This window comes from Cryptomeria japonica, chromosome 8 (genome assembly GCF_030272615.1).
Source record: "Cryptomeria japonica chromosome 8, Sugi_1.0, whole genome shotgun sequence".
Taxonomy (NCBI): Eukaryota; Viridiplantae; Streptophyta; class Pinopsida; order Cupressales; family Cupressaceae; genus Cryptomeria; species Cryptomeria japonica.
Window position 1 is genome coordinate 155,139,110 of NC_081412.1, and position 72,089 is coordinate 155,211,198.

The following is a 72,089-nucleotide window of genomic DNA, read 5'->3' on the forward strand; positions in this document are numbered from 1 at the left end:
GATCTTCCCATTCACCAAAAACACGAGATCAACCACCAAAGCCACCGCAATCATCAGAAGTATTTCCAGACCAAAACATTAGTAAGATAGCCCTCAATTACTAGTTAACTCTTGCTTCCGGATAAGATGAATCACGATCACTAAATTGAATCACCAAGAAGATTTTCCATCAATGACAACCCTAGACCAATAAGCAACTACCAGAAGTCACCGGATGAGTGTCAATTGCCAACAATCACCCCCTTTCACATTGATGGAAACACTCATGAAAAATGGTTGTGTTGAAACCTGTGAAACCTGTACATCAGATCAAGAATAAAGAATTCTAAGGCTCCCCCTTAGATCAACAATCTAATAATATGTAACACTGAACTGTACACTCCATACACAATCAGCCTATACGTTTGTCACCTTATCTCTCCCCCTTTGATAGCAATGCCAAAGATAGGGTGTGCAACAAACTATTTTGTACATATACACACACACCAAATGATAAAATCTATACACGATTAAGGACATCTGCATATGCCATCTTAAGGAACCCAAGATAGGTGTTCCATACTGCCCGCAACTTCTCCAAAATTGAAACAAAACCATTCAAAACAAAGGCATGGAATTATATAGTTGCAATCTCAGTTAAAGTCTCCTGAGACATATTTTGAATGCATTACATTTTATGATACACTAAGGTGTCTAACCGAGGGCCAATTAGGTTTCAGAGTTCACCTATCCGCCTAACCATTCTCTCCTTCTCCTTCTCAAAATTCCTAATCTGCTCCATAATAGTCAAAATTTGGCCTTCAATACTATCGGTTAAGTTAGCCGTAGGATCATAAGCCTGAGAAATCTGAGCTAACTGTCCTATGCAATTATCTATTTGTTTGTCTATTTTAGTAGTAAACTTTGTCAAAAGTAGAAAAGACTTATAAATTTTACCACCTTCCATTAAGGCCTCATCAATTAGTTTTAATTCCTTTTCAAGTTGGCCTTGTCATTGCTGACCATTTGCAAAAATGTTTGAACTTTGACATCTTTAAATTTTTCCATAGCCTGCCTAGTTGATGCCTTGGTCAAAGAATCAAACTAAGTGGATATATGATCTATCAATATCTGAAGCTTTCCAGATGAACTGGCATTAACATCAAGTTGTAGTTCTGATACCACCTATTCCAAAACTGAAACTAATTTCTCAATGAGTCTCTTCTCTTCAAATTTTGACTGTGCTAATTCCTTACTAGCTTGCGCTTGGAGAGCAGCAACAACAATCATCCTTTTTGTCAGATACATGTGATTGAAAGGTTTGTCAAAATTGATTTTAGACTATGGAAAGCTCCCTTGGATTTGTATTTTTTATGTGTCAATTGCCATAAGGATCAAAGTTTATGTTACCTTACCCTTCCCTTTATCCGATTTCTCCTAATTCTCTTCTTCCTTTTTCTCAGCCTCAACCTATCTGGTTTTGTCTTCTTGGGGTGCCTCCTGTGCACCGGTGTCACCACTCGGTGCACCAACCTCTGCCTCAGCTAATTTATCATTCTCCTTAACAAACTTAACCTCTTCATAATCCAATTTTTTTTTCTTTGCAACATCCCGAGTGTCCTCCTTATTTACATCATTTACTAGAGGATTCTCTAACTAAGTGGCTTCATCTTGTGAAACAATTTCTACTAGCCAGTTCTTAGTGAGAAACTTCTTCCAGATTGCACTGGTTTCTCTCCTTATTTCTTCAACTCTTCCAACCATCAGGCTATTGACTCTATGCTTTCTCCTGAATTCCTTTTTATTTGCTAACAAAATTAGTTTGTCAATTTCTTCAATAGTGATATTGGTGCACTAATTAACCTGTTCACTCTCCTTTATTTCTCTATCTATTTGACTAGAAAATTTTCTCCTAGCATCAATTAAACTGTACAAATCTTTTTGAAGATATTTCTCTAATTCAATCAATGCTTTACTAAATACATCCATATACAAAACTACAAATTCTTCAATATTTCTCTTATCCTTATCATCCATATTTTCATAATATACAGAAATGTTCTTCAAATTTCCATCTTTAATAATTTCATATATTAACTCTTGAGTAGACAAAGGATGAATAATATGATACTTGGTTTGGGAGGTCTCCATCTTACCGGATTCTATTGCCTCATCCAAGTCATATTTTGTCTTCTTTCCTTGTTGAGGCTTTCTTATCGGTACAGGATCAGACTTTGCCTTCTTCTCCTTCAACCCTTTCTTCTTAGCACCGAATAGAGGTTTCTAGATTACTCTTGAAAAATCTCCTTTCTTTGGGGCATTTGGAATGTTTGCATCTGACTCCATTTCAGATTCCACCAGAGAAACTACCACATACTCCCTTTGGGGTTTCTTCTTCTTCCTCAAAACACCTTTACCCTTAGCAGATGAACCAAAGGGTTTTGATTCAGTAGGAGGTGTCTTCATTGGAGTGGGAGAAGACCTTGTCACCTTTGCTTTGACTGGAGCAGGTGCAGTCTTTTGTTTCTTTGCCTTTTCAACTGCATCCCTTGTAGCTCTAAATTTTTCTCGAGGGTGACCATCCTCAACAAGGATTTCCTCTACTATCTTAGCAACTTTTCTTCTCCTAGCTGGTTTGGTGAACTTAGTGTATAGTTCCATTGATTTTTCCTTGAAAGTTTTGAACATTTCTTCTTTAGTATACACCGGAGCATTAAGTAGGTGTTGTGTGTAGGCATCTAAAGTCCCTGCATCAACCTCATAGCCCATAGGCATTATCCACACTGTCCAGGGTTGAACCGCCTCCATGAGGCATTCATCTTTGTTTACCATAAAAAATAATGTCCCCTCATACTTTTTCACAATTTCTTTGGGGATTCTGACCCTCTGCTTCATCTTGTCCTGAAAAGTCTTGAAGAATGCCCAAAATGCAGCATTTTAATTGTCCCTATTACCAAGCCTGTCAAGACCCTTCTTTATATATTGGGCCACTGGTCAGTCAAAATCCCACTGCACTCTACCGGTTCTAGGGATTTGATTCATGAAGTAAAGTGCCAGAAAGATAAACAAGGAACCAAATTTGAAGACATGCTTTTTATATTACTTAATTTTCTTCAAATTTATCATCAATTCCTCCAACAGAACACTACACAGATTATAATGAGCATCTTTCTTAACCATTTGCACCAGTATATTTGGAGCAGTTTTTCGATGAACCTTCATCGAAATTAAGACAACTAAATGTCAGAATTCAAACGTATTTGTTCATCACTATTTTTTCAGCGGTGATTCAGATGACGAGATTCACGTCAAAATTCAAACAACACGTCAGAAATTTCTATGCACCTGGGGTATGTTTTTTTGACAAGGAGACGTCGAAATTCTGACCTCGTTGCATCCTTTATTGCCGTACCTTCTTCCAATGACCCTTTATATATCATTGTAACCTTCATTGATGTATTTTTACTTTGGCAGTGTCCATCGCGATAAGTCTTACCGATAGCCTCATCGGCTATCAACAAGACAAGATTTCTCCATTGCCTCTAAGTGACATGTTTGTTTGACGTAGAGATGTCAAAATTCCGACCTCGTTGCATCCTTTATCATTGTAATATTTGTCGATGACCCTTTAACGTCATAACCTTTGTCGATGCATTTTACTTTTGCCAGTTTCCATCAAGATAAGTCTTACCGACAGCCTCATCGACTATCGACAAGACATGATTTATTCATTGCCACTAGTGTGTGTTCTGTCGATGGACCATCTTCAAGGAGATGTCAGAATTTCGACGATTAAGATGATGGAGGAGGCTGCATCCTGCGACATTTTTGTCATCGTAGGTATGGAAACATCATCGGTTGTCTTGTGGTGTTCATTGGAATTCCGACCTTCCCCAACAATTAAAAAAAAATCCCAACTGCTTTTGTCTACACCGATGACCCTTTATCATCGTAACCTTTGTCGATGCATTTTACTTTTTGCCAGTGTCCTTTAGGATAAGTCGTACGGATAGCCTCATCGATTATCGACAAGACAAGATTTCTCCATTGTCGCTAGTGTGTGTTCTGTCGATGAACTTAAACGGTGTATGTTATCCCAATCACATGCTTCTACTTGTCGGTGTTACCATCGGGTTGACTATTGCCAATTACAAAGGATTAATATCAGTGAGCTTACAAAAGATTAAGCGCAATAGGTACTTCATTATCAGGAAGATAAAGATGAAATAGCTACAAGAATGCATGAGATGACTTATCATAAGGAATCATAATAGTAAATGCCCAAAATGTCTTGCAACCAGTACATAAATCATTCATAAATAGGCATACAGATAGTCATATTGTTGTTTAAAAATACTATCAAAGGAGGATATTATAAAGATAGAGACCTAGAACTTAGTATGCAGTCATGGATAACAGTGTAGGGTTAGGTGTAGTCCTAGACCTTGTTTAAAGGGCAATATGTATTGATAGTGCACGTGCCTAAGGAACATACACTTTTAGGAAAACACTTTTCCCTTCCCTAAGGTAGACTCTTTTTCCACAAATTCGACCTCGTTGTGCAAGTATTCTCCCCAGATATCCCGATCCGCTGTACGTTCTACCCGAAGTCATGAAAGATAATCATCTGAGTTGGAGACATGAGAATATTGTAGAACACAAAGTAGACAGTGCCATCATAAGGCGTACACTCCATTTCAAGGCCCCAAACTTAAGGGCAATACAAGGAGATTCCATCAATGCCAATTATAGTCCATAAAAGCCTTGTCACAAAGCAAATCAAAGACAAAGTATATTCATAGATAGATAAGAAGATCAAGTCTATCAAAGAAAAAAAAGAACTCAAAGGCATTCAAAGATGTAATAGTCATAAGGCATGCACAGAGGCTCGATACAATGGTGATACAGTGTTGCAGACTAGTAATGAGGAGTGAAGAATAAGGATTGTGATAGAAATCAGGTTCTAAATACATAGGCATATGATAGTAAGTTTGAGATTAGACAATGCAACATGGAGATATGATCACCTTCTATGAGAAATGAAAGTGCAGTCATGATAGTATTTTTTAGTAGATTGGACTACCATAAACATGCACATGTAAATGACTAATGGGTGGGAGTTTCAGTTAAGTGAACTTCAAGTTAGAATGGAAGTTCTTAGTATCATTCATCAGTTCAAGCATTAGTTTTTAGAGAAAATGTGGATTTATAAGTTTATCATCAGTTTGAGGCCTGAAAAGGTGGAGTTTTCAGGACAATTTCATCAGTTAGAAGCCCCTCATAGGTCATACATGAGACAAGATGGTTTTTGGATAATTTAATAGCTAAGTTACCGATTCGGGTACGCATACAAATACGGATTCACGAAATCGACAAAAAAAATTAAAAATCCTTGGGTATGGGTATGGGTACATCTGTACACACACACACACATATATGAAATAAAATCTACTCCAATGATATAAAAGCAGCTGAGAGCACATGTAATCTTAAATTTATTTAGTTTATGACAAACTGAAATGAAATCAAAGTAAACACTCATACAGTGAATTGCATAGATGCAGAAACTGATTTGATTAATGATGCTCAATTAGGTCTTGAAACCCTTAGAGAAATATTGACAATACCAGATCTACTCATCAAGATAGTAGGATGACAAAATCTAGTGATAAATAATGCCACTATAACTAGTGGAAGATCTCAGAGCTGATTACTAATAAATATGATAACTAGTTGACCAATAAGAAATCACTAATAGTAGTTTTACATCCTTGTGACAGTATGAAGAAATCAACAAAAATATAAATAAAGATCAGATTGCACCAATGATGACAGGTTGTGTATTTATGACAATTGCAATTTGAATATTGGTTTGGGTCAGATCACACCCCTTACAAAAGGTTGCAGCGTATATGAGATAGCAATTTCAATTGTACACTTTGCAACCAACACTACTTTATTAATTTGACCCAAAATTAGGCACAACAAATGATGAGTAATCACTGAGGACCCAACTACCTAATAAGGACCTTGGAGGAATCTAAGGGGAATCAGGCTCAGACCAGGACCCAGGCAGAATCAGAATCGGGATCCAGGGGTTTTAGTGAAAAATCGATAACTTAGTTTAACAGTCAGTTTCCAGCAGTTCCACCTCCTTTTATGCATGCTCTTTATTCAAATTAGACCCAAAATAAACTCAAAATGAACAATGAATGAACAAAATGAGGTAGTGTATCTATTCTAAAACAAAATGAACAAATGTTAAGGAATGAACATAGAAAGTATGTCTATTTTAGAACAAAATAAACTCACAAAACCAATGAGGCATGCATTCACTTGTAATGGGGAATTGTCTCGTAGAAGCATGTTCACAACCTACAACACTGAATATGTAACCTGCAAACAAGATGCTCAGCATCAATAAGATTAACAGTGGAATATAATGAAATGTTGAAAAGTGTGTTACTTTATTGATCTTCTCTTTGTTTGAAGAATAGTTTAATATTCTCTACTTAATAGGGCCAACCACGCGAAGGTGGAAGCTCATTTGGCCCCTCCCCCCCCCCTAATATCACTCTAAATTCCTCGTTAACATCTAACATTCTTTCATCCATTAATGAAACATAACATTCATTCATTATCATATAACATTAATTAACACATAACATTCATTAACATGTAACATTCATCAATATTCATTAACACATATCATTCATTAACGTTCATCAACATTCATTAACACATTGTTGGTATTTTGGATATGTTGATATGGTTTTGTCATTGATGTCAACACCTATTAAACACTTATCAACTCTGGCACTTGGAGAATTAGCAATGTTCACCGACAAGCAAGTGACTTATGCACAGTCACCGGTATCTGGTACACCGACAGGATATATTTTTCACCGGCACTTGGAATGATATGGAAAACACTTGGTTATGATGAAGACATCGTCTGGACACTTTGTCTTGAAGATTTATTCATTGGTATATTCGAGTTTGCATATTTGCTTTTATCGGCAAATAGGTCCAGGATAAGCACGGACAGGATTATCTATTTCAAATCAGCACAACACGCTATGGAGATGATTTAATATTGTTATAAATGCATTAAGCCAACATGTTGAATCAGATATTGCATCGGTTATTGTTTTACTTGTAAATTGATTTTATTGTAATATCTTTTGTAGAGTCGACCTACTCAATTGGTCTTAGACTTTGGTATTTATGTAAGATTGATGTGCGAATGTGAGAAGGACTGTAATTCGGTATATGCGAATATTAGCAGAGCTATACACACAGACATCATTTGAAGGTTGAAGGAAGGTTTCTGTGAAGACACATCAGAACTGAACCAGTACTAAATCTAGCATATGAAGATGCTATTTTGAGCAGTACATCATTATTGGATTTAACCATCCAATTGTAGTCAGTGTGACTCCTATTTGTGTTTGAGCAGTGAGCTCTAGGCGCTTGGCCTTTCTGCATGTGCAGACCCCATTTGTATACACATACTATCTGCAGTAGTATCATCTGATTGTGGGTAAGGTTTCCCACTGTGGTTTTTCCCCTTACAGGGTTTCCACGTACAAATATCGGTGTTATGTGTTGTGGATGTTATTGTCTTTCTGTTTCATGCATTTCTTTATCGGTACTGCAATTAACTGATAAATTGTCTATCGACATAAAGTTTGGTTTATTGGTATTAAGCATTAAGGTTGGTTAAGTAGTTTTTGGTTTGAATTTATTTGACAACTGATTAACCCCCCCCCCCCCTCTCAGTTGTCTTCGGGATCTAACAATTGGTATCAGAGCTTAGTCCTATACTGCTCCTACTCAAAGTCAACCTAATCCACCTAACTTGGCTAAAGATGAGGAAAATGATTGCAAAGCAAGGGAAGCCCTTTTGAGTGCATTATCAGATCAACAAATCATGGGATTATCTAATAGATCTAATGCTAAAGCTATTTGGGACCATTTGGAAACATTGAATGAAGGAGATTCCACAATCAAGATTGCAAAACTTGAAAGCTTCCGGGTCAGGTATGAAAATATGAAAATGGAAGAAGATGAAAGGATTTCTTCTTTTATGGAAAGAGTTAATGAAATTGTTTTGGGTATTAAATGTTGTGGAGGAACCTTAAATGAAGATGAAATTGTTTCAAAAGTTTTAAGAGGATTGCCACCGACATACAAAATGAAAGTTACTGTTATAAATGAGTTAAGAACAATGCCTAATACATCAGTAACTAGGGACACATTGATTGGAAAACTTTCAGCTTTTGAGATTGGGGAATTTGGTCATGTTGCTACTATAAAGATAGATTTAGCTTTTAAGGCATCAACATCATCTACATCATCATTTGACAAGTCTGATTGGAAAGCCTTTTATGCAAGAGAACTTGAAAAAGCAGGAGAGAAAATGAAGAACTTGAAGAACTAGAAGCACTATTTGCAAGGAAAATGCCTAAAGGTCCAGTTGGAAGTAAGTATGAAGGTAAAGCACCCTTTAAATGTTTTAAATGTAATAAGATTGGTCATATGGCTTCAAGATGCCCTAATAGACATGCAAGATTGAGAGAAGAAGCTAGAAGAACATACAAGCCTAACCCTGAATATCAGAGATACAAATTTAAGAAGAATAAAGACAAATCTTGTTATCTCGCTGATGAAGGAGTCACTGATGATTCTGATGAGGATCCGGTAGACAATGGATGGGTTTTTGTTGCTATAATAGAAGATCAACCGACACCTATTGTTCAATCGGTAGAGCAGGCCCTGATAGCTAAAGTTGAAGTTAAGGATGAATGGATCATTGATTCAGGATGTTCACATCACATGACTGGTGATAAAGGTAAATTCTTGACTTTTCAGGAATATAATGGAGGTCTAGTAAGATTTGGAGATGATAAAGCTTGTTTGATCAAAGGAAAAGGTACTATATCTCTTAATGGTAAGCATAATACCAACAATGTTTACTATGTTGAAGGTTTAAAGCATAATCTTTCGAGTGTTGGTCAATTAGTTGAAAAAGGATTTCAGTTACAATTCAAGAATGGGAAATGCAAAATTATGAACAAAATTGGTTTGGAAATTGCAACCGGTAATCAAATTAGAGGTAATATCTTTCATTTGAATAACAATGAAAATACATGCTTAATTGCACATATTGATGAAAGTTGGCTATGGCATAAGAGACTGTCACGCAAACTTTAATTGCATTATGAAAATCAGTACAACTAAAGCAGTTAGAGATTTACCTAAGATTGTTAAACCTCACAATCTGGTATGTAAGGAATGTCAATTTGGAAAGCAGGTTAGAGCATCTTTTAAAAGTATTCCAGAAAAATCCAATAATGCTCTTGACTTAATTCATATTGATTTATGTGGTCCAACTAGAACTAAAAGCCTACAAGGAGATAGATATTTCATGCTAATCATTGATGACTATTCTAGAATGTGTTGGGTTACTTTTCTCAGAGAAAAATCAGAAGCACTTGGGAAATTCAAATTATTCAAGGCAATGGTAGAAAATAAAACCGGTAAGAAAATCAAATGTCTAAGATTAGATCAAGGAGGTGAATTCACATCTAAGGAATTTATTACATTCTGTGAAGTAAATGGAATCAAAAGATAGTTATCAACACCCCAAACACCACAACAGAATGAAGTTGTAGAAAGGAAAAATAGAACTATCTTGGATGCAACTAGAAGTATATTATCAGAAGCAAATCTACCACATGTATATTGGAGAGAGGCAGTAAGCACAATAGTCTACACATTCAACAAAGTTCACATCAAAGGTGAAACTGGTAAGACACCTCATGAACTATGGTTTGGTATTACTCCTACTCTTAAATATTTCAAAATATTTGGAAGTAAATTCTATATTAGAAGAGATGCGTATATTGGCAAATTTGATCCTAGAAGTGATGAAGGAATATTTTTTGGTTATTCATCTAAGAGCAAGGCATATAGATGTTTTAACAAGAGATTGCAGAAAATTGTTGAGAGTACAAATGTGAAAATTGATGAACAATTTAGAGGAACTTCAAGGTATATAGACTCTGAACCGGCAACAGAGATACTGACAAATGAACCTACATTGAACCCACCGGTAGAAAATGAAGATCCAGTTACACCGATATCATCTGAAAAATTCCACTGTAACTGAAGAACAACAACAAACAAAGACACCCCGGTATGTAAGATTGAACCACTTTGAAAATCAGATAATTGAGAACAAATATCAAGGAGTTATGACAAGAGGAAGAGGTGTGTCTTATTTCTCAAATTGAACCATCATCAATTAATGAGGCATATGAAGATAAACATTGGATTAAAGCTATGGAAGAAGAATTAGAACAAATTGAAAAGAATAACACATGGACATTAGTTCCCTGACCTAAAGACAAAAATGTAATTGGAACAAAATGGGTATTCAGAAACAAACTTAATGAAGATGGTAAGGTCATAAAAAATAAAGCAAGACCAGTGTGTAAGGGATATTCTCAAAAAGAAGGAATTGATTATAATGAAACCTTTGCACCGGTAGCTAGAATTGAGGCAGTTAGATTATTCTTAGCTTTTGCAGCACACAAGAACTACAAAGTATATCAAATGGATATTAAATGTGCATTTTTGAATGAAGATCTTGAAGAAGAAGTTTACATTGAGCAACCTGATGGATTTTCTTTGACAGATAACAAAGATATGGTTTGCAGGTTAAGGAAAGTTTTGTATGGGTTGAAATGAGCTCCAAGAGCTTGGTATGCTAGATTGGATACATATCTTTTGAAGATTGTTTTTTCTAAAGGTAATGTTGACAACAATTTATACTATAAAGTGACTAATGATGACATCTTGGTTATAGAAGTTTTTGTTGATGATATAATCTTTGGAGGAGAAGATGGATTATGTAAAGACTTTTCTATTGAAATGCAACAAAATTTGAAATGTCTATGATTGGAGAGATAAAAATTCTTTTTAGGATTGTAGATTTCACAGACTGATAAAGGTATATTCTTGAGTCAATCTAAGTACTTGAAGGAGTTACTAAAGAAATTTGGCATGGAAAACTCTAAACCGGTAAGCACACCTATGATTACAAATGACAAATTATTACTAAGGGATGAATCTACACCTGTTAATCCGACTAGGTACAAATCTATGATAGGAGGTTTACTGTATTTGACACAAACAAGACCTGATATTATGAATGCAGTATGTATTGTTTCAAGATTTCAGAGTAATCCTACATAAAATCATGAATCAGCAGTAAAAAGGATTTTCCGGTACTTACAAGGCACTACAAATCTTGGCTTATGGTATCCTAGAGATGAAAACTTTGAATTATGTGCATACACAGATGCAAATTGGGTAGAAGATGTAGATGACAAAAAAAGAACCACCGGTGGAGCATTTTTTCTTGGAAGCAGATTAAACAAAGCTGCACATCTTTATCAACAACAAAATCAGAATATGTTGCAGCAACAACTAACTGTACATAGGTATTATGGCTTAAGCAAATGTTGAAGGACATAAAGGTAAAATGCAAGGAACCTATAACTATCTATTGTGATAACACTGCAACAATTGATATATCTAAGAATCCGATACTACATTCTGAAACTAAACATGTCTCTATCAAACTGAATTTTCTAAAGGAGAATGTTTGAGCAAAAGAAGTAAAACTGGTTTATGTAAATACTAAAGAGTAGATTGCAGATATTTTCACTAAGCCTTTGCCTAAGGAGACTTTTGAATATCTCAGAGATCAGCTTGGGGTCATACCCCCACTGGTAGAGACTTAGACAGTTGATGTTTGTCATCAACCGATAGAACTAACAAAGAAATCTTTTATTTCGGCCTTGATGAGGAGAGCTACTTCTTAGGGGGAGTAGTTGGTATACTGAATAAGTTGGTATTTTATATTTGAACTTGGTTTTTGTATTGCTTTGGCATTTGATGTCAAAGGGGGAGAGATTGATATGGAAAAACACATGTTACTCCTAGGGGGAGAGATTGATTACTCTCTGTACCTGAATTTTGATTTCTGATTTTGATCTCTTTTTGGGAGATTATTGGTTTTTGGTATTTGGTATTTTTGTTTTGGCACTTTGATGGTTTTTCCATCTTGTGTTGCCATCAATGTCAAAGGGGGAGATTGTTGGTATTTTGGACATGTTGATATGGTTTTGTCATTTATGTCAACACCTATTAAACACTTATCAACTCTGGCACTTGGAGAATTGGCAATGTTCACTGGCAAGCAAGTGACTTATGCACAGTCACCGGTATTTGGTACACCGATAGGATATATTGTTCATCGACACTTGGAATGATATGGAAAACATTTGGTTATGATGAAGACATCGTTTGGACACTTTGTCTTGAAGATTTATTCATTGGTATATTCGAGTTTGCATATTTGTTGTTACCGACAAATAGGTCCAGGATAAGCACCGACAGGCTTATCTATTTCAGATCAACACAACATGCTATGGAGATGATTTAATATTGTTATAAATGCATTAAGTCGACATGTTGAATCGGATATTGCATTGGTTATTGTTTTACTTGTAAATTGATTTTATTGTAATATCTTTTGTAGAGCCAACCTACTTAATTGGTCTTAGGCTTTGGTATATATGTAAGATATTATTTGTAAGATCGATGTGTGAATGTGAGAAGGATTGTAATTCGGTATATGTTAATATCAACAAAGCTATACACGTAGACATCATTTGAAGGTTGAAGGAAGGTTTCTATGAAGACACATCAGAACTGAACCGGTACTGAATCCAACATATGAAGATGCTATTTTGAGCGGTACATCATTATTGGATTTAACCATCCAATTGTAGTCAGTGTGACTCAAACAGTGAGCTCTAGGTGCTTGGCCTTTCTGCATGTGCAGACCCCATTTGTATACACATACTATATGCAGTAGTATCATCTGATTATGGGTAAGGTTTCCCACCGTGGTTTTTCCCCTTACAGGGTCTCCACGTACAAATATTGGTGTTATGTGTTGTGGATGTTATTGTCTTTCTATTTCATGCATTAATCTTTACCGGTACTACAATTAACTGATAAACTGTCTACCGACATAAAGTTTGGTTTACCGATATTAAGCATTAAGGTTGGTTAAGTAGTTTTTGGTTTGAATTTATTTGACAACTGATTCACCCCGCCCCCCCCCCCCTCCCCCCCCTGCCTCTCAGTTGTCTCCGGGACCTAACACACATATCATTCATTGACACATAATTAAATTCATTAACACATAAAATCCAGTTGTTAACATATAATAAAATTACAATCATTTTATTTTTCTTTCTGTTTGAATCTTGGAGGTAAAGACTAATTGGACCATCGTTGTTGTCATCATTTATCCCCTCTTCAGTTCTTCTGCCATGTGCTCATGATCTAGTTAATGTATGCCTAGTCCTGTACTCACGACGAGGACGCGTATGCAAAGGGGGGTCCGCTGCAATAACAAAGAAATGGGTTAAATTCATGAGTTTTATTATTATTGTTACAAGTATTCCATTAATTAAAAGAAAATTATAGGGGTGCTCTTTACTTGATGGGGGCACATCATCTTCCTGATCATTTTGTCTAGCCTCATCTTGAACATCCTGAACACCCTCTAAATCTTCTAGAGTTGAAACACGAAAGGTTGCATTAATCAATACACCAATTGCAATTAAATTCATTTAAAGGAATAACAATGGTCATCTTTACCTGGTGGGGCCCCATCATGTTCTTGATGTTGTCTACCTAGATCATTCTCAACTTTCTCACCACGGTCTACATGCTCTAAAATAAAATGAGGGCTAGCCGACACTCTATTTGTTTGCATCTCCTAAGAGTGGCATAGTTCTACTATTAGGACATCATGAATAAGTTATGTAATGACATTAGAATTTAAAACACAATGATTTATTTATGTGACCATATATATAAGTGAAATAAATTTCTATCAAGAAATCAATATCAAATAGATAATATTCTAATTGCATACTAATACATTTCATTCATGTCATTGATCTTCTTCTTCATCCAACTCATCATCATGACCATCATCATCATCATCGTCGTCGTCATCGTCGTCCTCATCATCATCATCATCATCATCATCATCATCATCATCATCATCATCATCATCATCATCATCATCATCATCATCTTGTTTTTCTTCATGAACATTTATGTCAAGAACATCATCAACTAACTATCGATCATGATCATCAACTAACTGTCAACCGTGATCATCATCTACATCATCTTCTACTTCTTCGGTATCTTCTTCTTCCATCACATTATACTTTACTGGCCTTGCTCTTGGATCATGTCTAGCAACAAATGACCAACCCGGTTTATGAAGAACCTCTAAGTAAAATACTTGCTCACATTGGCTTGGAAGAACATAGGGCTCATTTCCAGCTCACTCAAACGACCTTGTATTAACCATTGTAAATCCATTATCATGTTCAATAACAGTTCTATCAGGATCATTTTTATTCAATCGTAGCGTGTACCATTGGACGATGAAAATAACTAATTTGAAGGACCTAAAGTCACACTCAAGTATATCATCCAAAATCCCATAGTATCAATTTTCTGAGACTCAAGGATGTATGTCGCTTCTAGACGAAACATTAGTCACCTGAAATATTGCACTTATTCCCAAATCACAAGTTTTCTTCATGTCATCCAACTTTTTGATGCAAAATTTATGACCATTGCACCACATAGCCTTGTGGTGTTTCACCTACAAAATGTCAAACATATATAATATGTACATCATTACAATTGGAAGAAAATTAAATAATATGGGTGATTAATATATTTATATGTACATGTTTATCTCTTAAACGATATGCTAAATCAATTTCTCTTTGTGTAACACTGGAATCTCCATTACGGTGAGCTTCTTTAACCAAAGAAGCCACACCTTCCCATGTTAATGCGCAACCATATTGTTGACATCGTTGAATCCATACCATCATCCAGTCAAGATTGTTTGCAACATACAAATGTAGTGCATCCCACTCTCAACCAACTACATAACAAAATAACTAGAAATTCACAACTAAAGTATATTCAAGATTACGAATAAATTAACTATAATATATATAAAAATAACTGCAATATCGAATAATTACCTCACTTTTCTCATTGTACCTTTCCCCATCAGGTTCTCCCCTTCAAATTTGTTAATGGAGTTGGGATTCCAAATATGATCTACACGGATCTTTGTCACGAACTTAGGAAGGTATTCAGTAATGTACACCATAGTCTAGTATACCATATATCCCTCCACCATAGAACCCTTGGGATGTGCATGTTGAAAGGAAAAATCTAGTCTAGTATACCATATATCCCTCCACCATATAGTCTAGTATATCTCTTAGTACAGATGACCTTGCATGCTGAAAGGAAAAATCTATGGGTGGTAGATAGTGGTTGTTCAAACCATATGACTGGTGACAAAAAGAAATTCATCAAACTTGAAGACTGGAACGGTGGATCAGTAAGGTTTGGAGACAATTCCTCCATCAAAATAAAGGGAAAAGGAACTCCAAGCATTGATGGAAAACTGAAGGCATATGATGTATATTATGTGGAAGGCCTCAAGCATAATCTGTTGAGTGTCAGTCAAATGTGTGACAAAGGTTACAAATTCACCTTTGACTCAACCAATTGCCAGATAAAGAAAGACAATACCGGTAAAGTTGTGGCAGAAGGGAAGAGAACCGATGGAAATGTTTATAATCTGAAGGAATGCTATGAGTCCCAATGTATGTTAGGACAAGTGGATGAAAGTTGGCTGTGGCACAGAAGATTAGGCCACAAAAATTTTGATAATTTAGTTGCAGTAAGAAAAAAGACATGTGTGAGGAATATTCCACCCATCATCAAACCGGTAAACACATTCTGTGATGAATGTGTAAAAGGTAAGCAAACAAAAGTGAGTTTCAGGACAAAGGAGTACAACACATTAAGACCACTTGAAATTGTGCATACAGATCTGTGTGGTCCAACTCGAACAAGAGCTCTTGTTGGTGAAAGATACTTTATGCTCTTCGTTGATGACTACTCAAGAATGACATGGGTCACCTTTCTGTAGGATAAATCACAAGCATTTGAAAGATTCGAGATCTTTCAAAAAATGGTGGAAAAGGAAAGCGGGTACAGATTAAAATGCCTAAGATCAGACAGGGGTGGAGAGTTCACATCAAATGAATTTGAAGATTATTGCGAAAAACATGGAATTAGAAGGCAATACTCTGCTCCTAGAACACCACAGCAAAATGGTGTGGTGGATTGAGAAGAACAAGACTTGGGAATTAGTTTCTAGACCGGAAGACAAGAATATCATTGGCACAAAATGGGTCTACCGGAACAAGATGAATGAAGAAGGTAAGATTGTAAGGCATAAGGCTAGACTAGTATGCAAAGGTTACTCTCAAGTAGAGGGGATTGACTTCGAAGAAACATTTGCACCTATGGCTAGATTAGAAGCAATTAGAATGTTTCTAGCTTACTCTGCCTACAAGGGCTATAAAGTATACCAAATGGATGTAAAATTTTCTTTTCTAAATGGAAATTTGGAAGAAGAAGTATACATGGAGCAACCAGAAGGGTTTCTGCTACATGATGATGAGACATTTGTGTGTTGGTTAAAGAAGGCTTTATATGGTCTAAAGCAAGCTCTGAGAGCATGGTACTCAAGATTAGATCAGTATCTGAAGGAGCAGGGATTCAAAAAGGGAAGTGCTGACAACAATTTGTACATAAAGAAAGATGGGAATCACATGATTATTGTGGTTGTGTATGTAGATGACATTATCTTTGGAGGCAACAAGGATACCCTCTGCAAAGAGTTTGCTGATTAGATGCAGTCAAAATTTGAGATGTCAATGCTTGGTGAATTGACTTACTTCCTTGGTTTACAGATATTACAACAAGATAAAGGAATATTTATCTCTCAAATCAAGTATGCAAAGGAGATGTTGAAAAAATTCCAACTGGAAGATTGTAAACCGGTAAGTACCCCCATGGTGACCGACAACAAATTAAGCAAGAATGATGAATCACTGATGGTGGATCAGACTTTGTACAGATCCATGATAGGCAGTCTACTGTATCTTACCGCTTCAAGACCATATATAGTTTAGGCAGTGTGCATGGTGGCCAGATTCCAAGCTGCCCCAAAGCAGTCACACATGAATGCTGTTAGCAGAATTTTTAGGTACCTACAAGGAACACTCAGCTATGGTTTGTGGTATCCTAAACAGGGAGATTTTGTCTTAAAAGGATACACTGATGTTGATTGGGCATGATGCATTGATGATAGAAAGAGCACAAGTGGTGGTGCGTTCTTTCTTGGTGATCGGTTGGTCTCTTGGCATAGTAAGAAGCAAGACTCAGTCTCTCTATCCACTGCTGAAGCTGAGTACATTGCTGCTGCTACATGTTGCTCTCAGGTGCTTTGGATGAAGTAGACTCTCAAAGATATACAGGTGGACATCACTGATCCTATTCTCATTCGGTGTGACAATTCGAGTGCAATCAACATAGCAAAGAATCCTGTCATGCATTCCAGAACAAAGCACATTGCTATCAAATATCATTTTCTAAGAGAAAAGGTTGAAGGACAGGAGGTAAGGATGGATTATGTTCCTACTGGTGAACAAGTAGCAAACATTTTCACCAAACCATTACCGGTAAGAACTTTTGAGTATCTCTGACATAAGTTGGGAGTTCTATCATCTGCCTAGGCAGACTTTATGTGGCTCGGGGGGAGCTGATAGTGGTCAAAGGGGGAGTTCGGTATGAATCAAAGGGGGAGTGCACAATACCCTTTGTCATTGTGTCAAAGAGGGAGAAATGTACCGGTATGGAGTATCTCACTAGAAGTTGACATCAATGCCAAAGGGGGATATTGTTGGCAATTTGGCACTAAGTTGTCATTGATGTCAACCGGTCTGAAGGATGGTTACTTGTTCACGATGAATGTTAAAGTTGTCTCACACCACCGAAGTTGAAGATGTGCTAACGGTATAGGGTGCTCTACCAGTTTACAGAAGAAGAAAGCTCTATCGATAAAGAGTTGTACCAGTATGAGTTGGTGGGGCATGTCTTGATCATTGTGGTGCCATGTGAAGCAGAGGTGGCAAACGTGTTATGGTTGGTGAAGCCTCATCGATAGGGTTGATGAAACAGATAATCACCATTAATGGAGGAGCCACAAATCACGGGATTGTATCTAACTGATTGCGGCTCGAAGAAGAAGGAATGACAGGGGAAGATCAGAGAGTAGTTGGCGCCTGAATCTATGCAAGGGAAATCCGATTCAGGAAGTCCTCGAAAAGAAAACTTTTGAAGCACTTTATTTGTCGACTGATTTCGTGATAGAAGATCTGATTCGAGATTGCCATTTCCAGAAAATGTGCATTGGATAATGGAAACCGTGTGCAGGTGCATCCTTCTAGGACAAGTGATCAATCCGAGATAGGGAGGATTGGATCTCATGAAGATTGTGTCGAAAAGAGGAAACCCTAACCGCTCAAGTTTTTGAATTACGTTTTGGCAGGAAATCACCATATAAGAAATGAGCGCTCAAAACAAAAAAGTTGATGCTGCAAAAGAGGAGATGCGTAGAGAGAAGTAAGAAAAGAAAAGAATTGTGAGCCTTAGAGAGAATTCTATGAAAGTTGCAGTGTGTGTGTGAGCAAGCATACCTTTGAGAGGATTCTACCGACAGTTTTGTAGTCCTGCAGTTGAGCCTAACCGGTAAGGCGTGGCAGAGCAGGCAACATCCTAGTGTGATCTTGTGTGTGAGAGGGAGAGAAAGATATTAGAGGTTGAGAAATAAAGACAATAATTCCACAACCGACAGTGTGAGTTTCAGTGGAGGAGAAAAGACTGTCAATCGATAGAGTGTCATTTGATCAAAGAGTTGCAGAATTCATTTGCAACAAGAAGCCTTAATTGTATTCAAATAGTATTTCATATACATCGCCAAGTTGAAGCTTGGTGCAGGGGTTGGTGCTCCTTGGGTTGGTGTTAAACATAGAATATATCTTAAATAAAAATAATATTGAAAATTAGAGAAAATAAATTTTGATTACAAATTAAACATTATAGAATGTTTTAATATTTTTTTAAAATTTTGATTTAATTCAAATATTTTTCAAGTAGAATCATGTTATTTTTGTACAATTAAAATGTGTACCACTAAAATCTTTAAGTTACCAATAAAGTTTATATAATAATGATCTATTGTCCCATGAAGTAATGTGATTGATTATTGATTACCTAACTTTTTTCTTTTTTCTTTTAAAAGGAAATTTATAAATTAGATTGGGTTGAATGAAGCATGTGGAATATTTCTCTATAACATAAAATTTACAAATTGATTTTGAGTGAACAATGGATGTCCAATAATATAATATATATTTATTTATTTGATATTTTTTCATGACCCAAATTTTATCGTACCTAATTTTAAAAATTACCAATATAATTTTATATTATAAACGAAATTACCAAGATAATTTTATATTATAAACAAAAAATACACTTCAACAAAATAAAAATATGGTGAAATAATACAACAAATAAAATGTAAAAGATGAAAACATAAAATCTTGATGGATCACAAATGTAATCCTAAACATTAATGCATACCCACAATCAAATTCATATACAACTAGATGATATATTTATAGATTGTGATAAAATTAATGAGAATAATTTTCCATGACTCAAATTTTCTTGCACCTAATTTTAAAATTTACTAAAACAATAAAAAATATAGTAAAATAATACACCAAATAAAATGTAAAAGAAAAAAAATATAAAATCTAAATAGATCATAAATATGATCCCAACATTAATGCAAAAAAAAAATATACACATTCAGAACCAAGTAGATCAGATAAAATTAATGAGAATAAAATGTTGAGACAAAGTTAGTTATCTCATTCAGCAAACGGAATAAAACTATGCTCTGTATTTGTGGATATTGTTTGATTGCAAGGCACAGTAAGAAGGTAATGAATGGAGTTTGAAATAAACTCAAAGATAAATCCACACGTTTGTAGGAAAACCTCTCAAAGTCTTGTACTACCTACTTCCATTGAATGCCCCCCGAGCGGGCAGGGGGCAGCGGGCAGCGGGGTGCCCTGTTTTGACAAACGCAAAAGGACAAACTATTCAAACGCCCCCACTCGGGGTAAAAACAAGGAAAGCAAAAAAAAATTCACCTGACTAAACACCCGTTGAAAATGATGCGTCGTCGGATAAATAAAAGAATTTGACATACGTGAGCCAGTCCCTTAACCAGGGTTAATTCCCCGGTCTTCTCATACGTGCGGCGGCTGCCATTTTAACCAGCTTAAATATATTTTTATTATATTTATATTATATTATCTCCCATTGAATGGACGGAGGAGATGCGAGAATCGAGGAAGGAAAAAAGAGAGTAAATCTGGCCACACGTTTCTCGAGTATTTAACGTGGATTCGTTGTCTGACCGGCGACGTAAACTGGCTGCCTCTGCAGGGCCCGGCAGGGATGTACAGTGTTGGAAGGGAGAATACGTCACCGGAGAAATTTTCACCTCGCCGGAAACACGCACGTGCGACGACACGATTCGTTTTGAGGTTAAATTGGTTTTGAGGTTCTCGGCTACAGAGGTTCCCTTCTTTCTCTCTCTCTGGTATTTTGTGCTTGGTGTGAACGGGACGTCCCGCTCAGCGTTGAGCAGTGCGCAATAAAAAAAGGTGAGAAAAAAAGGATTGAGCGAGAATAGAGGAGATAGAAAGGGAAGGGCTGTGGGAGATAAATATTCTCTCCGGTTGGAGGTTTCAGCGAGTGGTAAACGATTTTGAAGAAAGTTAGGCTTTCAGACGTCAGGTGCTCGAGTTCGAGGAGAGGATGGAGAGAGTACATCATTAGCAGTGACAGCTGAAGGGAAGAAGTGGAAGATTTAGATTTCCTTTTCTAGGCTTTGTATTTGGTGCGTGACATAAATTTTCGTCACTCTAGACGGGGTTGTGGTTTGTTTTTTTCGAAAGGAGGTGGAGGAGCTGAGGGTTTGGGGGCGTATGCGGCATGGATGGCCGGTAAAAGTGATCATCAGGTTGTGGCAACGGCAGTAGATACTTTTTTTGTTAGACGGGATAATTTCGGCATGCAGAGCTTCGCCACGCCTCCTGCCTCGCATACAATGTAGGAAAACTAGTCTGTTTTGCCCCTGTTTTTGGAGTCTGTGAAACGAGCTTGTGTTTTTTTTATAGAGGTGCATGCTTGAGGAGAGGATAATATGAAAGGAGTATGAAAAGGCTTTCGTTTGACCGTTTGGCTAACGTAGCGCTTAAGATAGAAATTTGTAACAGTTTACATAAGTCGTTTAAGCTAAGAATTCATCTAGATCGATTAATTTTAAAGTTGTTTGCTGAAAGTAAGGGCAAATTGCCTGAAATACTGGTCCATCGGGCATGCAAATGAGAGGAGTTTCAGCAAGTAAAATTTTTTTTTTTTTTTTTGTGTTTGACCTTGAAACTGTTGGATTGGCTCATCGTTTTATTTATGATTTTCGTTCCGGACTATTTTTGTATGTCAATGGAATGATGAGCCCCTGTTTGTTACTGTTGTTTTTTCATATATGCGAACGGATGAAAAATTTGTATAGATCGTCTGCAAATAATGCCCTCTGCAAAAACTGAAAAGTTGTCCTTAGAAATACTAGGCTCTCGGGTACTCGAATGTCATAAAATCTTGAGCAAATGAATTTTTTCAGTGGCATTAACTCTTAATCAAGTAAAAGGTTTTGTTATGTATTTAAAGGTTCAGAACGTTAGAACGACTTCTCTCTTGTATATGATTTTGGTTCCGAACACTATTCCTCTTGTATATGATTTTGGTTCTGAACACTATTTGTCTGTCAAAACGTAACATGGTTTTACTTCTTGCTTCTGGTTTTATCTCAAATGCTTGAAAATGGCCCAAGATTGATATAGATCGATTTGTTGTTAAAGGCCTTTAGAAATCTCGCGAGTTACCTGAAATACGAATCTTTCCGCAATATGTTGGTCACTCAATTTTTTTTCTCTTATAAAAAAGTCTTTGATTTTGTTTCGTTAACTTAAAAGTGTTACAACGATATCCCTGCTATTAATGATTGTGGTTCTAAACGCCGTTTTTAAGACTCGCATGATTTATGCGTCATAGTATCAAATACTAGGATATTTTACTTGTTTTCTCAGCCTGTCTCTAATTTTTGATTTTGTTTCAGCGGTACATTTGGTACGGAGGTTGGCAAACCTTATCAACCGCGAGTTGTTGATATTGGCGAGCTTGAACAGCCAGCGGGTTTTAATCTGGATGATGTGGCTGCTCTTACCGCCAAAAGTAGGTTTTTTAATTATCTTCCAAAGAATTTGCGAGATGAAATAGGCTTTATTCATAAACGTTTCAATTTAGAACAGCGATTTTCTAAAAATTACCATGTTAGAAAAGTTAGATGATCTCGATGATGACGAATAAATACTTTTATGATACGGAGTGTTGCAAAATATAATGCTGGCCTTCCAATGAAAATAAATGAATCTTATTCTTTAGAGGAGCAAAAGAATGATGTGTATTTATTTGTTATAGTCTGGTTGTATGTGAAGGTTCTGGGCTGAATTCTAGACAGGTCCTCAACGTCAGTCATCCTGGGCAGTTACAGACTGCTAATTTGGGCAGGGTAAGCATCCACTTCTAAATTTTTAATGGAGAAATAGAGACTTTGAAGACTCAATCTGTGTTTCATTTGCTTCAGTCAATTTGTCGTTTGTTAATTTTGTGTGCTTGGGAAAAACAGTTGCAGCAGCCGTCTGATTTTACTGCCCCTTCAGTGAACACTGTGGAGTCACGGCATCAGTCCTCTCATCGGGGAGCCCAATCAAACTTTGTCTCGCCATTAAATAGTCGAAGAGATACCTGGGAAGATTCTGTCATGGCAGATACAAGCCCACGGACCGATACGTCCACAGATGTTGATACTGATGATAAAGGGAACCAAAAGGTGAAAGCTTGTTTCTTGTTTTCTTTGTCAAAAGCTTGCTTAATCAAGTTTTTATTTGTAGCAGCGATTTCAGAATTTCATGGGGTTTCTCGATCTGTCACTTTTGAATGCTACTCCTATTTCTATTTCGAAGCATCTGCTGACGAAAATAACCAGGCTACAGAGGCTCTTTTGTTAGTCGTTTTTTTTTTTTGTGATTGTATTTTCTTGTGGTTATATTGAAAAGCTTTTTCATTGTAATATGAATTCCGTGAATTTGTTTTCAACCAATATGGAGGTAAATGATCAGAAATTAATAGTTCCGGGACATAAATATGGCAAGAAATATGTAGATCGTAAAATTTTGCCTTCCTAAGATGTTGTTTATCAACATAAACAAAATTTTGAAAGGAGAAGTTGCTTTTAGTTCTTTGGGATATTCTCAGGAGTTTTTGGAAAATGTAAAGCACAGTGGATTATTGTATTGTGTGGAACACTTAAGGTTTATTTGTTTTAAGTTTAGATGGTTTCTTATTCTGTTTCTTAGAAGTGTCAAAAGTAAGAATATGAATCTTAAACAGTTTGTTATTATGAAATCAGTTGGATATTGTCCAGCACGGAGGCAGTTCTGGAGATCGTTCAAATAACAAATCTGGGGATCAGAAGGTCATTATTCAGTTGCTCACTTCTTGTGCTTAAAATTTACTTTATATGGTCTATTCTACTGTACCCAATAAGACTACGATTATGTAACAAAGGTTTTTTTTTTGTATATGCAGACACTTCGTAGGCTTGCTCAGAATCGTGAGGCAGCAAGAAAAAGTCGCCTGAGAAAAAAGGTAATAAGATGTAAATTTACCTATTTGACAAATTATATTGCTGTCTGTTTTACATACTTTACTTATCAAGAAAGTGTTAAATTATTTACTCAAAGGCTTCCAGTATATTGAAAAACTATTTCAAACAAAGCAAGCATATTTCATGTTGTTAGGATTCTCCTTGTGAAGGTTATTTTGAAAGAAAAAATCTATTGAAACTCAGTAGTTAATTTAGTGTCGAAATGCAAAATGTGTTGAAAGTTGCTGTCAGGCACAGAAACCAATACATAAAGGTTTTGCAATCTATTCTGGCCTTGAACCTACCTTGTAGAGCTATAGACCTCAAAAAAATTGTTGTTGTTGAAACTCATTAAAAAAATATGTTAACTTTAATATAAGGCGATTGCACCTAGACTTGTTACTATCATAATAAGATCATGCCGGATGGCTATGTACACATTTCTAATTGCCTAACAATGCAATTTGCTTCCATCTCCATTTTTTCTGCCAACTTGATCTGTATATTACTCTACTCCTGCACTGGATTTTTTCTCTGATTTCTCAGTCTTTTTACGAATGGAATCAAGCCCCCATGCTTTGCCATAAATTGGCTCTGTTTATATTATGAATATCATTCACTTTTAAATGGATGGATCTAGCTTTTTTCCTCATCATTTGAGATGGGATCAAGGATGGTTTTTGTGGCTCATATTACTAAAGATCCAGCACATGACCCTTTCTTTTCATTGGTCTTGTTAGAATCACTCCCCTAGTTGCTTGTTTCCTGTCTACTTTGAATTATCCTTTGGGTTAGAAAACAAAAAAAAGAGGAAACAAATATAGGGTAACAAAATCGTTGCTGCCTCTTTGTTGAGTTTGTAGTAGTGCTCCACACATGCTGCCTCTTTGTTGAGTTTGTACTAATGGTTTAACCATGCCTCCTATTTGTTTGTGTTTGTAGTAATGCTCTACCCAACATTTGATAGGAATAACCTAGGGCCGTATCACCAAAGCTTACATATTGAAAGGATCAATTCTATGAACTGCTGATTTATTTATGACCTCAACTGGTGCAGGAGCACCCTGGTGAACTTGCAATCAGCACCAACCAAAAAAATAAAATAAAATTATTTGAATTTTGATTTGTTTTGTTTTATTTTGGCATCCCTTCATATTAACCCTCATACTCTGAAGGATACGATTGACAAGATGGGATATGAAGTGAAGCATTGTTCAATTTACTTCTAAAAGAAAATTAAATTTATCTCAGCATGAGTGATATGGGCAAATATCTAAGTTATTACATTTGCCAAGATTCATAATGAAAATAATTATGCAGCTGAAGGAGGATACGAGGCAAGACAAATTAGTTATAATCTTGGAAGGATGCATTTTTGTATTTTTAATTTTGGTAAAGGCACCAAACCTGGAAAGATTAAAGTGACGCTGATTGGGGGATTGGAAGATCAAAGGGCAGCATGGAATAGAAACGGAGTGGTAAAGGAAAAGAAGAAAAAAGGAATCTTTGCTGCAGGGGAAGTGGAAAGGACCAGTTTTTGGGGGCATGGGAAATGAGATGGAATATGTAAATAAAGTATCGCTGCACTGGAACAAGGAGTAGGCAGCTGTGTGAAGGGAGAAACCGTGGGGCAGCTGTGTGAAGGTAGAGAAGTATGGTAATTAATGCACACAGGTAAGTGATACATCAATGCACCAAAGAACAGAGAGAGCTCAGCTAGTGTGGCATGGAGAAAGGAGAATGGGAGCCCCAAATACAGAGAGTTAGTCTGCTGCTACGTGGAAAGGGGAAACCAACCAGAGGCATAAAGAAAAAAAAGGCTTGCTGTGCCAGAATCAAGTGTAGATAATAAAGAATGGGGTGTGGAAAACAGAGAATGAATTGGGGAAAATTCTAGTGCAAAGATTACAAAGAAATTAAAATTTATATACAGGTGTAGGAAGGGCACAATGCTAATAAGTTGTGAGAGAAAATTCCAGTGTTGGTGTATGGTAAATAAAAGTGGCTGAAGGGGGTTCACAGAGCATAGGCAGAGGGCATGAACAAATTAAATTTGTGTTGTGTTCAGTCTTGACTAGTTTTTCAATAAATTTGATAAATCTTCAAGATGATTGTATTGAGTTATTGAGTTTGAAGTTATCTAGGTTGCAATAACTCTCCGTATGGAAAGACTCAGGTTAATCTCTTGCATCAACAACCTATGGTACCCTTAGTACTGTCTTATTTATCATGGTGTGATGATCATTGATGAGACAAGAAGTGCTCTCTCAAAGAATCACCTTTTTACCACTAGCGCTTCCAAATGGTTAATCCAAATAGATAAAAGAGGATCTAAAAGAACAAATGAAAATGTACTGTCAAAAGCAGAAAATATGAAGTCTATAGATTTCATAGGCCTCTTCATTAGCCCAAGTCATGATATGCCAGTAGGCAACTAGGGCCCAATTGCCATTGTTTTGCACTTTCACAATAAGAAGCTAAAAGATTTTCAAAATTGATCTCCAATAGACCACAATCAATGGTTTCTCTGTCCTATGTAAATACAATGGAGAAGAGGCTGATTACCACACCTCCCTTATTTTCTTTAATGTGGTTCCATGACCCTTGATGAGACAAAAAGTTGAAAGTCATCTTTAGTAATTCATATTTGGTGCCAAAAATTGTTAAATGTTTCTTCCCTACCACTACTACAGCCATAAGCATAACGACGTCTTATAGAAGCAGGATGCTTAAATGAAACTATGGTGAGAGCTAACCAAAAGTAGATAACGTGTAAGTAGAATCAAGTTAACAACCCTTATATTAGTACAAAATCTAAGTTGTACAACCCTTATATTAGCACAAAATCTAAGTTGTTAGTTTTGGTAGCAAAATTTCTTTGGGGTAGGGTTTGTTTTGGGTCCTTCTAGACCAAAAATATGTGAAAACAATAATATCAAGTTCAACAATTAGTTTTTAATGCCATATAGATTTTCTAAATCATCAATATCATCATTATCACCATCACCATCATTGACATTCGATGTACGAAACATTTGAAGAATCACAAGTAGTGCCACTAGCACTCATAGTAAAAGTGTGCTCTCTTTTAGACTCCTCAAGTGCAACGTGTTGGGAAGTGCAAGCATCCAAGTCACTATGCTTTGGCTCAATATCCCACAACATCATGTTCCCTTTTTTGTAGCCATCTTGTTTGTGCAAAAAGAGACACAAGTTGAAATGCACATACATTGAATTCTTTGACCTTTTGAGTGCAATGTGTTGCTCCTTATTGAGCAGAAAATGTTTGCTTTGATTACTCTTAGATGTAGAGGAACTCATTACGAAGAGTTTCATTCTTTAACTCATTAAAAAGAGCTTCAATACTTTGATCATTGGAGAGTTTACGAAATGTTGCTTCATACCCTTAAATTACTTAATCATCTCTTCATGGAGCAATCCTTGTTGACATCACAATAATCTCAACACTAGTATTTTGGAATCAATGCAAGGGCAAGGTGTAGTGTGGTGGTTGCTATGCTTTATCTTTAATAATTTTGTGCACTTGTTTGTGTTTGTGTTTTATAGCTTCGAGAGCTATTTTCCCCTTGTTTAAGGCAGGTCAGCCTTCTTGTAAACAATAATATTTTATATCTTTTATTCTCTAAGGGGGGCCGACCTAGTGAAGAGGTCGCCTATCCTTGTATATATGAGAGGTGATTTCATCTCATTTGATAATAAAAACAGTCACTTCATCATAATTCGCATCAAGCAAGCAGCAAAAGTTCGCCATTTCTTAGCAGCAATTCACATTCCTAGAAGAAGTTCGCACTTGTAGCAGCATATCATTATTGTGTAGCAGCAGATCATCATTTTGTAGCAGCAGACCAATTTCAAGGAGAAACATATGCATTTGTGTCTTTGCATCTAGGAGAGATGCTATTATTCATTGTATCAACTATCAAATTCAACCTTGTGTTTGGCCTGAGTTGTAAGCAGATTTCTGCTCTCATTCCTTCAATATATAAGAGATATATTTGCTGGGTTTTTCTCCCTCGAGTAGGAGGGTTTTCCCAGGGTAAACATTGTGTTCATTGTCTTATGTGTTGCATTTTCCAATTGCTTAATTTCTGATCCTAAAACTAACAGTTTGAATTTTTTTTATGTTAGTATAATGAATCATGTTCAAAATGAACTTGACGAAACTAAGGAGATACTCCACACGATTCTACCAAGAGTCATCTAGGATCATTTGCTATACTCTTAGTATTGCTTTGCCTTTATATGGACAAAGTTTGGCTAATGACCATGCTAGAAGTGACTATTTGACCTTCACAAGTAATTTCAAGATGATTGAGATTGAGGTCAAAATGGTCTTAATAATGTATTAAAAAATAAAAAATACAATAATTATAAACAAAATATAAAGAAGAATTAGAATTCGCGATCAAATTATGATTTAAGTAACTAAGTTTAAAAAAGTAAAATTTCAAATTATAAAAGGGAAACTAAAATATAAAATTTTATCTAGCTTATCGGGTTTGCCCCTAGACATCCCTGGTTCGGGTCCGGTCCGGCCTTGGTTCGACCAGGGTTCGAATTTCCTAGAGGGGGTTCGACCTGGTTCGAACCTGGGTGGACCAAGATCAAACCAGGTTAAACCCAGGTCGAACCCGGACGGCTGGGTGGCCCAAAACGCACTTTTTTATGCAATTTTTTAGTTTTTTTTGAAATCCGCCATGTAAAAAGTGAAACTTATACCCTAAAAGTGACTTCTAAAACATTATATTCACTCATTTCACCTCATTTGTGTTGCAAACAAAAGTTTTATGAGAGCAGGTTGAAGAAAGGGTGAACAAAATTTGGCTTCCAAGATCAAATAGGAGGAGTTGAAGACTGAATTTTGAAGCTTCAACAAGTGCTGCAGCATCATTTCCATACATTTGCAAGCTCCCATTGCCTACAAGAGGTAGATTTTTCAACATTTTTTTCCAACTATTTTTGTTTCCCAAATTTTCAAACATGAAACATTAATTGTTTTCCATTATTTTGTTTTTGTTTTTGAATATGTTTATGTTATTTCTTTCCATAGGAACTAGAATGGCATCTACCTCTTCCTCCGTTGGCAATGAACAAGCAATTACAAAACAAAGAAATTATCCAAATTCTCCCTTATGGAAGTATGTTGACATTTTAAACCCATTTCCAGGAGGTGGGGGATTCTGTTGGAGATGCCAAGGATGTGGTATTGAACGTAATAGTTCATATTATCGGGTAGTAGGCCATTTGTGTGGAATAAAGGAAGAGGCATCAAAAAATGCCCCGGAAAAGATGGTAACCCTATACCAAATGAGATAATGATGAAATATTTTAAGGAGCATGAGGAGGCAGAAGAGAGAGAAGCTCGTAGATTGACTCAAACCTCTGCAAAGAAAACAGGAATGCAAGCCCCATCTCATCCCGATGTTGTAGTACAAGACCACCCCTTCTTTTCCACAAATGAACCTGAAAATGAACCACCCTTGACATGCAAAAGAACAAAGGGGTACTTAGAAACCGCATTTCAAAATGAGAGTAGAGACATTGCTGACCAAGATATAGAAAGGTGCATTTGTGCAAATGGGTTGGCTTTCAATGTAGTTCACTCCCCATATTGGAAGCAAATGATAAAAAGTGTTAATGAAACTCTAAGAGGGTATAAGGGCCCAGGTTATGAGAAGGTACGTGGAACATTATTGGACAAAGAGGTGAAGAGGGTTGAAGATGCATTGAAACCCATAAGGGATTCATGGGCAGAGACAGGGGTAACAATTGTTTCAGATGGATGGAAAGATGCTAAAAATCATCCCTTGATCAATGTCATAGCGGTGTCCCCTAAAGGGGCAATGTTTTTGAAAGTTGTGGATTGTGAGGGCCAAGTAAAAGATGGCCAATTTATTGCAGAAATTCTCATCTTCGCCATTGAGTCAGTGGGACCCCGCAATGTTGTCCAAGTCATAATGGACAATGCAAGAAATTGTAGAGCTGCTGGTTTGTTGGTTGAGGAACGCTATGATCACATCTTTTGGACACCTTGTGCGGTTCGGTCCATTCACTCAATCTTATGCTACAAAGGATTGGGACTAAAATAAAATGGATCAGAGATGTGTATGCAGAGGCTGAGGACATCCAGATGTTCATCACAAACCACCACATGTCTCAAGGGATTTTTAGATCCTTTTCGAATTTGGAGCTAATGAAGGTAAGTGAAATAGTAATTTAATTTTACATTTTCTGATTTTTTTAATTTCAATGTTCATGATATCATTGTGTAAGCTATATTGTGTATTCTTCTTTAAAGTTTGGTGTTATTTTTTAATCATTTTGGCATTAATTTGTGTTATAGGTTGCTGAGACCTGTTTTGCATCAAACACAATCGTCTTAAGACGACTTGTGAAAGTTAGAGTGGCACTATGCAATATGGTGATCAGCAACAATTGGACTGTATGGAAGCAAAGTAGCAGTGAGAGGGCAGAAAAAATTAGGGAGAGAATATTGAATGAGAAATGGTGGGATCTTGTTACATATCTCCTAAGTATCACTGGGCCCATTATGAGTATGATTCGCTATGCCGACATGGATAGGCCTTGCATTGGTGAGATTTATGATGGCATTGACTCAATGTTTGAAAAAATAAAGTTCACTATAAATGCAAAAGAGAATGACCTTGAGGAGCAATTCTTCAAAGAAGTGAAAGCAATTATTGTAGAAAGGTGGAATAAGATGACCACTCCTTTGCATCTTCTTGCCTATGCATTGACACCAAAGTACTATAGCAATCAGTTTCTTGATAAACCAGGAAGGATTCCACCATGGAGAGATCTAGAAGTATCTGATGGGTACAAGGCAACATTTCTTAGACTATATCCTAATGATGATTTGCGAGATATTGCTACAAATGAGTTCATAGAATTTGCATATGGGAATGGTCCAAGTGTTGAGGCACTTCGTCATAGATCCAAGAAGGATGCTCATAGCTGGTGGTACTTCCATGGTGCATGTTTCCAACACCTACAACCCCTCGCTGTAAAAGTTTTATCACAAGTAAGTTTAATTAATTAAAATTATCACAAGTTTATTTATATTTTACTTTGTCTTCATAGGTTGCTAGTAATTTTTAATTTTAATTTTATTAATGTATAACTTTAATTGTTTACTTTGTCTTCATGGGTTGCTAGTTCATCTGCTTCAGAAAGAAATTGGAGCACATACTCTTTCATCCACTCAGTAAAGCGCAATAGGTTGCTATCAAAAAGAGCGGAGAATTTAGTATATGTGCATTCCAACCTACGTCTTCTTTCACACAAACGACGTGACTACACACAAGGGGAAACGAAGATGTGGGATATAGAGCTAGAGCATACTGATTTGGATGCTCTCGCTTCTCAGCTTCTTGCATTGACACTTGATGACTTGGAGGGCGAGCAAACTAATAGTGCAAGTGCAAGTGGTGTTGGCTCATCTAATGTCAATTTCAACGATGATGATGATGAGGAGGAGGAGGAGGGGGAGGATGATGAATTAGTTGATCCATTTGATGATTAAACTTTATATTGTTGAAAGTTGAAACAATGATACTTGAATATTTTGTCATTTTGATATTAAACTTGATGTATATGATGCTATTATGGTATCAAGTTTATGTTTGTTATGTTGTTTATATGATGCTATGTGACATGCTAATCTTAATTCATGCTTACAGGCTGCACAAATATTAAAATATATATATAATTTACATGTTTTTGTACTAACGAACCCAAACGAACCCAAACCCCTTTTCAAAATTTCGCCGTACCGGCATATCGGTTCTTCGAACCCAAACTGGTGCCTGAACCCGAAGCGGCAAGCTAGAATTTTATAATACTTCATTTACCATTAATAGCTACAATTTTGAAAATGATCTAAATATGCCTTGTGATGTGTGGTGGTTGATGACAAATTTTTGGATCTCCTCAACTTGTGCATACAATTCTTTGATCCAATCAATCTGGTTCCCAATCTTTTTTCTAGAATAATATTGAGAGAGAGTGGACTATGTAAGGTGTCCTAAAGATGTGTGAACAATGGTCCTCAACCAACCTAATGACTCTATAATTCCTTGCGTTGTTTGTTATGATTTGAATAAAATTATGGAGTTCTACTTACTCAATGGTCGTGATGGGTATATTAGCAATAAATTGGTCATCCTTCACCTCACCTCACAATCCATGGCTCTCAAAAACATTGCACTGTAGGGGACATTGCTATGATCAAGGGCCAATTTTTACTTTTAGTATATTTCCGCTCATCAAAAACACTGCACACCCTTGTCTCTACCCAAGAATCCCTTTTGGGCTTCAATGTATCTTCTATAAGCTTTATCTCTTTGTCCAATAAGGTGCCACATACATTTTGATAATCCAGATCCTTGTCACAAACAGCTGGTTTATATGCCAATTGCCAAAATCTTTTATAGAGAAGCAAATGACAAACTAGAAAGGCTATACAATCTGCAAACTTGTAGGCTATATTTCACTAGGTTGGCCAAATTCAATACATAAAGTTCAAAATTCAGTGAACTTAAAGGAAACCTAAGAAAATTGCTGCAGTTAGCCTTAAACTTCATTCTAAAAAGGGCTTAGGTTTCTTTATAAAAATATATTATAAAAAACGACTTGGATCATTAAACTTTATTCTAAAAAGGGCTTAGGTTTCTCTATGAAAATTGTTGCAGTTAGCCTTAAACTTCATCCTGAAAAGGGCTTAGGTTTCTTTATAAAAATATTCTACAAAAACAACAAGATTCTTTGAAGAGTTGACAGTCTGTTGGTGTTTACAATTTGTGCCACTTGTTGAATTTGTTTTCCAACATGGTGGCCATTTGCTGTTGTAGATTCAAACCATCTTGTGAGCAAATGTTTGCAATATTGCCAATTCAAGTGATTCGTGGGAGGTGGAATGTGTTTGGTACTGTTTGTCGATGTAGAAAGTTTCATGTGAGCTTGGGAGTTTTTGGTGAGACAATTGCAAGTCTGAATTGCGATGAGGTTTTGGGGCGTGAATCTAGATGCATATGGTTTTCCATACCCAGAGATGAAGTGGATTGATGATTGCCATGGATGCAGTTTCTTACCTGTACTTGGATGCAGTCTATTTTCCATACTTGCTCTCTCATTGGAGATTTGTGTGGATTGGCAAAATATAGGACAAAAGGTCCTATCTCCATAGCCAGCTATGAATGAAATTCTATCTTTATTTATTTGCTTTGCTATGTTATCTTTTGTCTTTGTTTTTGTTTAAAAATTTTAGGTTTTAACTTTTATTATTTTATGCCATCACTAATATATATATATATATATATATATATACTTGGTGGAATGATTTTTTAAAAATCAAAATTTAATATTTTAAGACATTTAATTTAGATTTTTAATTATTTGTATTTAATATATAAAATTAAACTTATTTATAATGTTTAAATCAAAATTTTGATTTTTTATTAAGAAATATTATTTTTTCAAATTTTTATCTTTACTGAATTTTATTACAAACATGAACTTTGTGACATAGCTTGTAGGCAATTCAAAAAAACATTTGAAAGGAACCTCAACAATTTACAATTAAGTTATGTTACCTGGTTTCTGCAGTACTGCCTCCATATCTTGCTGGCCTGATTCTGGTCTTGCTTCTGGGCTGGATGGCCTGGGGGTTTGCCCAAGGTCTTCACCCTTGGTACCTGGGGTGCTTGCGGCTGATCCTGGGTGAACCCAGGCCATACCTGGGCAGAAACAGGATCAGGATCTTGAAGTCTAATATGTATATGCTTATACCCATCTATATACTTGAACATTTAAATTAACTATAATCTGAGAAAGATCTTATGATATTTTTCAGATTTGTTCATTAATAATTATTAACTAATGTTTAGTGGGGATGAGCCCTTGGTCTTATGGACATTTCTAGAACATTTTGGAGATGGGGATGGGCTTGGAGTAAGGGAATGTCCTGGTGATGGCTCCTTTATTTTTGACGAGACTCGGGATGTACCTGAGTCCACATCTACAGCATTTTATGTTACCTAATAAAAAAGCATTAAAATAAGAAGTAACCTTTCTAAAACAAGATTAACTTGAAAACATTCGTCTTGGACTTCAAAACCAACATTAAAAACCAAAATCAACATCTCTTGGTTTAGTGCTGTGCACCAATGTCAGGAAAGTAACCTTTCTAAAACAAGATTAACTTGAAAACATTCATCTTAGACTCCAAAACCAACATTAAAAACCAAAATCAACATCTCTTGGTTTAGTGTTGTGCACCGATGTCGAGAAAATAAATACATGGGTTAAAAGTTTGGAATCCTACAATTTGGACCAAATAACTGGTAGATCCGCTGAAGATTATATTGCTGAGGTCCATACAGAAGACCAGCCACTTATTGACATGAGGCATTTGTGTTAAATCTTGAAGTAAATTCACTTCCACCCATTTGGATACAACACTTATCAAAATCAGATCTCTATTTTCTGCACAAAATTGATGTACAGAAAAGTAGTTTTTTTATTGTTTGATTTAAATTGTGGAAAAAATGGTAGTGTACAGTTCAACCAGGTAAAAAATAAAATAAATGGGTTGATTCTGAGTACTATTGGATTATGGCATGTTTGTCACTGGTTTGCCTCAGACAAATCCGTTGTCTTATTCACATGCCCAATTCAGCCCAGAATCTGGACCGGGTATGAACTGGACCTGGTTCATGGCAATGCAGGGGGTGAACTGGTAAATTATATTATGTGTATTTCAAAAAATTGAATATTATTGTTTATTGATTATTGTAATCTGTCCCTAAGATCTGATTTTTTTTATCGTCTCTGAAACCCTGTTCTCCTGTCTCGCCACCAAAAGTCAGAGGAAAAATGTTTATAAGAGAGTTGCAGTCTGGAGTTCTGTGACAAACAGTTGTAAAAACCTAGTCTTCTTCACAGGTTTGAAGAAATGCATAAATTTATATTCCTGCATGACTTATCAGGTAGGTTACTACAAAGGTAAAGCACCAAACACAATTAAAATAGAAACCAGAGGTGGTCTTGACTCTTGTCAATGAACAGCAATATTACCACAAATGGAAACTTGTCATTGGGAGAAAACATTAAAACTGTTGACTTGTTCTATAACTCGAGTGTGATACAATATAATGATAGAGTATAATTGTCCAATCCAAAGTTTTAAAACTCGGACTTGGCAAACCAAAAAATTGGACTCGGACTTGTGAAAAACTTGCGAAAGACTCGGCAAAAAAAAACAACCGTAGTTTTACAAAACAAACATAAAGAAATTAATGCATTTAGAGAACATAAGAGCCATAATTGAAACATTACACATGCCATATGATCTACAAACACGCAATATTTGAAATTTCTTCATTCATACTCATAGTTTTAACTTTCAACTCTAAAATGTATAATAGCAGCATAAGTTTATAATTGTTCACAAAATTACATATAATGATATGTACAACTCCAAATGTGAAAGACAACAATGAACAAACTAAAGAGAAGACTATATCTTCCTCTTTGTATTCCTCCTTTTTCACACCCTACAAACCTGTCATAACCAAGCAAGAATGCCAAATGAGGGCAAACAAATTAAAAAAACTCACTTTTAAAGCTTGCATGATGTTTTTTCTGGGTTGCGCGAGTTCATCTGAAAGACTTGCGAGTCTGTGCAAAAGACTTGCGCGAGTCCTTGCAAAAGAATCACGAGTCTTTCAGATGGACTCGCCTCGCGAGTCCTTGGTGAGTCGACTCATGGCTCCCATGGACTCACCGAGTCCATGAATCTTAAAACAATGGTCCAATCCATGCTGTGATAAAATGTTATATAAGCTGCATGTAGTGCCCCGCCAAGATACCCTAGAGGAACCAACTAACATTCCCAGATAGTAAATCACACCTACTAAATAGCACGTAATCATGAATGAATTGACATAAAACCCTAACATCATGATCATGTCCTAAATATATCACTATCCACCTTAGGAGCATAACGTATTAAATAACATCGTAAAATATCTCAATCAAAAGGAATTCAATCATCAATAAGGAAGTCAAAAGTACACATGAGATTCATTAGCATCTAACATAACTATCATAAGAATGATTCTTGGAGGGGTATTACACTGCAAAATGCAAATACTATTCAAAACTAGATTTACGATCGGAAGATGATTCCAAAATATTTGTCATCAACAAAGGTTCTAAGAAGACAGCCAAATTGTATCATCAAGTTGTAAGCTTGTTTAGGTGTTTTGTGAGTATCTGGTCCTTGGCTAATTTGCTTGCAGGGTAGGAGATTTTGTAGGGATTTAGTTATTTTTCGGTATTTAAGAAAATCGACATAATCCAAGCTAAGTTGTGAGAAACAGGATCAGCCAACCCTGCATGAAAGTTGAAACACTTGCGAAATTCTGTGTCATGGCTTTTTTAATATACCCCCTTTTTAAATGTTTAATAAAATGTGCAATATTGAACCATATGAATATGCTAAGTTGCTGGTCCTGCTACTGGTTTGGGTTTGTGTAAGAACCTTAAAAGGTCCTCAACTAAGACAACTAAGACAACTGACGTTTAACTGAACCTGTTGCGTTTCAAGTGTGTTCTTTGCCAATTTGTAGCAGCAAATATAATTTTGACAAACTTAAGCACAAAAAGCAACTATAGGGAAACGCTAGAAATCAATTCTAATTCAGTAATAAACTATCAAACCCTTATTACATGTATTCAACCTTTATTTACCCTCAATACATAAACAGACAATAAAAGATAGGAACTGGAAAATACCAAGAATTGTTGGAAACCCTTATTTCTTCCTTGCTGGTCATACACAGTCCATCATGACAGCATGCTATAACTCACTCCAGACTGACCCAAACAGCTTGCATGGTAGCTCAATGGATGACTCTAGGCTAGGCGCACCTTCTCCTTATTTTGTTTATTTTTTTGGATCCTTCCAACATGCAAATCGCAGCCCCTTAGGTGATTGGCGCTACTCCCCAGGCAGCCGTATAGCCACTGATAAACAATCTCTCATGGATGCCTCTGTTTCCCTCTTGCTGCTGCAGCCTAATACTGGAGAAAAGGCGGCGCCTCTCTGATTAATAAGCACAAACTTGGCTCCTGAATGAAACCAACTGTAAGAGCAAGATCAACTGATATTTCACAGCCTCTGATGTTGTTGTACAAGAATCCCACATTTTCCTGTACCGATACCTCTGATCACTGCAGAAGAATCTTCTGCTGAAACCCTTGGCCAAAAACTCCTCTCAGAGCTCCAAACAAAAATATCCAAAACTTAGCATAATGAAAAGAAGACCTAAAATCTTCTTTAATCTTCTCCATTTAGGGTTGGTGCGATTCCCAAGAAAGGTGCGATTTGGCCTTTAATGATGTTTTAACTTTTATTATTTATTTTGACTATTGAAGTGTCAAAAAATAAATCATCTTCCATTTAATATAAAAACTGGCCCCATCTGATGAGAAATAGACCCCCACTTAAGTTATAACTTAAAGTGACTTTTAAAACATTAAAACATTAAAGTTTGCCATTTAATATTTAATTAAAAATAATTAAATATTAATATCTCTCTAAGTATTCATCAGAAATGCCTGCCGTTTGAACTGGAGACTGCCAACCCATAATCTGTCCTTGCCCAACCTATTGGCTATAAATAGCAGGATTGCTAAAAATAGAAAGTATTTCAAACGGAGTCCTGGAGACCTCAAACGAAGACCAGACCTGGAGTGCTTGCTCTGAAGGTGGTGAATCAAACTCTGGAGGACCCTCTACCTAACCTCATCAGCCTACGAGGGTCAGTGATAGGCTAATCTACTCAGCTGACAGAAGTCAACTAGAAGGGGACATCACAGTTTGGGTTCGAGGGTTTGGTAAGTTGTTTTTTTGGGGTTGGGTTCATCTATACAAGAATATATAAAAATCAGAAATATATGCATATTTGCAGCAGTGATTAAGTTCAATATACACTACACAGCATCTTATATTATATAATAAACAAACTACCATATTAATAGTCAAATATTAGTCAAACTTGAATGTCATGATATATATTAAAGCTAAAAAATTATAACGTCAATTAACGAATTGAGGCATCAAACAAGTGAAGTCCATTAGTATTATGCATGATGTGTTATTGAAAAGCAGAGTTGAGCAAAGAAGTTTGGGTGTATCCTACAAGTTAATTAATAATGATTGGATCCTGCTGATTGTAGCTATAATATTTGGGAAAGAAATGTTTGTGCCAATGGAGTTTTGGGAAAGAAATGTTTGTGCCAATGGAGTTCCTTGCTCCTAGCCTAGGAGCAGTGGAAGAAAATAAAGTTGGGAATTGCAAGACCTTGCATCATAGATTGATGAATTCCATTGTTGACGGAAAATGAATTGTAACATGATGAACCATTGGAGTTGAATATAAATTAATTATATTTTATAGCATGATGAGGACATAAAGAGAGTAATATTACAACATGGTATACTTTATTGCAGTGTACATATAAAATGGACATGAAGGCCCTTAAATTGAAAACATTCTAGTGCTCCATGTCTCAATGTCAAGTCAGAATTATTTGGAAATCAATCTATTGTACTTAAAAATGTGGATGCTACACTCTAAAAAACCTAATCAATGTGTGCAAGATCAGTTTGCCAACAAGCATAGAGAAAAATCATTCTTATTTGTAAGATCATAAACTTCAATGTCTACTCAATGCTGAACAGCCATCTTTGTTGGTCAATGGTCAAGAGGAACAAACATCACTGTACATTTAATTAAGCCAATGCTGATTGAAAAACATCTAACCTCAATACCAATTGAAAGAGAATACCTAAAATGTGTGCTATTGGGAGATTATGGAGGAATTAACTTATTAAAATTGTACCCATTTGTTGCACTTATTCATGCGGCAGTACTGTTGGCAGGAAATTGAAAGAACCTCAACATTGCTTGGCAAGAAAATCTTATGATCACTGGTAATCATCACCGAAAGCATTAATGGGGACATCATGAAAAAAGAGAACTTAATTAATAAATAAATTGTATGGACTTGGTTAAATGTTAGTCAAATTCACCCTGGGTTCGCTTGGGTTTGCCCTGGGAAGGACCAACAGGGAATTGCTAGGACCATGCCCGAACCCACAAGGAAACGAATCTGGACCTTGAACCTGGGCCAGACTGGACAGGGACCTGGGCTCTGCAGGGCCTGGACTGGTAACTTAGATAAAATGTTATGATATGTTACATAAGTTTTTATTAGTTTTTAAATGATATTAATGGCAAATAAATATTATATGATTAATTTATAACACTTGTGTTATTTATTTCAAATTCCACTTACCTATATTATGGTCAATGATCTGACTAGAAATTCAGTGAATAGGTCAGAGTTCAGATTATTAGGTGAATTATTTTAAGAACTTAAGAATTTTGCTTCAAAGTCTTTAGGCAAGATATTAGCTCAACTCCTATCAATTGAAACTTGAGCCTGGACATGTTTTCGTTATAATTTCTTTCTGTAGGGAAAAAATATAAACCCACATGCTGAGTTTTGTGAGTTTGGTTTGAGGCTTTAGGCATAAAGTTAGTTTTACTGTTAATTGATTTGAATTTAACCCTGAACATGATTTCAGTTACATTTTCCTTTGTGGGGGAAAAAAGAATAAACTACTATCAGCAAACAGGTCAGATTATTAGATGAATTTGTTTGAGAACTGTTGATTTTTTTGCAAAGTTTAGAGGCAAGAATAGTTCCACTGTTAACAATTAAAACATGAACCTGGACACATTAGCAATTGTTATGATTGTAGGTTACTCTATTCTTTTGAACAACAGACTTCTTGATTTTTACTCTATGAATTCTGAGAAGTCACTCATAATGATCATATCCAATATATTATTATAAATATAAAATCTTTCTAATTCCCAAGTTACAATGTCTTTTTGACAAGGATCTTTTTACATGGGCGAGCTTTCTTTTTTGAATAGCAGGTTCCTTCTCATTTATTGAAAGGTTTCTGTGAAGACCATAGTTCAAAAAACTGGACACAGCAAAAGCTCAACGCGTCTATAAAATTTGACAGACTTGGGACTTACAGAAAACTTGGCAAAATTTTTTGAACACTAAAGACCACCAAAACTTGTAAATAATCTAAAAATACATGCATAAAATTGGTTTTACGCAGGTCACAAGTAGTTTTCCTTTTATATTTAGATCACAAAATAAGTTCAATTGAAATCACAGTGTCATATGATTATAAATTAGTAAATTACACATTCATATTAATATTTTACAAATTCATCTGCAGAAAACATGGGCACAAAATGTTTTTTTTTTTCCTTTTAAAACTAGATTGAGGATCTGGGGGTGGTGGTGCTCCTTGGGGGATCCAGGGTCAGCATCCCGTGTGTGTACCTTGTGATACAGAGCGGGGTTGACAAGTGTAACCCCCACCACCAAGCACAAATTAAGGCTTTGAGACCACATGGACCTTCATGTTGCATGCCATTTGTCATAGTTTTTGCCACAGCCTTGCTTTGTTTTGGCGAGTTATGTGCTACTTGTTGGACAAATATTCATTGATAATTTGGTGTGAGATTTTGGGCAAGGAACTTGCCAGGTTTTTACGTACGTGTACCCATGTGCTGGCAAGAAATACTCATTGAGTCTTTAATCTATGATGAACACGACCTTAATGGTTCCATTGGTAATGTTAATCCTTAAGATTAAGGTAGTGCCTTGCTCCAGTTTGCAACCAGTGCATCCTTTATACGTGGCTTCAATTCTCGCCTAGCATGATTGGTGGAACCAGTGCAGCCAATTTTTTCATTTTTTAAAATTCATTCCATTATAGGCTTTAAGGACTCATTTTTAAGATGACAATATTTCAAACCAATTCTCAGAACCTTGCAAATTTTTCAGAGGGCTCATGTTTGTTGCCCCCAAATTAAAGTGGCCAACTATTCCATATTTTGCTGATATTTTGTCTCTCTCATTAACTCGATATTTATTTTATCTCTCTTAATTTGTGTCTAATAGATTTGAGGATAGTTGATGGTTTGTCTTGTCCAAAGTTCATGATTGATACTTCATTTTGCTATCTGTCTCTTTCAAACTGCTCTTTAGTTATTTTGTGTAATTTATAAACTGTCATCACTAAATCTTCTATTTCAAGTATTGATAACCAATCGTTTCCCACCCTTGAATTTCATGAACATCAACAATAGAGTAAGCGATTGGCATGAATACACGTTTAGTTGGGCAGAAATTGCTTCTCACATACTATTAGATTGCCCAAAATAAAACTAAATAGCAGACTGCTAGTATCTGCACAATACATATGCTGAATCTGTCTTGACAATTGATGACAGCAACCATTTGTCTCCCTGTACTGGGCTATCATTAGAAAAATTGAATCTTAATAAATTTTCATGAAGTGAATATTTTAGCAGTACAAAATAGATGATTTGTCCAATTTGATGAATGCGTATGAGCTAGTATTGCCACTTGCAGGGCATTTATTGTCTTTTTAGTTTGCTTTTCATTTCTTGGTTGATGCATTTACTATGACTTACCTTTTCATGGTGGTTCTTGGAGGCCACCACTAGCAAAATTCCTCACATTGTAGGATGGATGCTTTTATATGGGTTAATATTAAAACCTATGTTACTGGTTCTTTGCACAGGGGCCCCGGATCTGGGTCTGATCCACACCCAGTTTGGTCTGGCCGGGGAGTCGTCCAGGGGGGCGGCTTTTCCTCTGCAGGTTCGTCCCAGATGAACCCGTAACAAATAAACAATGAATACAACAGTAAAACACAATTTATTTGCCAAATCTCAGAAAATTTTTCAAAAATGCAGTTTTTCATTTTTTTTTCATCCTACACCCATTTCATCATCTGGAGCAGGGTTTCTTGTCTACAGTTCTCTTCTGCAGTGATCTGTTTGGTAGCTTTGTCATCAGAGCTCTTCATCTGCATTTTTTCTGCTTTCTCCTGTCCGTCTTTTTCCTGCCATGTGCTGTTTTCTGCTTTTGGGAATTTGTTCCAAGACATGTTTGGAGTCTGGTAACTATGAAATTTTCATCCTATTCAGATCTGCTTATCCTTTGGACTTTATTAGAAAAATTGAGAAGCTGTAGACGGAAGTCTGGAAGTCAATAATTAACAATACACAAACCTCTTTGAGAATTTGATGTAAAAGTAAAACAAAGTTTAATCCTATTCTGTATTAAAAAAACTCAACTAACTCTAATATTTTTTAGGTTTAAAATAATATATTTTAATTATAATATTTTTATATTTAAAACAATTATAAGTAATCTTAATATTACTAATTTAATATGATATGTTTAAATCTAATATTGTTTAATTTAATGTTAATATATTTAAATTTTTAATTTAATTATTGTTTTTGGGTTGTAAATATGTATATATTTATTATCTTTATATGTTCTTGTATAAAGGAACTTTAAACAAATCCAAGGAACCAAAAACGTATCCAAAACCCCGTTTTTTCTTTTTTTTTTGGACCAAAATTGTGAACTAAAACCACAAACTGAAAGAGGATCGGTAACTTAGATTACCATAGTTAGCTGTACCAAGCACTTTGAGAGACTATATTTAATTTTATTACTGTTTTCTGGACAAATTTTTGGGTTGTAACTAAATGATTGTTTCTTTAGATTATTATTGACTGAATTGTTACACTCTTACATCAGTAATTCTCAGGCTACTAGGCATTAGATGTTTCCTGCTATAAGCTATATCATGTATGTCAAGTTATATAAATCTGATATGTAATTTTAACTTTAAACTCATATTAAGTGTGGATGATACAGAGATTGGTTCTAATGGATCATGTTCTTGATCAATGCTGATAAACTCCTCTAATTCTGATTTATACTAGTCAGGGATTGAGGAAAATAAGTTATCTGAGTCTGTGGTCATTAGTAATTCTCAGGCTACTAGGCATTAGATGTTTCCTGCTATAAACTATATCTTGTAATGTTAAGTTTTGTAAATCTGATATGTAATTTTAACTTAACTCATATTAAGTGTGGATGATACAGAGATCAGTTCTAATGGATTATGTTCTTGATCAATGCTGATAAACTCCTCTAGTTCTGAATTATATTTGTCAGGGTTTGAGGAAAACATGTTATCTGATTCTGTGGTCCCTAGGAAAGCAATCTTGCATCTTGGTAATTAATATGGTTACCAGATTTGGCCGGATTTCCTTTACCTATGCAAATTTTACCAATCTTTTTTATTTTGAATTTTTTTTGCCTCCCTAACCAAACCAATTTTTTTAACCTTATAAGGACTTGTTAAGAAATATGCTGATAGCATTTTTTTTTCACTAGGAGATTGCCATTGAGGTAATATAATTTTTTATTGTTTCTACTTAGACTAGGAAAAATACTAACAAATTAATTGCTTTCATGGCAAATAATGTACTAACCAAAAACACAACTTTTTTCTTTATAAATTAAGTAATATTTACTCGGAAAATAGAAAGTAAACATCACAGCAATCGACAAAATAATATCTATGGTACAAATACATAACTATCTCTATATAATGGGACGATGAAAGTACTTAGAAAATGTAGTTGCATATCTTACACGAAGTGTTTTTGGGAGAGTCCATCTACCAGTTGGTTCTTAGCTTTGCAATTATGATTTTCTTTACGGTGGTGTTCTATTTTGGGGTTGGTATTTTTATAATATCAAAATTTGCTACTGTCTTATCATGTATGTTAGTGATTTTAGTTTGCAACATGTATTCTCAACCATTTTGGATCTGTAGACATTCAATGTGTTTTTTGGGTGATGGCATGAAGCCTTTTTTTCCATTAACTTAACAAGCTTGTTTTATCTGGACTCTGTATAACTTATAGCTCTTTTTTAATGGGAAGCATAACTGGTTATATGAGAAGAATAGGGTAAGGTGTAATTACTTTTATTTTTAAATTATTAATGATAAATGTTTTCAATATTCTCAGTTTTTTACTCCATGCTTTTTCTGAAATAAGTTTCCACTGGACTCTGAGTAACTGTTGAGTAATGGCAATCTTTCTTACAAGCAATCCTTAATGTTCTATGTAAGTTCAATTAAATTAATCAATTATATCAAATGGTAAATATATTTATTTCTTCAAATTAAAGGACCATTTAACAAAATACATTTATTAGATGTGAATCTTCATTTAAGATAATCGAGTTTGACTCCATGAGTCAAGATGTTTGATAAAAAAGATTTTGATGCTTGTTTTGGATTGTTTTGTTTGCAAGCATGCAAGATTCTTTTAATAAGGTATTTATGTGTACGCTCATTGTAAATGACTTTTTCAGTACAATAATATTATTCATGGCTAAGTGCAATGCTATTGCACTTTGTGAATCAAAAACTGCAGTTGATTTTCTTATTATTTAACTATTGTTTTGATAGCTAAAACTATAGGACTGATAGTATGACTTCCACCAAGAAAAGCTGTTTGTTCTTGTAAACTAAAATGCAATTTCTTGCCTGCTGTTGAATAGGCATACGTTCAGCAGCTAGAAAGCAGTAGATTAAAGCTAACTCAGCTTGAGCAAGAGCTTCAACGTGCACGGCAACAGGTAGGAAGCCTTGTTTGATATGTTAGATACTATTTCGATACAGATACTTGTGAATTAATGTTCTGCCACCAAATTTTATAGAAATTAATAACAAGTAGATCTATCTCCTGTTTTCTCTTGTCCAGGGAATTTTCATAGCAGGAGGTGTCTCTGGGGATCAAAGTCATTCGATTGGTGGAAATGGTATCCATTTGCTCTTGAGCTTAATTCTAGACATGTTGACCTTGACTTGAGTGCTGCTGGGTGAAATTACTAATGAAATTTTGTTCTGTCATTTGTTTTCCTTTTTTGATTTCTTCTACATATAAAGTGGTTACTTTGTTATAATAACAAATTAATATTGTAAAACTTCCATTCTTTTATTGGAAGGGAGGAAGATGGAAATAGGTGCTTGCATTGTACAAGGGAATCTTTTCCCCAAAATTTTACTGCTGGATTATTTTTTTTAGGGCTAGATTACTCACTTGCAAATTGCAGCATCTTTTATTGCAATTTGATTTAGGCATGTGGCTGCCATGCATATGGTTGATTACTTGGGCCATTTCAATGACGTGAAATTGCCGTTCTTATAAATATTTTAATGTACACTATACAAGTAGTAATTAAATTCTATGATCTAAAAGATTTAGCATGGCACAAATTCTATAATCTAAGTAAGTGTGTAATTTTTTTTTTCTCTTCTGTTATAAATTATGCCAGTTTTCCTGGAGCTCACACAGAGTTCTTAGTATTTGCACAGGTGAAGACGGTGCTATTGCTGTTTTCCTGTACTCTTTTTGTCTCTAGCGGGAAAATTCCCTTTTGAACTCTATAAGGATTGTTCATTTATCTATGCATGTTAATGTTTAGTGAATTGAACTAGGTTACTTCCATGAGAATGTACCACTTGACCTTGTTAGCTTGGATGGACTGCTTAATTCTTCCATAAAATTCTAACCGTTAATCATGTTGTTTTTTAACGTTTAGGAGCTCTAGCATTTGACATGGAGTATGCACGTTGGTTGGATGACCAACATCGACAGATAAATGACCTGAGGGCTGCAGTGAATTCACATGTGGGGGATAATGAGCTACGTGTTCTGGTGGATGGTGTCATGGCACATTACGATGATATTTTTCGTCTGAAGAATGTAGCTGCAAAATCTGATGTCTTTCATATGGTCTCAGGCATGTGGAAGACACCTGCAGAAAGATGCTTTATGTGGATGGGAGGATTCCGTCCATCTGAGCTTCTGAAGGTATTTCTGTTTCATGGTTAGATGAATTTTTGAGCATTTTGTCATGTATAATTTTGATGAGCTAGGAATGTAAGACTACTGAAGTTAGCATTTGCTGTCCACTATAAAGCAAGCACCAATTGTAATGACTTAGCCGCTTTCCTTTTCTTTCTTTTCTTCTTTTTGAGGTGTATGTATTATAATATAATCCAAGAATGTCATATTGCCCTTACAGATGCTTATTTTGTGTATGCAGATACTCATTCCTCATCTCGAGCCATTAACAGAACAACAGTTGATATGTATAGATAATTTGCAACATTCGTCACAACAGGCAGAGGATGCTTTATCACAAGGAATGGAAGCTCTGCAACAATCATTAGCAGAAACACTTGCTTCTGGATCTTTAGGTTCCTCTGGAAACGTGGCAAACTATATGGGACAAATGGCAATTGCAATGGGCAAGTTGGGTACACTGGAAAATTTTGTTCAACAGGTAACCATGCTTGTAACATTTTTCTTATAAATATTTGACAACTTCTACATCACAAAAGCTTTAATTTTCAATCTGTATTTTTCCTCTTACAATATTAGTATGGTGTTGTTTGTTATAACCTGAAACACTTTTATTGATATTTCTTATGTCCAGCTTAGAATGAGCTAATTATGAAACTAGATTAATTAAAATGGAGTACTGTATCGCAGGCTGATAATTTGCGGCAACAGACGCTACAGCAAATGCATCGAATCTTAACCACCCGTCAAGCTGCTCGAGCTCTTCTTGCTATCAGTGATTACTTCTCTTGTCTCCGTGCACTTAGCTCTCTTTGGCTTGCTCGTCCAAGAGAGTAAAATGCTCATTGGGGAAACTGTCTTTGAGTCTGTACTATGTTGTGGCCCTGGGGTATGGGGCCTTGGGGTGTGGGCATTGCCACATCTATGAGCTAACCTGAAACAAACCTCTCCATATGACAGGATGAAGTTGATAAAGGGTTGAAAGGGTGGATGTAATGAAAATGCAAAATGGAAGAGATTCTTTAAATGTTGGAGGTTTGGAAGGAATCTTATTGTATCAGTGTTGTGGGATGATTGTTGAAATCACCTTCAAGAATTCCCTTGTGAACTGGGGCAATCCTAGGAATTAGGAAGAAATTCTCTTATGGCCACGTTAGGATTTTCAGAGTTCAGCAGGTCCACTTATGTCTTTGCATTAGCTAGGCAAGAATGTATAATATATAGAATTATTGCTGCTAATATTCACACGAGAATGACCTCCATAAGTAACTTTTTGATGTGGTCTCATTTGTAACATAATATTTAAGTTGAGGATCCTCTGAAGATTATTATTAGGATGTACCTCTATCACAAAATGCTAATGTCAAGTCATGTTACGGCAATGCTAATTATCATATTTGTCCATGTGGAAGGCATGTTCCGCTAATTGTTGGGAACATACAAACAGAACCTTTTGCATCTCCTGTAACATGGATTATTAGAGCCACTTCTTTTAATACCTTAACAAAAGTTTGAGCTCCATAAACAACAAATCTATTTTATTTTCTCAAAGTTGAAGCTAGTTAGCCAAACTTTGAATTTTTTTTGGTATGCTAAATGATCTGTTAAATGACTGCTTTAATCAGGCAGTGTTTCATTCAGGTTATCATACCACAAGGGCACTCCAAACTCCTATCTTTGACTGTAGGAAGTTTGCCCCGCCCATTTAATACTATTATCTATTTCTTCCAATGCAAAGAGAAAATTGTTTTGTTAAAATTTCAATTGAAATCCATACGAATCAAGAAACAAGGTACATGCTTAATGAGAGGAAAGACCATACAAAACAAAATGTATTCAGTACCTGCTTTTACTCTACGTAGTTGCTATTGTATGCTTATGCCAGCGGACCTATTGTAGTAAATTGGTATTTGTATGGTTACCAGTTGACCTATTGGGGCCATCGGTAATAAATACTGACAATAATCCAAGTAGTAGTAATTTAGGATTGGCAGGTAGTTAACTGATTAAAATGGTTGGTACAATGGAATGCAAGAGAGATGCATACGAAAGCCTTTCTGTGACTCAGCATGGTTAGCATCCAATCAACTAGTTGATTCTGCTTATAGCTATCATATTTATGTTTTAACCATGGTCAATGAGATTATAGCTGCAGAATAACCCTATCAATTACAAGTCATCAAGAATACCAAATCTTTTTAATGATAACATGTACAAGACCAAAGTTTTATATGGCAACGTTCTGTAGCAACACGAGAAATATCTACTCTCTTAACATGAATGGTGGTTAGTAGCCGCCCTAATATACATGTAGGTTTTAACATCACTGCAATAAAATGCTACTCAACTCACTGTCGTATGCTCGTAGGTTCCAAGAGATAGTTTCTCAAAAGCTCAAGGCAAAGTTGTTCATCGTTGATAGAGCCACATTCTTAAAATGGATTCGCTCTCATGCACAATATTTCTCAAAAGCTCAAGGCAAAGTTGTCCATCCTTGATAGAGCCACATTCTTAAAATGGATTCGCTCTCATGCACAATATTTGTGGTTAGTTGGATTCAGTTTTTTAAAATGTCAAATCATACTGTCATTGCATTCTGCTGTCAGGATTCCGTCTTATGGTTAATGCATTCTGGTGTCAGGGTTTTGTTTCACTGTAAGTACACAACGTGCTATAAGGATTTCATTTCATTTGTAAGTTTGAGTATTTGGGTTTTGTTTAACTGTTATCAAGATGGGTTTAAAGTTATCCTATTTCCATACTATAAGATGGCACGGTGTTTTATTTTCTATTTCAACGCTCTCAGTTTCTGCCTGCCCATTTGATAAAGAAGTGCACAGCCGTGGGCTCAGTGGAGATTTCTTTGTGTTACTTTATTTTGTCTGCCAATATGGGGAAGATAAACAATTATCTATTGAATGGATTCTTTACAAGAACCTTGAGATCCTTTACACCTAAGAACATCGAGGTCCTTGATGTGCCCTACCTCGGTAATTTTTGCGAAGAAGATTGTTCAAAACCATGGTGTTTGATTTGGGTTGGCACAGTCCTAAGGATGTGATAAAATTAATAATGCATGTGAAATGCCCGGGAAGATTTTGAATAGGAAAGTAATATCTGATGATTATTGGCCTGGATATTTATTGGCTAAATTGATTAAAGCTCAATTATAAATCACAGTTGAATGGCAAACAAAAATAACACTTGGAACTTTTTTTTCATCTTTCCTTCCGCTGAACGCTTACAACAAATTTGAGGAATGCTTTCATGTAACGTAGAAATTTTGAAGTATTGGGAAGGCGGAAGGTAATTGAAAGGGGAAAAATACAATCTCCAGGGTAAGTCCTGGTTAAACAAATGAAAAGCACACACGTTTAGATAAACATTTTAGTTGGAGCTATAAAGGTTTTTGCTACAAACAATTACTATATTTGAAAACAAATTAATGACAAGATGCTTACTTCAGTAACCGAACGATGAATCACAAATGATATAAAACACTGGAATCTATATGCACCTCGGGACAAGGAAGTGTTCTTGACAATTGGATTTATGGATAAAAACCAAAATCTTTTTACTTTGCTCTACTATGGGTTGACTTGCGTACTTTTAGTCTAGATTACCTCAGTTGGCTTTTGTTGGCGAAATCAACCTCTACCACTCTTTGAATTTTTCCCTTCATGACATCTAAAAATTGGTTCGAAGATCTTGTAAAAAGGAGTAATTATGGATTTGGGTTTGCAATTGTCGAGATATGCAATTGTCAAAATCCCACTACCTCTTGGCATGCGAAACTTGGTTAGGAGAGGAAGTTAGCGACTTGAAAATGATCAAAGACATCTGAAGTGTGGCTATTATGCCCTTTCAACATGCTCTAGAATGATTGTTTTGGACGAGGGATCTTAGGCTGCATTTCATTTATTAAAATGAATGCCAAGTCCCTTTTATATAAGCACATAATGATAATTTATAAAAGCATGCACATAGTTAGCCAAGGGCGAAAAGAAAAAGGTGGCCAAAGGGATTTTTTCTTCTTTTACATTTTAATGATTGGAAGGTTAGAACCCTCACCAAAATATGGCGTGATATCTAGTTAATTAGAAAATATTACTCTGAATTCTTCTAGTGGTATACCCTCATGGATTCCCATAAACTTGGCAATAGCTTCATCTTTATGGAATGTGTCTAAACTTGGTGGTTTGTGTTGGTCTCATTTTGATAAGTTGAGGATAAAACAAAGAAATCTTGGAAGTGTTTTGCATGAAAGATTTAGAGTTTATGGAATTTATGGTAGAATCTTCCCAAAATATCTCTGTGTTTGGTGGTTTGTGTTGGTCTCATTTGATAAGTTGAGGATAAAACAAAGAAATCTTGGAAGTGTTTTGCATGAAAGATTTAGAGGTTATGGAATTTATGGTAGAATCTTCCCAAAATATATCTGTGTAGGAATATGTGGAAGTTATATTATTAGTATAATAGTCATCAAATAATTTGGCTATTTGTGCAAAAGAGTCTTCAAAGGTACCATTATTATTTGTCTCAACACTAGGAAAATACCTAGCCACCTTTGTAAGGATAAACTCAATATCCGAGGGCTTAGGTTTAGGTGTACCATACCCTAACCCTTGATGATTTGGTCTTTTGATTACTCAAATAGGATTTATCATTCCATCCTTTTTTCGTCCAAGACCATTGTGTCCATCATATTCCATTTGTTTCATCATGGAAAATCCTTTGGGATATTATTTAGAAGAGACCTTTTTGATTTGCTTAGCATGATCATTGTATAACCAGGTATAAATATATTCTTATATTGTTTCTTTTTTCAAGCTACCCTATTGTTTGAATGCAGTGGGTCTACATTGGAGAGTTTTAATAGGTTCTTTTTAAGACATTTTGATTTTCCATAGGAACTAGCTGATTGTGGAAGTTTGCCAATGGTGAAAGTATCCATGTTGTATTCTCCACACCCTTGGTCCTATACTTGGATATTGATCTCGAAATTAGGAGTGGGTTTGTTAACTAGTGTGTTGGCCAAAAAATGGTATACAAACACCAATCCTGATATATGCTACTTTAAACAAAAAATAAGCTTTCAAAATATGTGCTTAAGAAGATAGGTCATACTTTTACACCTTTGTCATGGAATTAAAATAACATTGTGTAAAGGCATTAGGGACTGAGATAGGGAACTCAAATAGTGAACAAGGAAAAGAGATGAAAATAAAAGGCTATGGGTAGAGGTTAGTGATAGAAGTAAGTATTGTGTTTGCAATTTGTATGCATGATCTTGTGATACAATAGCCTAAAAAAATGAACAAGTGCTATCAAGTGACTTGTGTGAAGAGATTGTTGTAGCAATAGTGGTCATGAGAGCACACATCTAAGCCTTAAACAAAGATGCAAGCCTGTGAAAAATGCTACAAATAATGTATCAACATGGTAGAAGATAGTCCCATGGACACAGACCAAGTGAATAGAGACAAAAAGACGTGAATCCTATCAAGGGTGAAGGAAGGGAATTCGCCTATCAAAGAGGAGAAATTATATTCACATTTTGCAAGTCACAATGAAATCAAGACAATGCAAGAGTATAGTAGTTAATGTGATTATTATAATGCAATATGAAGAGGAGTGTGAGGAAGAAAAAATAGTACGTGGAGAAGAAGTAGATAAGGAGGTGTTCATGAAAATTTTGTATTTCCATAATGTTTCTAATATTTATTTATGTGTAAGAGAAGTAACAAATGTAGAAGAAGGAGATGATTAGGTAATAATGGAAATTCCCATTATAATGTCGATGTTCATTTATGTGTAGGTAAAGTGGTGAGTGAAGAGAGTATGGGGAGATGATGATAAAAGGTTTATATCTACAATGTTATTTATTGTAATATGTTTGTAGGTATTGTATAGGGGGAGAATGGAGAAAAATGATTTGGTGGAGAAGGATAGGCATTGGTTGGATAAATATCATAAAAAGGAGAGAAGGAGAAGATGTAGTTTTGGTGGTGGATTATTATTGGTGGGTTAAAAAACACATAAGAAGAGGAAGAAGGTGATGTATTTGGTGGGGGAGGTCAGCCTGTGGTGGGTGGAGATCCATAAGGGTGAAGGAAACAAATGGCCAAATTTGATGGAGGAAGATGATAATTTTCTCATCTTAGTGCTAGAATGAGGTGAATAAAAACACTTTATGAAAAACCTATAATAGTATAAGAGTATGTTACAAATTATGTACAATTTCTAGAAGGGTAGTTCTACCCCACAACTTTTCTTTGTGATCCCATTCTTACAAGATTTCTTATCCAGTGTGTATGATGTAAAATTATTTAACCCCACAAGAAATTATACACCACCACAAACATTAGTAGGTTATGTTTCTATTTTTCTATAGTTTTGGTATTGTTAAACATTTCTTGGTATCTTCACATCAACTTACTTTATCAAGATTGTTATAAGAGGAATGCAGTTTTATTATATGTTTCAATGTACTTGTAGATATGTTTACAAATACATACAAGTTTCTCATTGCCTTCTTTTATTTTCCTCAACATGGTTATGGTGTTTAAAATTTAATTACTAAAAGGTGACAACTACTAGACTATGTATTTCCTTCCTACACAACTATGTATTTTTCTACAAGGATTGTGTATTTTTTATAGCAAGAAGTGAATTTAAATATTGTTACAAGAGGGCTACGTGTGTAATTCCTTGATGTTGCAACAATAATTATTTTTATATAAGGTCTGCTACATATATTAATGGTGAGTTATATACAACTCTAATTATGTAAATGAATATTATTACTTTATGTAATATAATTGAAAACAAAGGATATATTTAAAAAGCCTTCTAACCACTGTTTGTCTTCTTCTAAACAATAGGTGGCTTTTTGTCTCTTTCTAATCTTGGTAGCTTCATGAGACTTTTATTGGTTTTAGTAATAGAACACAATTTTTATATTTGTCGTAATATTTTTTACAAATTACAATTAATTTAGTGGGGATCATGGTATATTCCTTCTATTTTGGGTAACTATCTATTTATTCTCTTCAAGCATGTGCACCAAGATGGACGACTAAAAAGTGGCCACTCCACTTTTTGGCCCCCCATGAGAATATAATGTGAGCGTGTTATAATGCACTCAAATTATGTTCAAAATTGAACATAACCCAAGTGTGTTATGTTTATTTGAATATAAAAGTAGAAAAAACAATTTTTATTATCTCATTCTACTATTCGATGCGTATGGTTGTGCAACCGAGCATCCCTACTTGGCGGTCACATCCATAAAAAGCCAAATTTTTATCTCCTCTTTGCCATATCATCTTTAATATGTTACCAAGACATTGGGGAGGTCAAAGGAGTAAGTATTGTTGGTTTTTTAGTGTCAAATTTGGATTAAATAGGTAGATTGAATTATGTTTTTAATTGAAGTTTATTTAATTTCAAGGAGTTGATAATGAACCACCAAATATTGAAAATCCTTAGTCACCTCGTCATCAAAACTATCTTGAAGAACAACGCCAAAAAATACCTCCCTTAATTCCTAGATATCCTTTAGGAACACAATAAAACATATTAGAAAAAATATAAAATAATATAAAATAACTTAAGGAGTTAATTTCAAGTTTGAAGATGGACAAAAAATGGCGATCGGGAGCAGCGGTTTCGGGACCAGGAGCGAAGCAGTCGACATGCGAACCCACGGAGACCAGGCAACTCAAACCCTTGACCAAGGACGGAAAGCGCAGGGGTATATTGGTTCTTGGAGCGATGAAGCTGATGTTTTTCTTCCTCTTAACACTTCAAGAGCCAGAACTTCCATTGGGAATCAATCATTTGCCAGATCAGAGGGAAACTCTCAAAGAGTCGCCCAATCACGCTCAAATAACCTTGGAAATCCATACTCGAATGGCAACCAATGACCAATAAACCAACAAAAATGGAAGGAAAACGGTTTCAGATGGAACAACAATGGTTGGTTCTGCAATGCGAGACATCTTGCGTCGGAATTAGCACAAAATTGGCATCCAATCACCAAAAACATTAATTCAGGTGAGGAACTGAGGCAATCCAACCTGATTATGCATGATCGAAACAGTGGAAACCACAACTTATCGAGGGATGGGCGATTCAGGCAAGACACAAAGTCAAGAGTAGAGCAGGCCAGAAATTGGAGATCTAACCACCAACCTAACCCTAAAATTTGATCAAAAAAGGTATTCAGATTTCAAGGGCAAGCGACAATTTTCAACCTCTCGCTTTCAATCCAATCCGGTAAGAAATACCTTTAGACCTACCATTTTTTTGGATGATAATAAGATTAATATTGCTAGGTCAAATTTGGAAGATTTTGCTTCTTTACCAAATGGGGAGGTGGAAAATGGGGAAAAGGATGCTTCGAATCTTGGTGTAGATTAAATTGGGGGATGACATAAACATCAATATCCTCCCAGATGGCTTTTACATGATTGAATTTATGAAAAAGGAAGACAAATGGAAGGCCACAAATAAGGGACCTTACTTTTTGGATGGAATCAAAGTCCATATCATTGATTGGCAGCCAAATTTTAATCCCCGACATCATCACCTTCCTGGTAGTAGGGTATGGATAAGGTTCTACAATTGCCTCTCGGATTATTGACATATATATATATCATTAAAGATATATGTAAAAGCCTCAGATCCTTCGTTTCTGTGGATGATATTCTGGAAGATAAGTTATGGGGAAGTTTTATTAGAGTCTGCATTAACACTCTGCATGTTTCTAAGATTCCTGAAGAAATAAAAATTATGGGCGTGGGAAAGGTATGGATTCAAAAAATTGATAGGGAAGACCAGTTACATATCTGCCCTAAATGTTTCTCCCTAGACCATGTTGGGATAGACTGTGAAGTAATGACTACAATTCAGAAAAGCCACGCTTGTATGCAATTTCCCATTGTGGAAGAACTTCATACAGAATCACCTGAGGAGAATGAACCAATTCCTGATGAGGCAGATCCTAGGGATACTGAACAAGATAAGACCAACCTTCTTATTGAGGCTATCCCTATTAATTCGGCACCTCCCTTTGTTGAACCCCAAAGTCAGGATTATATGAAAGGGAGCCCTCTCGCATTACAAAACTTATTGGAACAAGCAAAAGTATTACAGACAGATACTGAATCTCAACTTGCAGCTTCATCAAAAGAGCATAGTATGGAAGGCCAGTTGGCAATTAATGTTACTACTAGTCCCCCATATGAAACCTCCTTTGTAGAACCTCAAAACATGGGAAAGAAGGAAACAATTCTCGAGGAGGGAGAAATCGAATCCTCTGCCTTGGAATGGGAAGAAAATTTTGACCCAGATGCAACAATAATCATGGATATGACTGTTAAAGGTTTAGAAAAAACAACCTCCATCATGAAAGAGCCAAATATAAAAACCAATGGCATAAGGGGAAGGAAGTTGAGGAATACTATGTTGAAAATTGCTGGCTCAGCAAATGGGCAAAAAAAACTTAATTTAGGGAAGGGCATTACCCTTCCCCATGAACAATGAGACTCCTATCTTGGAATGTCAGGACAAATGGCGCTTAATCAAGCATCAAATTGATGAGACTAAAGGCGATGTTTGGGTGCTGCAAGAAATAAAATGGAACCAAGATGAAATTGACAAAATATTGAGGTCTTGGAAACATTGGCATGGTTTGATAAGGCACTCTGAAGGTGCTTCGAGTGGTTTGGGAATACTTTGGAATCCCATGATTGTGAAAATATCGCTCGTAGGAGAAGATAAATTCTGACAACACTGTGTAGTAACCCATCTATGTAATAATGAAAGTTTCAATTTATTCAATGTTTATGGACCAACATCTAGCAGTGAAAAGAGAAGATTATGGGGTTTGCTAACTAACAAACTTCAGTCTATTAATGATGGACTTTGTATTTTGGCCGGGGTTTTAATGCTATTCTGGCTGAATCGGAAAAAAAAGGAGGCATAAAGAGGCTTGGCACTACTCAAAAATATTTTCAAAACTTTGTGGACCTGAACCACTTGATGGATATTATTCCCAAGAATGGTTCCTTTACTTGGACTAATAGGAGAATAGGTTTCACTAATATTGCATAGAGATTGGATAGGTTCTTGATGGCTGGAAATTGGTTGGGGCAAAACAGGTTGATAGAATCATCAATTCTGTCTCTGGTCGGCTCTGACCATTATCCTATAAGCTTGACGATCTTGAGGGGGTAATTACTGGGAGGTGCCTCATTTAGGTTTGAAAATATGTGGTTTAGAGATCCAGCTTTATAGGATCTTATATCGCTGTGGTGGAAAGAGCTAGAACTTGGTAATCATTCTAGGCTCTTCAAGCGAAATCAGAAACTCAGGTATATAAAGACAAAAGTCAAAGAATGAAATCTTAATCAATTCAAGGATATCCATAAGGAAAAAATCAAAATCATGACAGAATTAGAAGATGTGACTAACTCCGTCATTAACTTTGGAATGGATGAGACTTTGTTTCAAAAGGAGAATAGTCTAAAATCTGATCTAAATGAGATCCTTCGAAGAGAGGAAATTCATTGGAGACAAAAATCTAGGGAACTATGGCTTAAAGATGGAGACAAAAATACAAGCTTTTTCCACAGATGTGCTATAGCCAATCGAAACAGAAACATAATCTCTGAGATAAAAAGATCAGACGGGAGCACTGCTAATAATCAAGAAGAAATTTCCCAGGAAGCAATAAAATATTTTGAAAACCTCATAAATGGAGTTAGTCAGACTAACCAAGAAGCAAAAGATAGAATCCTAAACTCAATACCTTCATTGATAAAGGAGAGCCAGAATAAAGAACTTTTCAAAGTAATCACTGAGGAGGAGGTCAAAAAAGCAACCTTCCAACTTAATCTGGATAAGACTCCGGGCCCAGATGGTTTCTCTGCAGCCTTTTTTCAAATTTTTTGGGACATTATTAAACTGGATCTGTTTCGAGCAGTAGAGGAATCTTAGAAAAAGATGACTATGCTTGGAGCAATTAATCATACTTTCTTGGGTCATATCCCCAAAAAGAAAAACCCTGAAAAAATGAGCGACTTCAGACCAATCTCTCTTTGCAACACAGTTTACAAGATCGTGACAAAGATTATTGCCAATAGACTGAAGCCAATCTTAAATCAGGCCATCTCAGAGGAACAAAGTGGTTTTGCTCTGGGTAGGTCGATTGTAGATGGAATAATTACTGCCCATGAAACTTTACACACAACAAGAAAAACAAAGACTTCCTGCATGATACTTAAGTTGGATATTTTAAAGGCTTATGATATGGTAGATCGAGAATTTTTAACTGATGTTCTAAAGAAGTTTGGCTTTTGCAATGATTGGATTGCATGGGTTGAGAACTGTTTAGCTTCCTCTAAATTCTCTGTGCTAATAAATGGTTCCTCACATGGCTTTTTCCTTGCATCAAAAGGAATTCGCCAAGGTGACCCAATGTCTCCATTTCTGTTTATAATCATGGTTGAAGATCTTGGAAGATCAATTAGAGCCCTTCAATTGGAGGACCGCTGGAAAGGTGTCAAGGTGGCGAATGGGATTGAAAACTCAACACATTTACAATCTGCTGATGACACGATCCTTTTTGGAGAAGCAAGTAGAAGGGAGGAAAGAACAATTAAAACATGCCTGGATGATTACTGCAAAGCCTCAGATCAAAAAATCAACTGGAGTAAATCAAAAGTCTTCTTTATCAATTCTAATCCGACTCTACAAGGTGTACTCTCGAGAATATTGAATCTTAGAGTTGCAAATTTTCCAGGGTAATTTCTTGGAACACCCCTATTTATAGGAAGCAACAGGATAGACTATTGGAAGCATTTAATAGGAAAATGCAAGTCTAAACTTGAGATATGGAAAGGAAAATGGTTATCATTAGCTGGAAGGCTTATGATGATAAAATCTGTTCTGTCAGCACTTTCGGTTTTTTCAATGGCATGTCTAAGGTTACCCTCGACTATAGAAGATGAGCTGACTAAGATCATGAGGAATTTCTTATGGAATGACTTGGAGGATAAAGGAAAATCCCCTTTAATTTCTTGGAAAAAGATCTCACAACCGAAATCAACAGGGGGAGCTGGTATTAGACAAATCTCTACAATGAACCTTGCCATGGGATCCAAATTAGTCTCGAAGATATGTAAGGGTGGAAGCCAGAAATGGGTGAGGATTCTCAAAATGAAATACCTAGACTCAATGGAACCCAAAAGGATACTCACAATTGCTAATCCAACACGAGGTTCGGCTATTTGGAATTTCTTGCTAGATTGCAGAGATATTATCAATGATCAGGCCTCCTGGGAAATCAGGAATGGAAAAAGTGCATCCTTCTGGCATGATTCCTGGGGTGGTAAGGAAATCTTAAGCCCGAATCCAGCGTTGCAGGCGGTAATGAGAGAAACATGCAACCTCTGGGGCCAAAAGGTCAGTGATTATGGTTTTATCTCTAATGAGAATGGTTTTCACAAATGGAATCAGAAGTCTATAGATCCTCTAAACCTTGATCAAGATTAGAAAGACTTATTCAATAAAATCATCAAGGAAAGAATAATTTGTCCATCTCCTGAAGATGACATTATAAGATGGTGTGGCTCCTTCGATGGCAAATATAAGGTTTGCTTCGGTTACAAGTTTAAAGAAGCTACAATAGACAGAAAAGAATGGCCGGTAAATCTCTTTTGGCATAAACACTTACTCCCTAAAGGAGGGTCCTTTGCTTGGTTGGCCTACCAAAAAAAGATCTTAACAGGGGATAGATTGAGGAAAATTGGAATCCTGGGTCCAAGCAAATGCATCTTATATCATCAAGAGGAGGAAAATTCAGATCATCTCCTTCTGCATTGCGAATATACCAACAAATGTTGGTGGCATTTCATGGGGAAGCTAAAGTTGCAATGCCCATTCCCAAGAGGTTTAGATGAATGGTTCCGGATATGGCCCAAAGTAAAAAAAAAAGGCACTATTAGGAGATATTTATAAAATCCTCCCCTCATTAATAATATGGGAAACTTGGAAGGAGCGTAATTGAAGAATTTTCTATGATAAAGAAATGACATCAGTTTCCTTATGCGGGAAAATTGAAAAGAGTCTTATAGAACTAATGAATGAAGCTTCTAAGTATAAAACTCTGAAACAAAATATGTTCACAGACTGGGATTCAAAATTAAGAATTTCTCTACCAGGCCTTGTAATTTCGGCTCTTTTTGGAAATGGGAATCAACAGGTAGCTAGTAATCCGAGGCTATATGTTGAGTGGGAACCTCCTGAGGCTGGGTGGCTCAAATTTAACTTTGATGGTGCGTCTTCTGGAAATCCAGGCCGGAGTGGTATCAGTTGTATAGTGAGAGATGCCCAGGGAATATGCATCAACGAAATCGCAAAAGACATAGGCGTGGCAACAAACAATGAAACAGAATTCAGAGCAGCGTTGCGCAACCTGCAATTGGGGGTGGAATTAGGTATTCAAAGAATACATCTGGAAGGCGACTCTTTGAATGTCGTTAATGCTATTCGTCAGAAATCGACACCAAGTTGGCACCTCAATCAGTGGCTACGACCGATCTTGGCACCACTGGAGAAAGTGGAGGAGTTCCGTATTGGCCACGTATACAATGTTGGCATATGTGCAGAGCATGATGACATGATGATATTGTATGTTGTCATTGATGTCAATATGCTGAAGTATGAACTGGTATGGTGTAGTAAGCAAACTGGCAAGAGAACCGGTATGATGATGTAAACTGGTATTTGTGAAAAAGTGAAGCAGTATGTTTGTTCAAGGTGAACCGACATGTTGGTATGAGAACCGGTAAATCGAAGTCTTGTATTGTTGGTCATTTGGCATGATTATCGGTTGGTAGTCTCAGCTTCAGGGTTTTCGTTTGATGCATTCCAAGCTTGTGCGATTCAACAGATGACATCTTGTGATGAGTTAGCATTGTATGAAGACCAGATAGTGTTGCCATGTTAGCCATGTGCACATGAAGGATTTCCTTGACGATCTTGCATGGAGAGTGATCCTATCTACCTTGGGAATGTGTGAAGTCTCTGTAAATGGTGGAGAGCACGTGATGAGTTATCAGCTTCCTAGAGCGGCAAAGAATGAATGTTGGAGAACTTCTTGAGATCTGTTCAAGACTGTTGTATTTGATGCAGTGTGATTAACGGTCAGAATTGAATCGACTGGATTGTAAAACCTAAATGTTTAGGGTTTAGGGTTTATGCTACCGACCTATCTATTTCCTATAAGGTTGATGATGTTTTTCATTTTGAAGTTGTTGGCAAATGATATGTGTGTATCCCAGTGAGTGATACTTGATTCTTGCCAGACCGGAGAAGTGTGTTGATACATGCAGAGTGTGATTGTAGAAGCAAATGAGCTTAAGCGGATCTGCCTTGGCATTGAGTGCTGTTATCAAATCAGTGTATTACCTGTTGACTTCTAACTATTTCAATAGTAGGAAAATCCCTTAACCGGGTAGCTTTAACAGGCTTTTGTGTAAATCCTTTAACAGGGTGACTCAATTCAATGAGTTCTTCAAATCCTCTTGTGAGGTAACCTTTAATAGGGTTCTAACCTTTAATCGGGTATTTAGCCATCCCTTAACCGGGTGATCCCTAGCAGGATTGGTTCCTAGCAGAACCTATTGTAAAAGTCTCTAACCGGACTAGGCTCTTAACAGAGTGGACTTCAAGAGAGTTCAAGAACAACTTGTGGGTATTCATCCCCACCGTGGTTTTTCCCAGTTGGGTTTCCACGTGAAAAATCAGTGTGTCATGTGTGATGCCTTTCATGTGATGGTTTATAGTTTTATGTCAAACCGGTAAAATATGTTGAACTAGCAGTCATTATATTTTGATGATAGATTACCTGTTTATGCATAAGGGTGAAGTGGAAATGAGGTATTAGATTGTATGGAAAGCTAAGGGTTACCGGTTTATGTCCTTCACATTCTTACGATGTTTTACCGGTAGTAATCTGGTTTAGACCGGTGTTAGTGCTTTCAATCAAAGTGCACTGTTTGCAGTCAAACCGGTTCAGGAAAAGTGTTTTTACCTGTACTGATTCACCTCCCCCTCTCAGTACCAGTTTGGTACTAACTGTCCATCATTTATTCATCAATTGGTATTAGAGCATCTTCCAGGTCCTTTGTGTTGTAAGCTTAACCGCTTGAGGAAAAGATCCTACTCTAATGATGAAGAGGGAATGTCCAAAGTTCAACAAAGACAACTTTAAAATATGGAAGGACAGAATGAAGATATACATCAAAAGCATGGGTGCTCAACACTGGAGCTATATTGAAAATTCTTATGTTATCCCTACCGGTACTCTCACCGATGATCAAAAGAGAGAGATTCAGGAGAATGGGCAAGTCATGGAAGCCCTAATTAGCAGTCTATCTGACATTGAGTTTATTGATGTTCAGGATAAAGACAATCCCAAAGAAGTATGGGATGCTCTTGAGAATATCTATGGTGGTGATGAGCATGTGAAACAAGCTAAGGAAGAGAGCCTTAGGGGAAAGTTTGAAGACATGCAAATGGTTGAAGGAGAGACCATTCAACAATATGGAATAAGAATCAAAACTGTTGTTGGAGACATCAAGAGTACAGGTGGTATAATAGATGATTCCATTGTTGTTAGCAAAGTCTTGAGATCCTTATTACCGGTCTATGCAATAAGGGTTGCTGCTATTTAGGAATTGAGGTCTGTAGACAAGACAAAGGTACCCTAGACTCCATCATTGCTAAGTTGACAACTTATGAGATAAATAATTATGATGGTAGTATTCAGAAGACTGAATCAACCTTTAGAGCATCTGCTCTACCATCTAGAAAGGGCAAAGAAGCTAGTACCAGTGGTGAACCAAGACAAAGCAGAGAAATGGATGATGAGGAAATCCTGATGGAATTTGAAGATCTTCTTGCCAAGAGACTTCCTAAGGGAACCAGTAAATACAGACGTAAGCTCCCTTTGAAACGCTTTTCTTGCAATAGGATAGGACACATTGCTGTAAACTGTCCTAATGGTGATAACAAGGACAAACCAGAGAGGTTCAAGAAGTTCAAAGGAGGAAACCGGAGAAACTATTTTGTAGCGATTGATGAAGGTGTCACTGATGAGGAATCAAAAGATGAAGATAGTGAAGACATTGTGTTTGTAGTAGTTAAGGAATATGTGTCAGACAAGAAGGCTCTTGTCTCCCGCTTTGATAATTCCAATGAGTTGATTATTGACAGTGGCTGTTCTCACCATATGACTGGTGACCGGAGTAAGTTTCTATCTCTGTAAGAGTATGATGGTGGTGTGGTTCGTTTTGGTAATGATGCACCATGTATGGTAAAAGGCAGAAGGTCCATCTCTCTGAATGGAAAAAAGCAGTGCTGACAATGTGTATTGGGTAGAAGGTCTCAGACACAACCTTTTGAGTGTTGCCCAACTGAATGATAATGGACTCACTCTGGAATTCAGAGATGGAGTGTGTAAAATAAAAGGTAAGAGTGGTGAACTGATGGCTACCGGTATGCAGACCAAAGGTAACCTATTTCAGTTGAATGCTAATGTCAGTACATGTCTAATGGCTAAGTTTGATGATAGCTGGATATGGCATAGGAGACTCTGCCATGTAAAATTTGGTAATATTGTGAAGGCCAGTAATATCAAGGCAGTTAGAGGATTGCCTATGCTGAGCGAATCAGAGAATCCTTTGTGCAAAGAGTGTCAACTGGGGAAAATGTCTTCCTCAACCTTCAAAGGTAAATCTTTCACTGCAGACAATTTACTTGATCTTGTGCATACTGATTTGTGTGGTCCTATGAAAACTAGGAGTGTGCAGGGAGATAGGTATTTTATGATTCTTACTGATGATTTCTCAAGAATGACGTGGGTCACATTCTTGAAGGACAAGTCTGAAGCCTTTGGAAAGTTCAAAGCCTTCAGAGTACTGGTTGAAAAATAAATCTGTAAGAGGATCAAGTGCCTAAGAACTGATCAAGGAGGAGAATTCACTTCCGGTGAATTCAACAAGTACTGTGAAGAGAACGACATCAAGAGGAAACTGTCTGCCCCCCGGACTCCACAACAGAATGGCCTAGCAGAGAGAAACAACCAGCCTATAGTTGAAGCAGCCAGAACAATGCTGATCCAAGGAAAAGTTGCTCACACCTTTTGGAGAGAAGCGGTGAGCACTGCAGTCTACACAATGAACCGGGTACTCATAAAAAAGGGTAAGGATAAATCACCTTATGAGTAATGGACTGGTAAGACACCAGTGGTAAGCTACTTTAGAGTGTTTGGTAGCAAATGTTATATCAAGAGGAGTGAACATCAGAGCAAGTTTGATGCTAAATGTGATGAGGGAATATTCCTAGGGTATTCCACAAAGAGCAAAACTCTCAAATGTTTCAACAATAGGACTTAGAGAATTTTTGAAAGCATCAATGTTAGAGTTAATGAAACCTCTGAGAAATCTGAGGAAACCGATAGTGAGCAAGTAGGAGATAAACCAGTAGTAACCTTCTGGGAACTGATTGCAAAACAACCTAGCACCAGTAACAATGCTCCTACACCGGTAGATGTAGATGCTGATGCTGATGAAGATGAGGATGAAGAAGAAAAGAAAGAGGAAACAACTAAGATCATTCCTAGGTATGTAAAGTTGAATCATGATCCAAAGCAGACCATAGGAGACAAGGATGCAAGAATTATTACAAGAAGAAAGGTCAGAGAAAACTCTTGCATGATCTTTGAATTTGAGCCTAAAACATTCAAAGAGGCACATAAAGATGAAGACTAGATCAAGGCAATATAAGAGGAACTTGACCAGATAGAAAAGAATGGTACATGGTCTTTGGTACCCAGATTTGAGCATAATAATGTCATAGGCACCAAATGGGTTTTCAAAAATAATCTGAATGAAGATGGCACAGTGGTAAGAAACAAAGCCAGACTAGTGTGCAAAGGATATGCTCAAGAAGAAGGAGAAGACTATGGAGAAACCTTTGCTCCAGTAGCCAGATTGGAAGGAGTTCGTATGCTTCTTGCATATGCAACATTCAAGGGATTCAAAGTATATCAAATGGATGCAAAATTTGCATTCCTGAATGGAATACTAGAAGAGGAGGTGTATATAGAGCAACCAGATGGGTTTTCCCTATCAGAAGACAGTGACATGGTGTGTAGGCTACATAAAGCCTTGTATGGACTAAAGCAGGCACCTAGAGCATGGTATGAACGCTTGCACTCCCATCTTGTGAAGATTGGATTTGAGAGAACAAGTGAAGATAGCAATATCTACCTGAAATCAGAAGGAGATCAGATTCTAATCTATGAGGTATTTGTTGATGACATAATTTTTGGAGGAGATGACAAGATGAGTCATGATTTTGAAGATGGGATGAAAAAGAAATTTGAGATGTCACTTATAGGGGAGATTAAGTTCTTCATTGGACTACAGATTCAACAAATGAAAGATGGAATCTTTATCACTCAGTCCAAGTATGTCAAAGAGGTGTTGAAGACTTTTGGCATGGAAGACAACAAACCGGTTGGTACACCGATGGTGACCGGTTGTAAATTATCAAAAGAGGATGACTCAGGGTTGGTAAATGAGAAGGAATACCGATCAATGATTGGTAAATTACACTATGTAGTACATAGCAGACTAGACATTGCACATGCAGTGGGCATTACTGCACAGTTTGAGAAAAGCCCAAGAGAATCCCACTTGGTAGCAGTCAAGCGGATTCTGAGATATCTGAAGGGAACTATTGACTATGGATTATGGTATCCATATAGTAATGATTTCAACCTAAAAGTGTTTACAGATGCTGACTGGGCTGGTAATGTGGATGACCAGAAGAGCACAACCGGTGGTGCATTCTTTCTTGGTGGTAGACTAGTCTCATGGATGAGTAAGAAGCGGAGTTGTATCTCTCAGTCTACAACAGAAGCAGAATATGTTGCAACATTTATGAACTACACCCAGACAATTTGGATGAAGCATGTATTAAATGGCTTCAAAGTTCCTGTATCTGAACCGGTAAGTATATTTTGTGACAACACAAGTGCAATTAACATCTCCAAGAATCTGGTTTTACATGCTAGAACCAAGAACTTCGAGTTCAAGTATCATTTCTTGAGGGAAAAGGTTCAGAACAAAGAAGTTGTATTGGAACATGTTTCCAATAAGGAGCAATTAGCAGACATATTCACCAAGCCTCTACCGAAGGCTACCTTTACCTATTTGAGAGGTGAATTAGGGGTGCTACCCCTTCAAGAGGTAAACTAAAGGTGTGTGCTCCACATCAGTCAGGACTTGCATTGATATTTTTTTTTTTAGGATTGATGTGTTGAAGGATGCTACTCCTTAGGGGGAGCAACATAGTGGAACATAGATGTGCATGCCTCCACTTTGACATTGTTGTCAAAGGGGGAGAAGATGTGAAGCGAAGAAGATATTTGCAGTATTGGGGAGAAGATGTGAAGAAACAACAGAAAGATATCTTTGTATATTGCCATCAATGCTAAAGGGGGAGATTGTTGGCATATGTGTAGAGCATGATGCCATGATGATATTGTATGTTGTCATTGATGTCAATATGCTAAAGTATGAATCGGTATGGTGTAGTAAGCAAACTGGCAAGAGAACCGGTATGATGATGTAAACCGGTATTTGTGAAAAAGTGAAGTGGTATGTTTGTTCAAGGTGAACCGATATGTTGGTATGAGAACCGGTAAATGGAAGTCTTGTATTGTTGGTCATTTGGCATGACTACTGGTTGGTAGTCTCAACTTCAAGGTTTCCAGTTGATGCATTCCAAGCTTGTGCGATTCAACCGATGACATCTTGTGATGAGTTAGCATTGTATGAAGACCGGATAGTATTGCCACGTTACCTGTGTGCACATGAAGGATTTCCTTGAGGATCTTGCATGGAGAGTGATCCTATCTACCTCGGGAATGTGTGAAGTCTCTGTAAGCAGTGGAGAGCATGTGATGAGTTATCAGCTTCCTGGAGCGGCAAAGAATGAATGTTGGAGAATGTCTCGAGATCTATTCAAGACTGTTGTATTCGATGCAATGTGATTAACGGTCAGGATTGAACAGACTGTATTGTCAAACCTAAATGTTTAGGGTTTAGGGTTTATGCTACTGACCTATTTGTTTCCTATAAGGTCGATGATGTTTTTCATTTTGAAGTTGTTGGCAAATGGTATGTGTGTATCTTAGTGAGTGATAATTGATTCTTGCCAAACTGGAGAAGTGTGTTGATACTTGTAGAGTGTGATTGCAGAAGAAAAGGAGCTTAAGCGGATTTGCCTTGGCATTGAGTGTTGTTATCAGATCAGTGTATTACCTATTGACTTCTAACCATTTCAACCATAGGAAAATCCCTTAACCGGGTAGCTTTAACAGGATTTTGTGTAAATCCTTTAACATGGTGACTCAATTCAATGAGTTCTTCAAATCCTCTTGCGAGGTAACCTTTAACAGGGTTCTAACCTTTAACCGGGTATTTAGCCATCCCTTAACCAGGTGATCCCTAGCAGGATCGGTTCCTAGCAGAACCTACTGTAAAAGTCTCTAACCAGACTAGGCTCCTAACAGAGCAAACTTCAAGAGAGTTCAAGAACAGCTTGTGGGTATTCATCCCCACCGTGGTTTTTCCCAGTTGGGTTTCCACGTGAAAAATCAGTGTGTCATGTGTGATGCCTTTCATGTGATGGTTTAGTGTTTTATGTCAAACCGGTAAAATATGTTGAACTAGCAGTCATTATATTTTGATGATAGACTACCTGTTTATGCATAAGGGTGAAGTGGAAATGAGGTATTAGATTGTATGGAAAGCTAAGGGTTATTGGTTTATGTCCTTCACATTCTGTGTTTTACCGGTAGTAATTCGGTTTAGACTGGTGTTAGTGCTTTCAATCAAAGTGCATTGTTTGCAGTCAAACCAGTTCAGGAAAAGTGTTTTCGCCTGTACTGATTCACCCCCCCTCTCAGTACCGGTTTGGTACTAACTATCCATCATTTATTCATCATACAAGGAAGGTAATGTAGAAGCGGATAGACTATCTAAATCCACATTATGCAATAGTCACGACATCCCTGGCTCGTGACAATCTCATCATCAAGTGACACGAACTACCTCGCTAAGTAATGACTCGATAATAAGGTATTTGATGGCTTGATGTATTAATAATGATGCAATCTATCAAAATCTAGGAATACTTCACGTAGAACGAGTAAAGATTGTTCTCGATTTCTGAGATAATGGATGGGCTGTCATGTTAAATAGAGGTAAAATCCTTCATTCAAATACCTCATCTCTTGTTTCTTTCTATGCGAATACATGGAAACACCTATCCTGTTGGAAGCTACCTGCAGGCAGATGGCCTTCCTAGGGGAAGTTACGGATAAGAGATTACTGGAGGTTCTCAACTCTAAGAATCCTCTGATTCTGTATAGCGTTAAAAAAGTCCTAGGCGAAGAATTTCTTAAGGCATACCATAGATACAGAACAAATGTCGACATTGCTGCGTTATTTTTAGCAATGCTTCTCTATATGGGTGTATCCAAGCAATTGGCGAAGAAGATCACTGAGATGACCTTCAAGCACAGATGGTTAGGAGCTATAGACGCAATGCTGGACAATGTGGACGGTAATCTTAGAACCCCTATGCCACAAAATTTCTATATGTCCCTTGGGAATGGAGTGAAGGTTAGAAAATATGTTACAGTGAACTCTCTAGATTTCGATACTTTAAAATTGACTTGGCCTGAGAAGAAAAGGAACATCTCCTTCCTTCTGAAAGCGGCTGGCTTGCAAACTGGTTTCTCTTCAGCCTAGCGATGCAAGTATCTACATGATGAAGCCCTAGTCGGTAGAAGGGACATTGGTATCCTAGAAAATGGGGACATTGAGGACACTAATTTCTGGGGCTTCGGCAGTGGAGACGAGTGGATTCTAGACGACGACAGACATCCCAAAGATAAAGCTCAGTTGACAGCGGACACTACCTGTGGTAAAGAGTGCCCCATCATCTTGGATGCTACTCTAGCGGAGGAGCACAGTTCCCTTGACTCGAGCTCAGATGAGGAAGCAACCCCCGACACTGGAGGTCTGAGCAGTACTTAGGGCGAGGCTTCTTGATCTCGCTCCAGGACAGATTTTGGACCCTCTGGTTTGTTTTTGTTAAAATAAGGGTCTATAACTCCCTATGCGACTACTACCATGTTATAATATGAAGAATATGAAAAATTTAGATTAGGAATATGGCCATTGGCCTATTATCTCCCTTTCTTTTTGTAAAAATATATAGATACTTCTGTATTAGCATAGCGGATGGTTGAAGGCCACGAGCCTAGCTCTGTATTAAAAATATGATCCATCTTTTTGTGAACAAGTATGCTAGTTTTTCTGGAGCTATGGTAGGGGGTTTTCTTCCCCTGGTTCTTTCCCCCTACCGCTCCTTTTTGAACCAAGTTGTAAATTTTTTTAATAGATAATAGAAATGGGTACTGCCCCTCTGCACTTATTTATCTATTAATTTTTTTTTTCAAGTTTGAAGATTATACTTGGTAACAAACTCTCATAGGATGAACCTTGCCAAATCATTACAATTGATTGTCTCTTATGTAGCATCATTGATTAGGTAAATCAATAGTTGGTCTAACAGTAGGGAACACCAAAAATAATTCTATGTAGGCAAGCTATTATACAATCAAGTAAAAAAAAATTAAAAAATTAAAATATAACTTGTGTGCACTCTTCACCAATCGACGAACCAATGAAACCTTACATAGTACACGCAATAGGTTCCATATCCATTAGTGCCACCGCCAAGGGATAAAGAACATTTTTTAGGATGGATTGCGGATGACTTTTCATCATCATCCATGTAATAATTATGAGATATGGTCACAATAATTTTTGAGGAGAATCTATTGTGATTTTATCTTCAATGAGATCCCAAATTACTTTGATATGCAAGAGTTCTAGGGTAGAGGTGGGGATTCCACACAAGATAGAGTGAGAACACAACGTGACTCAAACCAAGCAATGAAACCCTTGGCTTACCTATAAATGGAGAATGTGACTATTCATTCCATTGTGGAGGCAAGTGTTGAGGTGGACACCTTAGAGTCTATTATGTTGGTCACTTAGGCCCTTATATAGCATACTAAGCCTCTATTATATGGTGATGCATGATTGATTCTTCTAGGCCTCGCGTTCTCTCTCATTTATGTTGATCTTGTAGGTATCTTTGTGTTTATGATCCTGAGAGTAGTTAGGATGCACATGGCAAGAGACATTTGTAGCGGATCAAATTGTCATGACAAAAAGTCTTTTGAATTAAACATTCAACATTGATAGTTAGGTAAATTTAAACAAGTTTGTTTAATACAATTTATTAAATTTAATATTAAAATGAAAGATTAACTAAATTAGTAGAATGATTATAATGAAAATTTAGGGTAAGAGTGTTCACCCTAATTCTAGCAGTCCTCCACCTCCCTATTTCATGGTGCCATTGAGTCCATGGGTATGCAACCAGTAAAAATATATAAATATTACATGTGAATAGTTGAACCTTATATGAATAGTATTCTTATCACTCACTTTGGATGTTTAATAGGTTGATGACGGGCCTTCAATATCACACTTGGCAATCAAGGTGGTCATCAAACTTTCACTTAGTTAACCTTGTCTATTTTTATTTGTTAATGGTGTTGTAAGATAATGTTAGGTAGTTTTGTTAATTGAATAAGATTTGTTGTTTTATTTTTAGATGCTCACATCAGATACTCCTCTTGGTGTAAAATAATGTTAGGTAGTTTTGGTAATTAAATAATATTTGTTGTTTCATTTTTAGATGTCATATCAGATACTCATCCTAGTATTCATGCCACAATGGAGCATGGTGTGGCTACAACAATAGTAAGTTTGGTTTCTCTAATAGAGGTATGAGGCATATTAGTATTTTCCCATTACATTTGTTTCTTTATCAATCTATTATTGAAAAATTATTGATACTCATTTGTAGTTTAATTGCTATCTTGATACTTGTTGCAGGGGATTTTTACTCTAGACCATGAATGCGCCCCTATTGTGGATGAAATTAGTGATTATTTATATGTGGTGAATGATTATGCTATTATATGTCATTCTATAATTCAATATATATATATATATTAATGTCTATACTTTTTATTGTATTAGATGGAGCTCCAAAAAAGTTTAGAGAGGAGGATGACTGAGTGAAATTGAAAGCAACCAACATCATATGCACCTCCATCCACTTGATGGTTAAAGACAACTCTTGATCTCTTTCCTTCCCCTAAAGGGAAATTACTACATTAGGGTTCTTTATTATATGCTATATGGAATTTTTGAACATACATTTTTGTATTATAGATATGTGACATTTAATGACCATATGGATTTTTTGTAAGGCTATATGGCTTTATTAGATATATATTATACTTTTATTGATATATAACATTGTATACCTATATGCCTTTTTGGTTAACACACATCCTTTATTAATGTTATCCAAATTTTCACTATAAATGACTAAATGAATAATTACACAAATTTGAAATGTAGATATTTTGATTTGAGTTGATTCAACAATTCAACATTTAAAGACACAATTTTAGTGTTTTGCATTTTCAGGTATGAATTTTTTATAGTAATTTTTTAATGTTGGCAGTTTTAGAAGGAAGAAACAAGTGATTTTGACAACTAATAACTATTTCACAAGAACACACATTGTGCCATAACCTACATTAACTATGCATGTTTTGTTTAAAGGTCTTGAAAATGGGACATATATTTGAGGATTCACAACTTGAAGTCACAAAATAAAAATCAACCATTAATTTACACAAAATGAAACATAGAAGCTTTTTGAGTTTTGAATTTTTCTTCCCTTGCCCCTACTTGTTGGCTCCTATATTCACTCTCCATTTGCCTAGATTGTTGGGAAAATCATAAAAGATCTTCAACTATTATCCACCTTGAGAACTAACTTCCTATATTCTTGTAACTATCATTATACCTTCACAAACTATCAAACCAAACCCCACTTTCATAGGACATGTAATTAATGGCTTGAAGAATGCATGCAAGCTTCTATAGGGTTCATAATAGCCTTTTGTGTCATCAACTTTATGACTATTATAACTTTCCTTCAAGTCCATTCCTTATGTTGTTAATACTTAGACTATCTCTTATTCTTAGCTATTACTCCATGTCATGGTTTCATTGGATTTCAAAGAAAGGTAACATTTAATGACTTTTCAAGATCTTGGAAATTATGAACATCCTTTCACTCACCACCCAAAAAGATTCTATTATTGATAAAGTGCCCTTTTTTCTTCATCACATACCAATCACCTTATTGTATTTGGGAAAAACTAATGAGTCTCAACATGCAAGACTATCATTTGTCTTGCTTATGCAATAAGCTCCACATATCATTAACCCTATTCAATATTCATCATATTTTCTTGGTCGGATAGTCATGTCATTTCAAACATCGCTTTTGTAGGGAATTTCATTGAGATCCAAGAAACCTTCCATTTGGGTTTGGACATGCTGAAGAGGGGAAAATAGATTAGAAGGGAAAATGATCAAAACATAATGAAATAAATATAAAAAATGCTAAAATATGATGAAGAGACCATTTCACCTTGCTATTTTACCTTCTCCTTCGGATTGATCCTTTGGTGAAGTTGAATAGCGCCTCTCTCTTCAACTTGATCGGATGGGCTCCTCTTGCTTGCTTGATGTGGATGGCTCCCCAAATGTGCACAATATGATTGATGGGAGGATGAGATGGATGGATAAGTGACTAAGTGATGGATGAGTATGGATTTGGCTATAATTTGGATGCTTTGATGACTTTTTGAACTCAAATGGGCAGCATAAGATTATTAAACTTGGAGATGATGAATGGAGAGATGGAGTCCTCAATTTATAGGAAGAGGAGAGGAAGAATGGATGGCTAGGATGGATTCAAGATGAAGGGCTAGGATTTCTTGTGAGCTCACACAAGGCCCAAGAGAGGGTGTGGAGACCAAGAGATATGCCTTAAAGGCATTTCTTGTCTCCACACTCCATAAGGTGCATTGGGAAGACTCCCAAGGTACCTTGGGAAGAACAAGGTGCATTGGGAAGACTTCCCAATGTGCCTTGAGAAGAGCAAGGGATGTGACATTCCTTGGAGAATGGAGA

General features: G+C 36.3%; 3 protein-coding genes across 4 annotated transcripts; all 3 read left to right on the forward strand.

Annotated features, from left to right (window-relative positions):
* The first annotated feature begins 20,691 nt into the window (after window positions 1-20,691).
* Window positions 20,692-47,189, forward strand: LOC131030469 (transcription factor TGA2.3). Of its 2 annotated transcripts, none has more exons than XM_057961303.2 (11): window positions 20,692-21,225; window positions 22,292-22,407; window positions 22,671-22,744; window positions 22,862-23,065; window positions 23,645-23,710; window positions 23,824-23,883; window positions 44,489-44,566; window positions 44,692-44,749; window positions 45,533-45,804; window positions 46,019-46,279; window positions 46,489-47,189. In XM_057961303.2, the coding sequence occupies exons 1-11, from the start codon at window positions 21,113-21,115 to the stop codon at window positions 46,633-46,635; spliced, it is 1,449 nt and encodes a 482-aa protein (XP_057817286.2). In that variant the 5' UTR covers window positions 20,692-21,112; the 3' UTR covers window positions 46,636-47,189. The 2 variants fall into 2 exon arrangements, with proteins under 2 accessions (XP_057817286.2, XP_057817287.2); XM_057961304.2 differs by having other exon boundaries at window positions 20,693-21,225; window positions 46,040-46,279.
* Window positions 29,373-31,435, forward strand: LOC131030470 (uncharacterized). Its single transcript, XM_059210835.1, has 3 exons — window positions 29,373-30,101; window positions 30,246-30,944; window positions 31,079-31,435. The coding sequence occupies exons 1-3, from the start codon at window positions 29,964-29,966 to the stop codon at window positions 31,139-31,141; spliced, it is 900 nt and encodes a 299-aa protein (XP_059066818.1). The 5' UTR covers window positions 29,373-29,963; the 3' UTR covers window positions 31,142-31,435.
* Window positions 47,190-58,894: 11,705 nt separating the features above from the next.
* On the forward strand, window positions 58,895-60,009 carry LOC131857563 (uncharacterized). Its single transcript, XM_059210238.1, has 2 exons — window positions 58,895-59,449; window positions 60,001-60,009. The coding sequence occupies exons 1-2, from the start codon at window positions 58,895-58,897 to the stop codon at window positions 60,007-60,009; spliced, it is 564 nt and encodes a 187-aa protein (XP_059066221.1).
* Window positions 60,010-72,089: the final 12,080 nt, after the last annotated feature.

Coding starts and splice junctions, on each gene's coding strand:
- LOC131030469 (XM_057961303.2), top strand. CDS start 21,113: ATGGCCGGTAAAAGTGATCATCAGGTTGTGGCAACGGCAGTAGATACT. Junction 22,408..22,670: donor GGCTGCTCTTACCGCCAAAA/GTAGGTTTTTTA, acceptor TTGTATGTGAAG/GTTCTGGGCTGAATTCTAGA. Junction 46,280..46,488: donor TGGAAAATTTTGTTCAACAG/GTAACCATGCTT, acceptor ACTGTATCGCAG/GCTGATAATTTGCGGCAACA.
- LOC131030470 (XM_059210835.1), top strand. CDS start 29,964: ATGCTACAAAGGATTGGGACTAAAATAAAATGGATCAGAGATGTGTAT. Junction 30,102..30,245: donor CGAATTTGGAGCTAATGAAG/GTAAGTGAAATA, acceptor TTTGTGTTATAG/GTTGCTGAGACCTGTTTTGC. Junction 30,945..31,078: donor CTGTAAAAGTTTTATCACAA/GTAAGTTTAATT, acceptor ATGGGTTGCTAG/TTCATCTGCTTCAGAAAGAA.
- LOC131857563 (XM_059210238.1), top strand. CDS start 58,895: ATGACATCAGTTTCCTTATGCGGGAAAATTGAAAAGAGTCTTATAGAA.